Source organism: Cololabis saira, chromosome 18, assembly GCF_033807715.1.
Source record: "Cololabis saira isolate AMF1-May2022 chromosome 18, fColSai1.1, whole genome shotgun sequence".
NCBI lineage: Eukaryota > Metazoa > Chordata > Actinopteri > Beloniformes > Belonidae > Cololabis > Cololabis saira.
In genome coordinates this window covers 28,342,330-28,413,882 of record NC_084604.1, presented here as the reverse complement: position 1 = coordinate 28,413,882, position 71,553 = coordinate 28,342,330, and the positions used below count along the sequence as shown (strand labels likewise).

The window sequence follows — 71,553 nt, the reverse complement described above, 5'->3', positions numbered from 1 at the left end:
ACTGTCGTCACACTGCGTGGCATCGGACCCGCTCTGTCCTGAAACACTGAACGCGTCATCGGCCCCACGTTCTACCACGTTCTTTTGATTGACAGCTGAGACTCGCCTTTTAAAAGGCTGATTTATGGTTCCGCGTTACACCAACGCAGACCTTACGGCGTAGGTTACGCGGCCCAGTCACCGAACGGTGCGCGTCGCCGCGTACCCTACGCCGTCGATTTTACGCGGAACCATAAATCAGCCTTTATTCACTCCTGAATTATGCGCTCCTGAAAGAAACTCCTAAAATTACTCCTGAAAGAGTAAAGGGACAAGTAAAAAATGGTGATTACTTGTAATCTTCCTACGTTTGTACTTTCTAAACAGAAAACAAGCTTATTATTCGGTGGAATAAGTGGGGAAAAAACCGAACGGTGACGCAATGAAACAGCGAACAGCGTGAGTGACCGGCGTGTGGTGTTAAAGCAGCAAACATGTCAGCATGTCAGATCATTACTGGGATGTGGGGGAAAAGCAGAGGACACGAGAAATCCGGCAGGATCCGGCACAAATTAAGCCCTAAGATAAGATTCTTATTATATCTTATTATCTTATCAGAACCTTCCAGCCTGGCGATCTCCCTCCAGCAGCTGACACTTTATTGAGGTTCTTGTATTGAAATGACTGTTTCCTACAGCGCTTTCAACTTTTTTTTCAACTTTCAACCGGCTTTCAAAGCGACCGACGGGAAGAAAATAGAAGCAGGGCGTGCGACAAAAGTCCAGCTCAAAACGACGCTGCGTCGCTCGCAACCAGTGTAGACAGTGCAATAAAAATAAAGCAATGGAACTGTTTTTGACGCTGACTCTCGCTCGCGTCGCATGCAGTGTGTAGCCTATATTTACAATATACTGTGGACATCTGAATAAAAACCTCATAAATAGATTGGATCAAAGCGCTCTCCAGCTCTGCGTCTTTTTCTCCTCAGATCATGCCGAGCACAGAATCTTCTGACGCTCATTTCTGAGCATTGCAGGAGACACATCTGCTGCAACGTGCAGGAAATGTCATTGTGCGTCAAACCGCTGTGGAACAAGTCCTTAATCAATCTTTAAAAAATAATCCTTAATCTGTTGTTTCAGCGCCGCCATGGTAACCATGGTTACCCGAACTGCCGCGTACAGAGCCATTTCCGAGTCACGTAAACCCGACCAATTAAATATTAAAATCAAACTTCCCCTGGAGAGAATTGTCACAGGAATGCCTGTCAAATATCCAGAACTAAGTTCACTCGGTTGTAAATGCCAGCTTCCGGTGCACGAATATGAATAAACGGTTGTTTTTGGTTCGTTTTTTCCTTCCTGCTGACTAGTAATTTCATTTTTCTTATATGAAATAAAAAACGAAAATAAAAGCGTATTTTGAATCTTTGTTAAGTCATATTAACACAGAAAAAGAAAAAATGCAGTGTAATTCAATATTTGTTTTTTGTTTTAAAAGGAAAATCAAATAAACCAATCGTTTTTTGTTTTTTGATTCCCACTCATGACGGAAAAATCCAATGACCAAAAGATACACGGACCATTACAGCTTACCAATGATGGTTTCATCCAGCGGTGGGCAGAAAACCACATCAAAAAATATTTCCATCAGCCTGCTGAAACTCAGCATGACTTTCCTGCTACTTCTGATGCGACAGCTGGCTAAAGGCTGATTTATGGTTCCGCGTTACACCAACGCAGAACCCACGGCGTAGGATACGCGGCGACGCGCGGCGAAGCCGTAACCTACGGCGTAGGCTCTGCGTTGGTGTAACGCGGAACCATAAATCAGGCTTAAAAGTGAACACAACATGCGCGCACGAACCCGTGCATGACACACACGGGGAGAAGGGACTATTTCTTTCATTTTTATTTTTTAAACAACTTTATCCATATGAAAGCAATTTTTATATAGTCCAACTTTCCTTATTTTAATCAGAACACTTTTTTTTTTCCTCTTGCGTGCCCCCCCCCCCCCCCCCCCCATTTAAAAATGTTCACCCAGTTCTGTTAGAATGATTTCTATCATTTTGACTAGATAAATGAAATTTCACATTTGATTAAATTAAATGCAAACCTAAAATTATAAATACATATTAAAATGATATTATTTCAAACTAGCTGCTCTTGCCCGGTATAAACCAACAGTGGGTCGATAGTAACGTCAGGGCAAATCCATCTCTCAGCAACAGAAACATGAAAAGCAGAGGCTTTGATTCATTACCAAGCCTTATCACTTTCAAACAGATTATATTCAACTCAATCTGACACTGAAATGTTTCAAAACAATCAAAATTTGTATGGCTTTAATGTTATGATGTAATAAACATGTCTTACTTAAAGTATCTACACTATGTAAACAGATAGAAGTGAGGTGCAGTTATAAGGCATAAGTAATGCTGCAGAGATGAAAAAGAAAAGTCAGAGGACTATATTTTACAAAATATTTATTCATTTCATAAAGTATTTTTTTTTTTTTTTATCCTGTTCTGTGTGGTGGTATTTATCATCCCTTTTATAATGTCTAAGAAATATTATTGGACACTAATGATTCATGGTACTGATTTCATCTCACATGAAAAATTCAGTTAATCATCATGTGATTTGTAAAATACATAAACTCCCAAAAAGTCCTTCGACCAATCAGACAACACATCCATCAATCAAATCAAATCAAACCTCCTAAAAGAAACAAATAAAGTGATTAAAAATTGTAAGGGTTCACAAGAAAGCACGATGAATGTCCTTTTCCTCCGCATCCAAGGCAGATCTGTGGAGTTTCCCGCCTCCATAGAACTGGCGGATGCTTCGCTTGGCCGGTGCAGAAACGTACCACATGACCACGCCTGTGGGGTTCACCGACACGACAAAGTCAGTGGAGTCTTTGAGAGTCGTTGCCTTCTCGGTGAAGACGTCAAAGATCTACGGAAGAAGAGACAAAACACAGTTCTGATTCTATGAAGCTTTTTTTTTTTATCAGTTATGAGTGCATTAACTGTATACTAGCAGTTTATACATGGCAGTTTGACCCATATTTCACCTAACTTTAGTTTATTGGACATATTGTTCTAGCTTTTTCAAGCAAGACACCAACTAACAGATAAAATAATCCTCGCTGAGATTGTATGCTGGTCCTAAAGGCTTTTAAAGACTTACCTTGTAGCTGCCTGTGGTGTAGTTAAGCTGGCGAAGGGAGGTCTTGTAGCGGTAAGGCATGTCAGTACGGCGGCTGAAAAATACTAACGCACTGGCGTTGTTTGACAGGGGACGCCAGAACACCTCGATGCCACTCTTCTCCTGAAAGAAAGAAAGGAAAAAAGTGGTGTGAAAAATGACATGAAAGCATGATAATCTCTTATGCAGATGCACCCAGCTGCAAGATCTGCGAAAGGGATGCTTCACCTTCAAAATGCGTCTTCCCTGAATGCCCAAGACGTCCTGGTTGATGCTGATGGCCATTTTGTTCTGCAGGATGCTCCGGGCCTCACCGCTGATGGTCCGCAGATCGTTGGACATGAAGAGGGGAGCTGCCATGATTGCCCACAGGGCCATCTGGGTACGAGACTGTTCCTTGCTGAGGCCAAAGTTACCGATAAGCAGCTGTGGAGGGCAAAAATGACATGTTCAAGGACGATATGACGTCATACTTTTACAGTAAACTAGTTCATTAGGACAGACTATAATATTATTTTCTGTATTTTATGTGTCAAAATGGGTCTCCAGTACTTTTGGGAATCCTGATTTAATCAGTAAATGACTGACTGATATTTTAATCCATTTACTTTTACTTTTATTATTTAGGTCCAAGAAGAAGAGAGGATTTGTCCTTACTGTGACATTAATGACACTGAAAATGAGTTCCATTTTGTATTTTATTGTCCTCTGTATCATGAGCTGCGTCAAAAATTATTTGATAAGTGTAAGAATTTGGATTTGATGTGGGTAAGCGATGCTGAGAGACTCAAATGGATTTTTGATCATAAAGTATTTGCACTTGCTGATTATTTGGAGAAAGCGTGGGATAGGCGAAGAAAAGTAACATATATGTAAAAATATCCATTCTGGTTTTTGATTTATTTATTTTGTTTTTCCGGTGTACATTGTGCAGCTCCCAATTAAGTGCGTGTGATATTGTGTATTGATGATTTTCTGTTTCTGGTGTCTTATAATCCTGTAAGGGATGGGTCTTCGGACATGACACAAAAATAAAATTCATTCATTAATTCATTCATTAATTAATTAATTAATTCATTCATTCATTCATTCATTCATTCATTCATTCCATTTTATCATTAGGTTGTCTGCTTTTATGCCAGTATGAGGCCCAGTTTTCACAGTAAATCTTTACTATACAAACCATATCAGGGTCATTCCACCTTCCAGGTCCAGCTGCAGCTGCCAGTACATCCTGGTTTTCGAAATACCAGTCAATAATGTTCAGCACGCTGTCCCAAGAGTCCTGGATGTCGCCATAGTTACGCCACAGGTTGCAGATCATCCCGAGTTGAGTGTAATTCACCTGAAAGCATCGGTTTCACAGTCAAGACACTGGAAAATAAACTAGATTATAAGTAAGAGAACACTGTCCTTGCTTGAAATGAAACATGAAATACATCTGAGCCAGCTCTTAAGATAAATAAAAGAAAAGTGGTCATACTTTTGGAGGGAGCCCGCCCCGGTAGGCAGGCCAGCTGCAGGAGTATCCGATGGGGCGGCCGGTGGCATTTAAAGCCTTTGACATGAGAGGGTATCCTGCCAGAGATGGCGACGAGAACCAGACTAGATCAAATCTGCACGTACATGTAGCTCAAAAATCTAACATGAAAGTAACTCTCTGTGCCTTACCCTGTTCTTGCTCGGTGGCATTAGAGTAACAACCATCAAACTTGAGCATGTCCACCTCCCAGTCGGCAAACGTCTGAGCGTCCGTTTGGATCTTGTCCAGCGTGGTGCCTGGGTAGCCCCCGCAGGTGTAAGTGCCCATGTCCCCGTAGATGCCCAGCTGGAGACCCCTGTCGTGCATGTAGCGCGCCAACCTTTTGATTCCTCCTGGGAACCTGAGAGTTAAATGTTCAAAGTATACAGGGAGCAAGTGTAATAGTTGTGTAATAAAAAAGGTTATTGAGAATTTAAACAACACCATCACACACAAACAGCAAAAAAAATAGTACACATTTGTTAAAAGGTTAGTTTATGCGTCTTTTTTTTCTTTGTACACAGTGTGACTTTTCTGGGAATTTAAAGACTCATTTTTATGAAGCTTGTACTGATGTACCTGTGATGGTGTCTAACGTGTTTTCTTCCGTCATATGACTGTATGAGTGTCACATTGTAATCTGCAAGGATTTTACTGACATGCAGACATCGAGGTTATAGGTTAGAATTTTCTTTTTAGCGTTTTATGCGTGCACTATGAGGGGCCATATAGGACAAAATGCATTTTAAATTCTCACACACACACCTCTGAAGTCATGCACATACTACTAAAATCTCTTGCACGTACACATAAAAATCAACTCACATACACACACAAGCAACATCTCATATAAAAACTAGTGAACACACACGATTTTAAAGTGCTAACCATCAACTATGTCCTCACATATACACATATATAAAACCAGTCATTTATAGAACTATGCCCTCACGCATAGACATATATAACCTGATCTGCTCACACTCATACGTAAAACCTCTTACATACAATACTGTTATTACTGATTGAGATGCAAATGCAGTGTCTTGTATGTATGTGTGTGAGGTTTTAATAGTATGTATGTAAGTGTTAATTTTCACTAGTTTATATACAAGATGTTGCTCGTGTGTATGTGAGTTGATTTTATGTGCAAGTGATTATAGTAGTATGTGCATGATTTCAGAGGTGTGTGTGAGAGTTAAAAATGTATTTTGTCCTATACGGCCCCTCATAATGCACGCGCACACCAGAGGTGTCAAGTAACGAAGTACAAATACTTCGTTACTTTACTTAAGTAGAAATTTTGGTACTTTTTACTTTTACTCCTTACATTTTCACGCAATTATCTGTACTTTTTACTCCTTATATTTTAAAAACAGCCTCATTGCTCTATTTCATTTTGGCCTTTAAAAAAAAACTATCCAGTTAAATTGCTCCATCCGGATAGAGTGAATTTGGTTGTGGTTGTAGCACAGATGTTCTTGTCCAGTTTTGTTCTTACATCAGATTCCTGCAACTAAACTTGGATGTACATTCCAATAAAGGTTAGGATAAATGATAACATGCCTCTGAAGTTTGACTTTTTGCACCATTACAATACTTATAGGCAACTAGTCATCATATCTCCTGCTCTCTGAAACACATGTTAATGCTCAATAGTACACATATATGGTTCTTTAATATATTTGCATTATACTAAGATGCATTCATTTTCAATGGCTTTTGTCCTTAATGGCTTTTTTCCCCCTTACATTACTTTTACTTTTATACTTTAAGTAGTTTTGAAACCAGTACTTTTATACTTTTACTTGAGTAAAAAACTTGAGTTGATACTTCAACTTCTACAGGAGTATTTTTAAACTCTAGTATCTATACTTCTACCTGAGTAATGAATGTGAATACTGAAGACACCTCTGCACACACACAGTACCTCTTTGGGTCAGGCTGTAGCCGGCCCTGGTTGTCTCTCTCCTTGGAGGACCAGCAGTCGTCTATGTTCACGTAGACGTAGCCCAGTTCCCTCCAGCCGTCCTCTGACAGCCTGTCCGCCATGTCGGTGAACAGATTCTCACTATGAAAAGGACAGCAAAGTTTCAAAACACTAACAACAACATTTGTGAATACTGAACAAAGCATTTTGATTGTGCACACAAAGAATTCCCATTATCTCTAGTATGAACATAATCCACTTTTAACATCCCTTTGCTTTTATATAGTAACTCTTTTTTTAAGAAACTTCCAGGTATGATCATGATGGGCAATATGAGTAGACGGCGTTCCTGCCTGATGCAGTTCTTGGGATCATTTTCACAGTCAATATCACAGCGGTATCGTTCCCAGGCTAACCAGCCCATGGGGGGGGTCCTCATCAGCCCATTATCGAGGGCCAAAGTGGTCACAGACAGCACAGATGCCAAAACCAGCTCTGCAAAACGCATCCCTGCAGAGAAAATAATATCAGAGATTACAGGGGGAGATTCAAATGATTCTGGTTAATGAATACATAACGTCCTACTTCTGCTGTAGCCTATTTGATGTTTTGCACCTTTAACCTCCTGGGTCTCACCTGACAGGGTGTGACTGAGCTGCAGCCTGGAAAAACAACCTGACAGACAGGTGACATCTCCTGTCAGCTGACTAACTCAGACACACCGCTTCTCGTGCCGAAATTAAACTTATCACCACAAAACAGATATCAATATGTGGAAGAGCTGGCCAGTGCCAAGTAACTCCTGTTAAATATACTAGCTTTCACCCAACTATAGGTTTTTGTACTGTTACAAAACTGAACTGACAAAAACGAAACAAGTAAAAGAGACGTTTCATTACAAAGTGTAAAAATAAATAAAAACACATTGACTTACTGAACTGCAAATGTGGCTCTCAATCAGAATAGAAAACGGGAAGCTGAAGGACGAAACGTTTATGTCTCCTCAAATCCTGGATCTGGATCTAATCTCTCTGCTCGATGATTTGTTTGAATGTCATTTCAGACTCCTCTCGCACCAAATATCAGGAACGAAACAGCAAGCCACAAAAAACAGAGCGATCACGGAAGTGGAGGTCACGTGACAAGGTAACGCTGTCAGCTGACCAGACAGCGGCAAGTTGGAGGAGGGAAATATCTATCTATCTATCTATCTATCTATCTATCTATCTATCTATCTATCTATCTATCTATCTATCTATCTATCTATCTATCTATCTATCTATCTATCTATCTATCTATCTATCTATCTATCTGTCTATCTGTCTATCTGTCTGTCTGTCTGTCTGTATGTGTGTATATATATATAGCCTATATATATATATATATGGTGATAAAGTTCTTTATTTTCTGTAATGCAATTAAAAAAAAAACAAAAATGTCATACATTCTGGATTCATTACAAATCAACTGAAATATTGCAAGCCTTTTATTATTTTAATATAGCTGATAATGGTTTACAGTTTAAGATTAAGATTCCCAGAATATTTTAATTTTTTGAGATAGGATATTTGAGTTTTCTTAAACTGTAAGCCATAATCAGCAATATTAAAATAATAAAAAGCTTGCAATATTTCAGTTGATTTGTAATGAATCCAGAATGTATGACATTTTTGTTTTTGTAATTGCATTACAGAAAATCACAATATTCTAATTTTCTGAGACAGTCCTGTATGTCTATCTATCTATCTATCTATCTATCTATCTATCTATCTATCTATCTATCTATCTATCTATCTATCTATCTATCTATCTATCTATCTATCTATCTATCTATCTATCTATATAATATATATATATATATATATATATATATATATATATATATATATATATATATATATATATACACACATATGTGTGTGTAATACTAAGTATATTAGTAGTAGTAGTAGTAGTAGTAGTAGTAGTAGTAGTAGTAGTAGTAGTAGTAGTAGTAGTATTACAGTAAATGTGATAATAGTTTTATTTAATTTTTTTATTGAAACATACACACAAATAAGGCACATAATAGTCGTATCAGAATTACAAACATTTGCCTGTGGTTGAGCAACATCACTATTACAAAATATACACTGATAATCTAATCATCGTAGCCTACAACATAAAATAAAATATTGTAGCGACCCTGCAGTAATGTTCAGTTATGTTAGTAATGTTGTCATGTTCAGATGTTCTGTTTAATGTTAAGCCTGTGGGTAGAGAACAGGTAGGGGCGGGGTAAGCACGGGAGTTGTGAGTGTGAGTGTGCGCATGCGTAGAGCGGCTGAGCGGCGCCCGTTAGGAGGCGCGTCAGTTGAACAGCTGTTGAGCGGAGTTGAACAGCTGATTGAGTAAACTCAGCGGGGTTTTTATTGTTTTGGCGTGGTTACGGCCATCAGTAACCCATTTCTGTGACAGATAATAAATCTGTTAAACTGGTTTACGCTTCCTCATCCTTCTTATACATCCTGATCGCTACATTTGGTGTCAGAAGTTAAACAACGGATTTTCCTCCACCCTGCTCTGCCAACGTCAGCTCTTCCTCGCCAGTTAAACGTAATGGCAGCACGTCAGGAACGATCCGGAGCTCGCCAGAGGGTGAAACAGGAGGGGATGGACGGTGTATGGCGTGATTATGACAATGCCCCAGAACGTTTGTCTCGCCTCAGACAGACAGCCATAGAGCTGGCTGCTGCTGCCGGTTTCGACTCACCCAGCGCGGGGCGGCGCTCCAGCAGGGGAGCTCCTGCCGAAAGTGACGTGGTGCCGGATGTAACCAAGGATGGTGGCGCCCATTATAACCAGTTCCAGGTGAAAACACCAAAATACAATGGTAAAGCGGACTGGGAAGCCTTCCAGGCTCAATTTGAACTGTTGGCTCAGGCTGTGGGCTGGTCTGAGGACAAAAAGGCACTCCAGCTAGCTCTGTGCCTTACAGAAGAAGCCTTATCCTGCTTGCTCCTACTCAGCCCATCCGAGAGGGCGGACTATGGGGCCTTGGTTGGGGCTCTGAAGCGGCGGTTTGGTCAGTGCAGCCAGCCTGGTGTGCTGCGTTCAGAGCTGTCAAGCAGACAGAGACAGCCAGGGGAGCCGCTCCGCATATTGGCTAATGACATTGAAACCCTGGCACGGAGAGCATACGCCCACATGTCTCCTGAGGTGCAGAGCGAGCTGGCCAGGGACCAGTTCATCCGAGCCATAACCCCAAGAGAGCTGCGCATCCAGACTCAACTGGCACACCCCAGCTCTCTGCAGGAAGCACTGGAGCTGGCGTTGGAGAGAGAGGTCGTTGGAGGAGCAGTAGAGGGCGGCCACCCGGAGAGCAACCCTGTTGTGAGGACGGCGATGCAGGGAGACCCAGGACAAGAAAAACCAGCATGGGCGGCCGAGTTGACTGAACTGATCCGTGCTGTGTCTCTACAATCACCACAGAGCGGCACCCGCCCGCGCCGGGGCCCCCTTGTGTGTTGGCTGTGTGGCCAGGCTGGCCATATAAGCGTGAGGTGCCCCAGGCGTGCTGATATTCAGGGAAACGCCCCCGGGTCTGTGTAAATGGGACGACACAGACCCCCACCCCGGTGTCCCACCCTGCCTTGATTTCATTGGACGGAGCCCAGCCGCACGGACGGGGGAGCGGGGCTCCACTCCCCCCAGAAGCAGATGACATCGCTGAGTCTGTGAGGGTCGTTGGTTGGACTCACATGGGGGATTTCTGCCATGTTCCAGTCACCCTGGCAGGGGCTCCATGTACGGCCCTTGTCGACACCGGCTCCACAGCTACATTAATGAGACCGGACGTGGTTCCAGCAGGGACACAGTTGACACCCACTCTTGTGAAGCTGCGAACAGTGACTGGTGGGTTAGCCCCCATGCTTGGGAAAGGGGTTGTGGCTATACGGGTGGGGGGGCTGTCAGTGTCTTTTAGGGTGTGGGTTGCAGAAGTACAGGATCCCTGTATATTAGGACTGGACTTCCTGAGGGCTGCTCGCTGTGTGCTAGATCTGGGGAAGAACACACTGGCCTTTCCAGGGGGTCCCACAGTTGAAATGGTGCACCCCACGCTAGCCACGTCACCACACCCACCAACCTCGAGAGTGGCTGAAACACACCCCCCGCTCCAAATCCCCCCTCCTGCAGCAATGCCCCCCAACACCAATGCTACCCCCACTCAACAACCCACAGCTGGGAGTCTGGGAGTGGACAGACTGGCAGCAGTGAGGGAGGTGTGGAAACGCAGCTGTGATAGCTTGGAATCTGAGCAGCAGGAGGAGCTGTGGCAGGTATTGTGGGAGTTTAAGGACATTTTTGCTTTGACGGAAGAGGAGGTGGGCCTGACACACTTGGTGCAGCACGAAATTGACACAGGCGATGCACGGCCCATCAAAACACGCCCCCGCCGCCTCCCCCTAGCCCATCAGACAGCAGCAGACATTGCTATTGATGAGATGTTGTCAACCGGCATCATTGAACCCTCTGACAGCCCCTGGGCCTCGGGGGTTGTGATGGTAAATAAGAAAAGGAGTCCAAAGATGAGATTCTGCGTGGACTACAGACCGCTGAATAGTGTGACCAAGAAAGACTCATACCCGCTGCCCCGCATCGACGAGTGTCTGGACTTAGTGTCCGGCTCGTCCTGGTTCTCCTCCCTAGACCTGCGCAGCGGGTATTGGCAGGTGCCCCTCAGTCCTGAAGCTAGACCAAAGACAGCTTTTTGCACTGGACGGGGGCTGTGGCAGTTTCGAGTTCTCTGCTTCGGCCTGTGCAACGCCCCGGCCACGTTTGAACGGCTAATGGAAAAAGTGCTGGCCGACGTCCCCCGACAGAAGTGCCTGGTCTACCTGGACGATATCCTGGTCCACGGGAGCTCCTTCCAAGCGGCCTTAGGAGCTCTGCGACAGGTTCTACAGAGGATAGCAGCAGCGGGGCTGAAGCTCCACCCCGACAAGTGCTGCTTCATGAGGAGAGAGTTGGAGTTCTTGGGACACAGAGTCGGAGGAGAAGGCATCAGCACCTTGGAGGACAAGGTGCGGGCAGTAAAGGACTGGCCAGCCCCCACTAATCTACGGGAGCTGAAGAGTTTCCTTGGACTTGCGTCTTATTACAGGCGGTTCGTGCGCGGCTTCTCCTGTATAGCCGCACCCCTGTTCTGCCTGCAACGGAAAGACTGTGATTTTGCCTGGACTCTTGAGTGCGAGCTGGCCTTCAGCTCTTTGAAGAAGGCCTTGACGGAGTCTCCCATCCTCACCCCCCCAGACCTCAACCTACCGTTTGTCCTGGACACAGATGCCAGTGATGTTGGGATGGGGGCAGTGTTGAGTCAGGTGGGGTCAGAGGGGGAGAAAGTGGTGGCGTACTTCAGCAAAACCTTCAACAAGGCGGAACGGCGCTATTGTGTGACACGCAGAGAGTTGCTTGCAATCGTGAGAGCAATCAGCCACTTCAGGTATTACTTGTGCGGCCTGCCCTTCACGGTGCGGACTGACCACGCAGCCCTCCAGTGGTTGATGTCTTTCAAGGAGCCTGAGGGGCAGATTGCACGCTGGTTGGAGGAGCTGGCGCCATACGTCTTCACAGTGGAGCACAGGGCTGGGGCTCGCCATACCAATGCTGACGCCATGTCCCGGCGTCCCTGTGCTCCCAGCGGCTGCCGGTACTGCGAAAAGAGAGAGGATCGGGAGAAAGAGCTCCGGGCAGGGGAGGAGCAAGATCATACACACCATGGGGCCGGGCCGGTCTGCAGAGAGACGCAGGTTATTGACCCAACTGACTGCAGAGCGCAGCAGGAACAGGATGCTGATCTACACCCGGTGCTGAGGTGGGTGGAGTCAGGACAAAAGCCACTGTGGAATGAGGTCGCTGGGTGCTCGCCTGCCACCAAAGGACTGTTTTCAAAGTTTGAGGCTCTCCGGCTGATGGATGGAGTGCTTCAGAGAGCCTGGAAAGAGACTGCTACAGGGGAGGAGAGGTGGCAGGTGGTGGTCCCCAGAGCTCTGAGGGAATCAGTGCTTAGAGCCTCTCATGGAACCACGGGAGCAGGACACTTTGGCGTCTCCAAAACCCTGCGTCGACTCCGCCAGAGTTTCTACTGGGGCCAGCTCAGGAGGGATGTTGAGGACTTTTGCCGTCGCTGTGACCTTTGTACAGCGCACAAAGGTCCCACTGATCAGTCACGTGCCCAACTTCAACAGCTGGCAGTGGGGGCCCCGATGGAGAGGGTGGCAGTGGACATAATGGGCCCGTTCCCACGTACAGAAAAGGGGAACCGTTATGTCCTGGCCGCTATGGACTATTTTACAAAATGGCCAGAGGCATATGCTATACCCGACCAGGAGGCGGTGACCGTGGCAGATGCTCTGGTGGAGGGCATGTTTGCCAGATTCGGAGCGGCTGAGGTCATCCACAGTGACCAAGGTAGAAACTTCGAATCTAGAGTGTTCACTGCTATGTGTGACCGGCTGGGCATGCAAAAGACACGGACTACTCCTCTCCATCCGCAGAGTGATGGACTGGTCGAGCGTTTCAACAGGACTCTGGCAAAACAACTCGCTATCCTCACCGCGGAGCATCAGCGTGATTGGGACATGCACCTCCCTCTCGTCCTATGGGCCTACAGATCGGCTGTGCAGGATTCCACCTCATGCACACCAGCCCTGCTCATGTTGGGGCGAGAGCTAAGGACACCAGCAGAAATGGCTCTTGGCAGACCCCCAGACACACCGACAGTCCCACCGGGACCGGAATACGCCAGGAGGCTCCAAGATCGGATGGAGTCAGCACATGCTTTTGCCCGTGACCAGTTACAGAAGGCTGGCATGAGACAGAAAAGAAATTACGATACAAGAGCTAGAGGGGGGGACTTCAAGGTCAGGGACTTGGTGTGGGTGTATAGTCCAAGAAGAAAGAAGGGCCGGTGCCCTAAGTTGGACTGTCACTGGGTGGGCCCCTGTGAGGTATTGGAGAAGCTGGGAGAGGTGGTCTACAGGGTCCAGCTGCCACCTAGAGGGAGACGGGTGGTCCTCCACAGAGACAGGCTGGCCCCATACAGAGGTGATGCACGCCCACGTCAGCGCCTCAACCCCCCTACACCTTCTCAGAGAAACCAGGCAGTCACACCCCCGGATTCAGTGACTGTGTCCCCCTCTGATTCCCCACACTCTCCCCCACCCACAAACTCACCCCCTGCTCTTAGGCAGGATGTTCCCAGACTGCAGGTGCATCCGCGTGAGTTCACCCCAAGGCGGCCTCAGAGAATGAGAAGAGCCCCGGGCCACCTCAGAGACTTTTTATGCCACCCCTCGGGGCGAGGGACTTAGTAAGGGGGGGGTAATGTAGCGACCCTGCAGTAATGTTCAGTTATGTTAGTAATGTTGTCATGTTCAGATGTTCTGTTTAATGTTAAGCCTGTGGGTAGAGAACAGGTAGGGGCGGGGTAAGCACGGGAGTTGTGAGTGTGAGTGTGCGCATGCGTAGAGCGGCTGAGCGGCGCCCGTTAGGAGGCGCGTCAGTTGAACAGCTGTTGAGCGGAGTTGAACAGCTGATTGAGTAAACTCAGCGGGGTTTTTATTGTTTTGGCGTGGTTACGGCCATCAGTAACCCATTTCTGTGACAGATAATAAATCTGTTAAACTGGTTTACGCTTCCTCATCCTTCTTATACATCCTGATCGCTACAATATATTATCATATTTAATCATATCTTTCAAGTAAAGAAAACAGTTTACGGGCTTTCTTTTCTTTAACAAGACCCAAGAGCTTTAAAATGTGATACTAGTGGTCAAACTGGTTATTGGTTATTGGTAGGTAACTGGTTATTGGTTATAACAGGGTTATTGTCTGTTCTTTGATAGGCTTATCTAAATCTGACGTCACATAGGAAGGGCGGAGATTGAGCGCACGTTCAGCAGGCAGGGAAACATGGCAGGAACCACCTTGGGTAAGATAAAAGCATATCCCTTTCCTGTACAAAACTGCTACAGTTGAAGAAAAACAGAGAAGAGTTCAATAGCATATCAGATATCCACTCTGCTTTCATGTCTTTAGTCTAAACACTCATTTGAAATGGAATCATTATTGTGGGCATGTCACAGTGGTGCTGCTGTCAACAGCAAAATACAGACAGAAAACAACTAAAGTGTGTTTGTTCGGGGTTCAGATGTACTGACAAAGATTTGATGGTACTAGGACGGTCTGTTGAAATGTTTGTTGTTCTTTCATACTTTAGACAGTCTTCCTGGTTTCAGGTTTCAAGCGTGGAGACGTTCAAACAGTTTCACTTTCTCCTTAAAGTGACAGTATCAGTTGACGACGTGATGGAAAAGACAATGAACACATTAAAAGTGGAAAAAGTATTCAAATCAACCAGAAATGTGAAACTAGCAGTGCCACAGTTTAAAAGTGAGCTTTTACAAGTAGGACAGAAATTTTTAAAATAATTTGTAGGAGAGTTGTATTAAATGGCAATATGTCAAAATAAGTATGAAGATTCTTGTAGTTAAGAATGAATATTATGGGATTATATTCTATCAGAAATTCACGCTCACTGCTTTGTGATAGAAGAGACCAAAGTTGATATGTTTAGCTTTAAAACATTGCATGAAAGAAGCAAAGATGACTTGGGAGCAAAGCAATCATCAGTTAAGACCTGCTATGCACATCAAGCTAATCTGGAGTTAAATGAAGGATGAATATGGATCAATATGGGTTTTTTTTTCATTTTAAGCCCTTTATTTACAATTTGAAACTATGGTATATAGTATAAAGTAGAGCAAGGCATCATATTATATTTTAGGGAAATAACTTAAACTTTTTGCACGCTATATTTGTATTTGTATTTGTTCTAACTTGTTATTTAACTTGTCTTTCTTTTATATTTTTAGCCGGGGGACTGCCAATGGAAACTAGCTCTGTAGCTAAAATTGGGTGCATTTGCATTTTTAATTCTAAATGTATATGAATGTACACTGTCCCTTCCCAAATAAACTGAATTGAATTGAATTGAATTGATGTTCTAAAATCCTACACTGTTGAGCGGACATTAAAGTACACTCGAACTCAGCAGAAGTTCCCCCCGTGTTTATCCTACTCACGACCCGAAAAAGGTTTAATTTAATACAGTAAAGCTTAACTCTACACCAGCCTTACATAAGTAAAGGTTCAGAGCTCAAAACCCCGCAACAGTCCCGTGATCGGGACTGCAAAACGGTACTAGTTTCTTCTGAGCGGAGTAAGATTTTGGTCCGCGGGTCGAGGCGCGGTCGGCACCAATACGCTGCACGTTATTAATATTAATAATCCAATATCGCGATACAGTTTGTCACCTCCACGACACGTATTGTGACGTTTTTGTATCGCAAAATTTCGTGGCACGATATATTGTTACAGCCCTACTAATAAACTATAATAACTATAATAATATGCAGACTAATCCTGTTTTAATATGCTAAGATTTGTTGTTTGAATGTACACGACGTTGAGAAGTTCTCACAACTCAAAATTACTTGACTTTGTGTCTGCAGGTACTTTCAATGGGGTTAAGACGATCGTTGGAAGCGCGGCAGCTGCTTTCGCGTTCGGAGAAGCTGCATCGTTTGCAGTTGACCCCGCTCTGGCTGAGGACGTCGTCCTGCTGAATGCTGCGACTCTGGCTGCTGTACGCGCAGGTTCCACAGGTGTCGCCGTGGTGACAGCGTGCCTTGTGTTCACCTCAGCGCTCTTGTCTCTTGGAGCTGGTTTCCTCCTCGCTGCCATGGCAATGAAATTGATGAATAAAGCAGGAGTGAGGTTGCCTTGGTTGATGGAGACCGCAACAAGCACCTCAGTTGTCATGGGTGCTGCCATCACTGGAGTAGTAGTGGGCATCCTACCATCATGGATCTATATTGCAGCTCAAGGCGCTCTGGTCATTTTTGTCTACTCCTACTCTAATATCAATGACATGACAACAGCTCTGTTAATCATTTTTACTACTCTGTACCTCACTGTTGTATATGGACGGATGGGCACCATACTTGGGTTCTTTTGTGTGGTACTGACCATATCAGCCCTCTTTATCCTTAGAAAGACCCTCACCGGGAGATTGGCACAAAAGCCTCAATCTAAAACTGGATGCAGACTGTTGGAGAGGATATTTTTCTACTCTGTTTTTGTGGGTATTCTGGGTTTTTGCATTGGTTTGAGTGCAGGTGAAGCAGGAGAAGGGTCAGAGGCGGAGGTGGTGTTGGTGCTGCGGTCAGTTGTGTGGGTGGCGTTTCTGTCTGCAGGGCTGCTAGGGGCTGGCCTGGGGACGGTGGCCATGGTTGGAATGGGGCCAGAGGCGGCTGGAAAGATCGCTGTGGGAGCTGCTCTGATAACATCACTTTCTTTGAGAGCCGTTCTGCACTGGAGCAGCTCTCTGGGGGCCAGAAGTACCACGGGAGCAACACTGGGGGCAGCTACGGCTGCAGGGGTGTCACTCGGCGCTGCAAGTGTTGCAGCAAAACACATGTTTGAGACGAGAAGTTCAACCTTAGCAGTTTTGGGTTCCATCGTTGTGAGTTTAGTCGTCGCCCTCAGAGCTGTAACACTGACAGCAGCTGTACTGTCAACATCAGAACTTGTTACAGTGACACTTGTTGCAGTTCTGGCATTTGTTCTGGGCGCACCTAGGAGCCCATTCCACACTCCGGTGCATCTGCGGGGGGGCCTCATCAGGGAGATTGAGCTAATTAAAGGGATTGGCATGGAGACTGTCACCGCAGCAGCGGCACCTATCGGAGCGGGGGCACTTGGGGCTGCGGCGTTAGGCACCGCAGCTCTGGGGACGCTGGGGACTGTAGGAGTGCTGGTGGCTATACTGCTGGCTTTGGGAAGCGCTCTGAGCGGCATGATAGGAAAGTCGCCCACAACAATATCTGAACACAGAGACTGATCGATAACTGGCTGTACAGCCACCTCTCCCCCGCTGGACTATCACGCTTGCATTTCATCACTGCAAGTGTATTCCAAAAAGACTTTAATTCATCTTATTTTGTGATTTTTTTCTCTTTTGTGCATAAAAAATGAGTGCAGTTATGATAAAACCTGTCATTTGTGTCTGTGCATGTATTGTTACTGTATTTTTTTATTGTGACCTGCCAAGGGACTGCAGATGCAAATTAGCTTAAAGCTATAATCTGGTACAGTGCATCAGATGGCAACATTTATGTTTTAACTGTACACTGACCCTTTTTAAATAAAATTGAATTGAATTGAATTGTTATGAAAACTGATGATTGAATAAAAAGGATTAAAAAAAAAACCTTGGAATTCACTCAAGTAAAATCTGCTGAACTCCTTAATGGCAGTTGTTTGAAATGTATTATTAGGTTGTCTTTTTGGCTCTCTATTCCATCACATTTCCCATGCTGGTTACTGCTTTGGTTTCATCTTAACAACAGTAACAAAGGATGCTGTTTACAGGGGAGAGGGGTGGGGATGGGAGGAGACAGAAGCACACACTTTTTTTAACAGATGAGCCTCTAGAACTTCATTCTGTTTTGTTGCTCTCGCAGTGATTAAAAGTAATGTAGCTTTTTTACATCTAAGTATGCCTCCCTCTACTTATACGGAGTCAGATTACCCTCAAATGGATATGCGGCTCAAGTTAACAAGACCACCTAACAGGACTTTTTTGCAGTTTCTTCCTGAGGAAAATAGAGTGATTTTGAGGTATTTTGAAACCTATGCCTGAAAAGTTCAAAGGTAAGGGATGATGCATTTGGTAAGGCAACTTAAATCTAACTCTTTTCTTTAATTAAATGGTCTTGTCTGGTTTTGTGGACATTTTTCCACAAGCGTTAGACTATGTGATCCAAAAGTACAACAATGATGGGCTGCAACACAGCTTTCCCGTGGATTCTAGCATTCTGTGCACTTTGGGAATATTATTAATTACTTTGACCAAACGGATTATTCTGAATAATCGGGATGTCTCTGAGCCGGCGCCCCACGACAGACACGGAGCCGTCTGCGGGGTGCTCCGTGGAGTATTCCGTGCAGGTTTCCAGTTCCCCGGGTCATGAGCGGGGTCAGGGCCCTGACGGGGCCCTGGTCCAGTCCGGGGGCCGCCGCTGGCTGCCGCGCGCCCTGCGCCTCGCCTTTACGCCCGAGTCGCTGGAGAGGCTTTACCAGAACTACTTTCGGCGGCAGAGAGAGGAGAACCTGCTGGTGTTGGCTGTGTTTGCAGCTCTTTTCAACAGTTTCGTCATCATCATGTGTGCGGTCGTGTACACCGAGGACAAACTGGCGATGGTGGTGGTCGCGGCCGTGGGTTTGGCTGCGGACGTGGCGCTGTACCTGCTGTGTTGGTTCCACAGACTCCCAGCGTCGGCCGTGGCGCGGGGAGCGGTGCCGTACGTGCTGTGGCTGATGATCACCATCCATGTTTTGTGTTATATGGGACTAAACTACGAGCGCTTCTCTGGAGCCAGTGACTCTGTGGGCTGGCAGGCTTTCTTCACCTTCTCCGCGTTTCTGACCTTGCCGCTGAACCTGCTGGCCCTGGTGCTGCTCACGGCCCTCTCCTGTGGGATACACACCCTGGTTCTGGGGGTGACTGTGGCTCAGAGGTTTGAGGAGAATCTCCAGGGGCCCATGCTGGTGAGACAGGTAAAGAAAATGGTCACTTGTGTCTAGGGGTGGGACGATACGGGTAACTCACGATTCAATACTGTGCCGATATGTGGCCCACGATAACGATAATATCACGATACACGATACACGATATCTACGATATTTGATATATTGTAAGAAACTTCATCAACGATAGGCTATATAATAATAATAATAATAATAATAATAATAATAATAATAATAATAATAATAAACTTTATTTATATAGCACCTTTCAGACGAAAGTCGCAGCTCAAGGTGCTTTACAGTAACAGTACAAATAAACAACAACAGCAAATAAAACAAAAAACACAAATATTTAAGTGCAGTGATATAAAACATAACCCTCACAAAATTCAGTTCCAAATTCCTCCACAGAACCACTACTAAGATAGGATAATATAAAAAGGAATATAAAAATTGAATATATGAATATAAAAAGGTAAAAATGCTGCACGAGTCGTAGGCATATGAAAATAAAAATATAAAGATATCAACAAATAAGAGTACAAGATAAAAATGATCATATAAAAACATTTAAAAGTATAAAAGTAATGCAGACAGTAAAAATATATCACGTTATATGTGACTGAAAAAGAAAAAATACCCATAAAAAGAAAAACGTCTGTAGTTATGCATTTATTAAATGCCAAAACTTCATACAATGTACAAAGAAAGTGCATTTGTATAGTGTCTCACTGCCTCCTAGGCTTGTAAATGTAAACACTGTAGGCTACAGCTGGACAAATTAAAGTGCATGAACATTAATAACATGTTTTATATAAACCAGGACAGTGCACTGCTTTGTTTCTAATACTGAAAAGTCAGTAAGCAACTTAATTTTGCATAGAACCTCACTGCCTCCTAGTCTTGTAAAACACTGTACAGCTGGACAAATTGAAGTGCATGAACAATAGTGCGGTGACAACCGCGTAAATCCATTATGTGTGTTGTAATAAAATATTGATATTTGCCGTCAGTTTATTGATTATTTATTGCGACAGAGAGCGCAACAATATATTGCAATATCGATTTTTTCCCCCACCACTACTTGTGTCCCAAGTCAATCTTTATGTTTCTTTTGTCTTTCAAAATAGTTCTGCCTTTTCAAACTCACAACACAAATTTATACTTATTCAAAATGCATTCTTGTACACATTTAGAGCACAAATGGATGTCACTGGGTCTCAGGTAAAACATGTTTAACTTAAGAAATGACAATACACAGAGTTTGGTAATCAAAGGAAATAGCACAACTTAAATAGTAAGCAAATACAATCGCACACAATCAAGCAGCCAGGCTTTAGTGATACAATTTAAAATGAGCTCACATCATCATTAAATAAGGCAGATCCATTCTTGTAAGTCACAGATTTTGTGTAATAGCATCATATTGTGATATACATCGGTCACGTGATGCAAAAACCAAACTTCAACATCAAAAATACTTTTTACAAAGCACAGTATTTCACAAAATGTAACAATAAAACTGAAAATACAGTTCATTAAATGAATCGAAAGAAAAAAGGAAGAAACGCTTGTCAAAAAAACCTCAAATGCGACCATGAAAAAGACCCTGCAGAAAAGGGGGGTTAGAAGAAGTCAAGTGGCTGACCCGTCCCTGCTCAAAGCAGCTGCTGTGAAAGAAGCAGTAAAGGTATGGTTGAAAATAAATCTTTTGTACTCTATCCATGTGGAAAAGTGATGATATCTCTCTGTTAAGAAACAAGTTAGCTTTGTGTTTCTTTTTTTAAGTTTCTGTTTAGATGTTTTATTGTTTGAACTTTTACATTTAGGAGATGTGTTATGAAAATAATCTTTTCTGCTATTTTGTTGGTCTTTCTGATGTGTCTTTCATTTCATATCGCATTTTTATGTTTTTGCTGTCATTTTTTGTCTATTATTAAGTGTGTTTTGCATCTCAGAGGCATCTTGGTCATTCTTGTGGTCATTGTTTAATTTTTATGGTACTGCATTTATCACATGTTTCATCCTGCATTATATATTTTGAACCCATCATTCATTTAGACCAGATAAGACTATAACCTTTTCATGCAGCCTGCAGCATGGACATCCAATTAACTTCCTGGTCCGAGCATGACTCACAAAAGTGTTTTCCCACAGAAAAACACCTAGTGTCTTCTCCTCTCATCAGCTCCTAGCCAACGTGATGCTGTACATGTGTTCAGCCATGGTTGGCGTGATGTCGTTCTACATGGCAGACAGAAAGTACAGGACAGCGTTCCTGGAAGCTCGTCAATCGCTGCAGGTCAAACTGACTCTGGAGGAACAGAGCACCCAGCAGGTAAGAGAGGGAGAGAGACTGTGGATCGGTCACTCAGGAGGACAGAATTAGTTTTCAAGGGATCCACTCTAAATTTAGTTTAATGTTTACTCACTGTCACCCCTAATCTTCATACAATCCTGTTCTTAATCTGACTCTAAAGCAGATATTTACCCTGAAATGTATATTCTTTGTATGTATGTTTAGTTTAGTTTATGTATTTAGCAATATAAAACAAATTGAAACAGTAAATGTAAAAACATTGAAATAACATACAAGGAAATGAAGAAGCCTGATGGCTTATATGGAATCATTTCCATATATGAATAAAAAACAAAACAAAAGCTACACAAGGGGGGGTAAAAAAACAAAAAACACAAAAGAAAATGTAACTCAGATTAAATAATAAACACTACAAAGATGAAACAATAAGAAAGTTCTTTAAATGTTTTTTGAATATTGGCAAGGATGGTGATGATTTAAGAGATTTATTGAGAGAATTCCACAAGTGGGGGCCTCTGAAAGTGATGAAAGATTGATGTTTACATGTTCTACAAAACGGTAAATTAAAATCCTCTTTGTGCCTTGTGGCATAAGAATGAATTAACACCAAAGAAATTATGAAAAGAAGAAGGAAGATCTTGTATATAATTTTTGAATTTGAACATAAATAAACATGTTTGAAAATTTTAATTTTATTGACGGATAATAATGAATATTTCATGAAAAGGGGAGCAGATGGCTCATATCTGTTTGCATGTGATATCATTCTGAGAAACCTTTTTTGAATTATCAGTAATTTATTAATATATGTTGAATGTGTCGAAGCCCAAACAATGTTGCAGTAATTAAGATAAGGGAAGATTAAGCTATAATAGAGAGGCCCCGTTTACACGTAGCCGGGTATTTACAAAAACGGAGGCGTTTTCATGCGTTTTGGCCGTCCGTTTACACGGAAACGGAGGTCAAAGTCACCAAAAACGATCATTTCTGAAAACTCCGGCCAAAGTGGAGATTTTCAAAAACTCCGTTTTCCCGTTTGCGTCTAAACGGAGGAAAACGGAGATTTAAGCTTCAGAACGTCACATTATGCACCAGAAACTCACCAGCGTCATGTGTGCGACCTGTGTTTACAATTAGTTTGGGCACCGTCAATATTTTCTTGTATTTTACCTGTTTAATATTCTAAAGTCACACTTAAAAGTAACTCCCCCCCCCGTCCAGCCTCCTGCTCATTCAAGCCTGTGAGCGCGTCAGCCAGCAGCATGAAGCCTGAATTATGGTTCCGCGTTAAATCGACGGCGTAGGGTACGCGGCGACGCGCAAGGTACGTGCGCGTCGCCGCGTACCCTACGCCGTAGGCTCTGCGTTAATGTAACGCGGAACCATAAATCAGCCCTTAACTGGAAGTTACACACGTGTCATTTGTTGATGTTTTTCCAGGATTCTGATTGGCTTGCATGACGTTAAGAGCGTTTTCATGCGGGTCCGTGTAAACGAGGATTTTTTTGAAAACGTAGAGGGGAAAATATCCGTTTTTGTAAATACCCGGCTACGTGTAAACGTGGCCTAATGAGAGGAAGGAAGAACAAAAGGACAAACTTTTCTCAAAATACCAAGCATCTTCATAGATTTCATGCATACAGTATCAATATGTTGTTTCCAATTTAACTGATCATCGATAATGACGCCCAAGAATTTAGTATGAGTAGCCTGGCAAATTTCAGAGCCATTGATTATAATTCTAGGTTTTTCTTTGGGAAATGTTTTGTTTTTGTTACTAAAAATCATGAAGTTGCATTTTTTAATATTAAGAGTAAGCTTGTTCAGTTGAAACCATTTGAAGACATCCAATAATTCATTGTATGTATACCGGTACATACAACCTCAACCTTGCATAATAAGTTTTAAATGCAAACACACAGGTAGATCCTGGAGGAGGAACAGCCTGTGCTGCCTAATTACTCAGTGTTTTCCTCGCCTCTGGGCTAATAGGTTATTAGAGAGACAGTTGTTTTCATCAGAGCAGTCTCTGCTGGGGAAGTGAAGAAAATAAAGTCATCATTGCTCTCAGTTTATGGTGCATTTGTTTGATTATTGGTTGATTGGTTGAGTATTGAATTGGTTTTACTTTGTAGTATACAAATTATACAGGTTACAGTTTAACACTTTTACTTACTGTGTTATATTGCTTTTCGTTTCTTTATCGGCTTCTCCAGTAGTTAGGTTAAAGGGGACATAAAACACACGCCCTCCAAATCTGAGGCCATGGTTCTCAGCTGGAAAAGGGTTGAATATCCTCCCCTCAAGAGGAGGAGTTAAGGTATCTTGGGGATTTTATTCACGAGTGAAGGGTGAGTGGAGTGGGAGATCAACAGGTTGGTTGGTGCAGCATTTGTAATAATGCAAACTGACGCTGCTGAGCCATAAGGCAAGGCTTTGGAAATTCCTTCTCAGGGTGCTGTGACATCTCAGACCCAGATGAGAATAGAATCATCCAGCTCCCCCATTTTAATCTACTTTCAACTTCACATGAAGGTACATTTACAGCACTTAAGAAGAGAGTAGATCTCAGAACTGGCCACAAAAAGGGGGGGATTATGTGAAGTACAGCGGAACTACACTCCCTTATACTGGCTATTGGAATCAGAGTTAATAAGACATGGTTGGAAAGGTCTTTTGGTCATAATATGATACATATTTAGACAGAAATCATAATATGTGTACCCTTTAACTTACTGATTTGTGATTGCTGCCTATTTAGTTGCAATTTTTGATTGCTGCAGGGATTGAAATTTGGGATTGATTTAGAAAAATACAGGGTCCCTTTACAGTTTCAGAGCTAACCTTAATTAGTAATTACAAGCTACCTTCAATGGAGATTGATTTTGTCATGGTTTGCAAAAGAAAGCAGATTCTTTTAAGCATTTCTTTTTATAGAAGGATGGAGGAAATAATGAACGGTTAAGGATACATGGACAGGGCATAGAGAGAAGAAAGACAAATATAAATAAATTACACAGTTATCAACTAGGGAGTTGATAATAGAGTGAAAGAACCGTCAAGTTTGAACAAAGCCCCACCAGTTGACAGGATCTCTTGAGGGACACTAATGGGTCTAATTTGATATCCCCCACATACACATGTACAATTGCTAGATGTGTATCCGTGTGGGTTAATTAAATATATTTTCCAGTTTGTAATAATTTAACATGACACACCTTCCTGTGTCTATCTGTGTAGGAGGAATTGTTACTTTCCATCCTTCCCAAACATATTGCTGATGAGATGCTGCAGGGCATGAAGAACCAGGCCAATCAGGCGGAAGTCCAGCAGCAGAAGCAGTTTAACACCATGTACATGTACCGCCATGAAAATGTCAGGTGAGGGTCACAAAACCAATCATATTTTTCCTTGTTTTGAAGTTTTGATAGCTTGTTAAGTCTTATATTCAATGTATTTTTGTTGCAGTATCCTATTTGCTGACATTGTGGGCTTCACCCAGTTATCTTCAGCCTGTAGTGCCCAAGAGCTCGTAAAGCTGCTTAATGAACTGTTCGCCCGCTTCGATAAACTGGCAGATGTGAGTAGCAGCAACTTCCCTCTGTAAAGCTATGAGCATTATGTTTTTATGTGTAATATTACTATTAATGAGAAATAAGAAAATCAATAAGAAATCCTGATTTCTAGATAAAATCTAGAAACCGGGAAACGGAGCTTACGAACCTGTAAATTATAGGGAAAAAACCCTGTAAATATATCCATCCATTTTCGATACCTGCTTTATCCTGTACGGGGTCACGGGTGTAAATACAGATAGAATGCAATTATTTGTAAAACATTCACACGATCAACAAATCAAATGCCAATTTCAAGAAGTTGTTTTATCCCCCCAAAAATAAAAGAATCTGAAAAATAAAAAAAGTGTTCAAAACAGTCCTAGTCCTCTTAAAACCGTAGGGATATTTGTGTAGATTTTCTGAATTAGGGCCATATAAGACTTGATTTCAAAATACAAAACTGTGGACATTTTTCTTTGTTGAGTTTCTGGCTGCGTGTCTACTGAGGAGGCTGACTGACAGATGTCTGACCAGCACAAATGAACAGCACTAACCAGACAGGTGCGATTCATTTTGCACCTGAAATCACAAGCACACCTTGCGATTACCTTCTTGTTTCAGACTATTGCCCCTTTTCCATGATACAGTTTTCAACTCGACTCGGTCAACGTCGTTTTCCATTACAGTTCAGTGCCACCTCAATGTGGGTTGGGCTTCGTTCTCATTCTCTAAAATCCTCTGAATGTGGTCTGCAGCCACGAGGCACAGAAATGCATGGACCTCCTCTGCACCATGGAGTAGGTTTGCTTACCATTATTTGCTGCACGGAAGTTTAGTTGTAAAGTAAATATCGCGGTCGTTGTTGCTGGATTTTAAATATGGCGGGTGTGAAGGAGTTGTGAGACGCTACTCTCTGGTCAATCAGTGGAGTGCAGCCTGGTGACATTGCATTTTTTTAGCCACTCAGCTCGGTTGGAACCCCGGCCAAGTAGTACTAACTGGTACTATCACCTAGTGGAAAACCCTTAAAACAGAGTAGAGGCGAGTGGCTGAGTAGGTACTAGTGGAAAAGCCCCATATGTTAAATATTATTATTAATGTGTGACTCACCAAATATTTTATATTCTTACATTCAAATCTTTTAAGTTAGTTTACATCGCAAGTCTTTCAGGACCCTCTGGGTTGACTATATGAGCACATAATCCAAAAATGTAAAGGGACAGTAAGTGATTTCTGAATGGAGTCACATTTGTTGATATCTGAATAAAAGACATCAGTGAAATACATCAGGAAAGACATCAGTGAAAAAATGCGAGCTCATTCCTCCCTCCTCTCCCTCTAGTGCTCCCTAAGAAAAGACAACCCATCATGAAAGCCCCCCACTTCTTGTCCACCAGCAGGAACATGAACTCTCCACCTGTAGGTGATGGGCTGGAGCAGTTTGTTGGTTTTTGGGGGGCCAGGCTGCCTAAAGTCTGTTTCACTTGATTTGCAGTCCTGACTGACGCTATTCACAGACTGAATGTGACAAAAACTGTTCTGTGTTGGAAATCTCATGAAATTCCTTACCCTGCCTTTAAGCATAACAACGATACAGATACTGTACATCCTGATCTATCATATCCATCAATCCATCCATCTATCCTGAAGAAACAAATCCTAGAGACAGAACTGTCCAAAAGTTACTATCATATGCGACATGATTAAGATAAAAGGCTACAAATCAATATCAAAACTCAACATTTTGCACGTTAGCTTCAAGAAGAGCAAACAATTTTCATAAAACATTCAAATATCCCCAGTTTGAGCATTTGATTTGTTGATGTGGCTTGTTTTACTCTAAATCAGGGGTATTCAACTAGATTCGGCCGGGGGCCACATCTGCAAAAGGACTGTATGGAGAGGGCCGCACAATTTGAAAATGTGGGGGTTTTCAAAATGTATTTTGCACTCAAAGACGAAGACTTATGTAAATATAATACATTTGTATTATACATTTGAATATATCTAGTTTACATATTAATTATGTATTAATTGTCTCCAGATTTAGTAATTGTGAATGTTAAATATAATATTCAGATAAAGAAATATTATTTTGAATGCAAGTTCATTTTGAAACCATGCATTGTGCAAACTTAATGAAATTGATATTGACCTACTTTTAATAAAACACGCCATAATGACAAAGCACCACTTTCCACCAAGATTTCCTTATTTGAATATTATATTAAGCATTGAGCACAACCATTTTAGTCCATAGTAGCCAGTTATAAAAATATTATTAAAAAAAAAGTGTTTTTTTTGTTTTGTTTTTTTTTCAACAAACACCCCCTTTTTTGAAATATGACCAGGGGCCACATAAAAGCTCCTGGCGGTCCGCATGTGGCCCGCGGGCCGCCAATTGAATATCCCTGCTCTAAATAAACTCAAAACATTCACAAATATGTGCTGAGAGATTTTATTTACATTCAGATTTACCACAGGGTCCCACTTTCTGTGAAAGCACGATTGTCAATGAACTCTGAACCTTGTTTTACAGGATTACCACCAATTGAGGATTAAGATTCTTGGAGACTGTTACTATTGCATCTGTGGTCTCCCTGACTTCAGAGACGACCATGCTGTGTGCTCAATAATGATGGGAATAGCAATGGTAGAAGCCATCTCGTAAGTAGTCTTTTCATACTCCAAGGAAATAAAACAAAAAATCTAGCTCTCAAAGATAGCTGACACACTGAAGGAAGTGTACTAAAACAACAGAGTGTGTGTTGAAATGATGTAGTGGGCACATTTAAATTAATCTGATATAAGTACAAGTAAGTGAGGAATTTAGATAAATATATGCAGGAAATCTTTTTGAAAAAGAAGAGCTTACAGGGACAGGAATCATCCAGAATAAGACAAAAAAAATTAAAAAAGGAACTAACAATCATTGTAATTGTTGTTAATAAGGGTGTGTGAGATGATATATGACAGGGAAATAAAAATGCACTGCAAAAAGTCATTTCTAATAAGGTTTTAAAAAAGACTATTTTAGACTAGTTTGCTTATTTTAAGAATTCTAATCAATAACATTTTTATTAAACCCACTGGCAAAGACATATTTGCTTCAAATAATTTTAACAAGATTTATGGAGCATTGGGTATATTTCTAGAAGAGCTGTTTTTACAGTGTGCTAGGCCTGTGCGATTAATCGATTTTAAATCTAAATCGGATTTATTAATCAAGACTATGTTAAAAAAAGGAAAATCGATTTTCCTTTTTTGCAGCTGGCTGCATTACAGACAGAGCTCGTCTAGTCATCTTTGTTTGGTCAAGAAAATTGTAAATGTTGTCACTTTACTAAACTCAAGGAGGATTTACAGTATCTTTCAATTGCACTTCTTTCCCAATAGGGAAATTTGTTTGCTATTTTTCTTTAAAAATAAAGATAAAATATTTGAAACAATTTATTCCATTGTCTTTTGTAGTTTTACCAAAAAAATCGAAATCGAAATCAAAAATCGGGTTTTCAGAGAAAAAAATCGGGATTTTATTTTTGTCCAAAATCGCCCAGCCCTACAGTGTGCATGGGGGGAAAAAATCTCCTGCTTTTGCCCTTTGTTCAGGTACGTGAGGGAAAAGACAAAAACTGATGTGGACATGCGTGTGGGAGTTCACACCGGCACCGTACTCGGAGGGGTTCTCGGACAGAAGCGCTGGCAGTTTGATGTTTGGTCCACAGACGTCACCGTCGCCAATAAGATGGAATCCGGAGGAATTCCGGGGTAGGACAACGTTGCGGTGCCCAAACTTTCTGTCATAGACGTCAGTCAAATTAATTTGTCGTATTTTTGTACAGGAGAGTGCATATTTCCCAGAGCACCAAGGACAGCCTGCACGGAGAGTTTGAGGTGGAGCCGGGGAATGGCGGCGAGAGGTGCGAGTACCTGCTCGAGAAATCCATCGACACGTACTTGGTTCTAGAGCCTAAAAAGACAGCAAATGGAGTCAATGGAAATGTAAGTGGTTTGTAACAAAGTTAAAAAAAAAACTACTTTGTATTATTTTACACTTTACCACATAGAATCATTAAAAGTGAAAATGTTTCAGTTTTTATCGAGAAATACACCTTTTACTCCCTCAGAAGCTAAGCACAGTGGCCAGCAGAGATTCAAACAGGCTGATCAACACCACGGCAACCAACGCCAGCCCAGTCCCACAGCAGCCCATGCTGACTAACCCTAAACAGGAGGTAAGATATAATAAATGTTGAAAGTGCAACACATTTCCACACAATCCTTTCAAAACAAAATGCATAAGCATTCTTAATAGAAATCTTTACCAGGCCAGTTAGTCATCTCTGTGTTTACATGCACTCAATAACCCTTTTAAAACCCGAATATTGGCAATAACCCAAATTTGCACGGCCATATAACACCAATAACCCCTTTGAATAACCCAAATTTGCTCATATTCGGGGTTTTTAAAAAAAAAAAACGAATATGACCCCTGGGTTACTCTTTTTAAAACCCGAATACTTGGTCATGTAAACGCCTAACGGGATATCCCGATCAAACGGAACATGAATTTGTTTTCTGCGCATGCTCTGTTCGCAAGGAATCCTGGTCTTTTGAGTCCAGGAAGTTCTTATAAACACGGCGAAACGCAAGACCACGCCACACTTTTGGAGTGAGGAGGAGACTAATCACTTCATAAATGTAATGAAGGATATGAACATTTCTGCATTTGTAGACGGTAGAAAGTACGGGGATAGGGAGATTTACGAGAAGGTGAGCGAAAAGTTGCGCGAAGCAGCATTTGTTTTGAATTTGGATACAGGAAGAAGAAGTGGAAATGACGCTAATTGCGTCATCACGTTCTCCGTGCGTCGCTGGTTTGATGGAGATATCCCAAATGATTAATTACCATGTAAACAGGGATAACCCTGTTAGCTCACGCTTGTAAATGGAATATTCAAATGTTTCAGTAACCGGAATATTAGCAATAACCCGTATTTTGACTGCATGTAAACGTAGTCACTGATCTAATCCATGTGTCATCTCTCTTTTTGTTGACATCAGAGGAACAAGCTGGCTGAAGAACAAGCGATCAACAGACGACTGCAGCAGGAGTTGCTGGACAGAGAGTCTAAACAAATGTAAGATATGAGAAGTAGGAGGAAGAATAAATGTTCGGATAACATTCTTAAAGTCTTTACAAGCAAAGCAATACTCCAATATGAACTTGGTTAAAACATGACACCGTCATATAAAATGTATTTTCCTGATAAATTTGACCCAAATAAGGTTAAATTCAGAGTAAACAATAATCAGATTTATCGGAAGGTTCGGTGCAGGTGATGTTCTACCTGGCTTACATGTCCTCCGTGTATGTTAGGATCAAAATTCTTTCTTGTTGTCTTTAACAGAATGAAAGATCATCAAGTTAACCCCATTTCACTGCGTTTTGTGGACGGTAAGTTGGAGGAGCTCTACTCCTCAGAGAGAGAGAAGCGAAGCGGAGCAGCCTTCTGTTGCTGCGTCATAGTGCTCTTCTTCATCACAGCGATGGAGGTGTTCATAGACCCGCGGTGAGTTATGATATTTATCATTTACCTCTTACAGGATTCAAAGAGCATTTTAAAGGAGCAATGTGTAAGGTTGTAGGTTAAAATATCCTAAAATAATCTAGAAACAGCAAGACAGTGAGCAGAAATAAGTGCAGTCAGGTCACAAAGATAATGGCTGTGTATTTGGCTGCTGCGATATCGATCAAGTTATGGTGCGAAATAACAAGCTTCGGTCTGTCCAGTCTCGTAATACCAGTTTCTGCCATGTGGTGGCGGTAGCGAGCAACAAAGCAGCCTTCAGTACAACATGATGAAGAATCCGCTCAGTTTGTGGGCGTACTTGAACTTGTTGCCAGTCGTGTTGGTACTGTCCCGAGTTACCGCTTTAGGAAAGGCACACAGAAGATGGCAGTGATTTTACCCGTGGAGACAGCAAAGAAATTAATTGTGATGCAGAACTTGCAACATTTCATATAGATTGATAAGTGAACAGCTTCTGTTTTTTGTTTTGTTGAACATTTTTGATGGATGGCACATGAAGTAAATTCAACGGCAAATTATTGATATCGATTATGCCCCTTTTTCATGGTTTGATTGTTGGTCACAAATTGTATTGCTGTTCCAGGTTGGTGGTCAATTATGTAACTCTCGCAGTGGGACAAGTGTTGTTACTGATCCTCACAGTTTGCTCCATGGCTGCGATCTTCCCAAGGGTGAGAAATTCAAACAGTAAACGCTGATTAATGCAGTTCAAATTTGCAAGTTACGAACAGAGAAAATGTAATTTGCCATTTTCAAAAAGGTTTGTAAGTGACTTGAAGTTTCATAGTAGTGTGGAGAACAAATTGAAGATTATCGGTTGTTAACTGGTTGTTTGCCTGCTGCAGATGTTCTCCAAACGACTGGTTTCTTTCTCCATGTGGATCGATCGCACCCGGTGGGCAAGAAACACCTGGGCCATGGCAGCCATATTTGTTCTCACCATGGCTGTGATCGCTGACATGGTACGACGGCAGGAAACTCCAACAAAACTCTACATGGACTCGCTGCGTGCAAGGCAGCAATAGGCAAATGGGAAGAGCTTTTTAATCCTGTCATCAACAGAAGAAGTTTAAGCACTCTTGAAATTCAGTTGGGATTTATTCATGTCATCATTCCATCCAACCACAGTGTGTGTTCCTCTTTCCATTAATGTGTTTCCACTCTGCTCATCAAACTCTCGCTTCCTTTTATGTATCTGACTCCATGCTCCCAGTGGGGTCTATTAGTCGTCTGTGTGGCTGCCTGCCGCCTCATTTGTCTCAACCTCACAGGAGCAACCTGTTACCGGCACTGCTGCCTTTGAAGTCTGGAGCAGATAGAGGATAATAAAATGAACATTTGTTTCACTACGCCGGCTGTCATGTAGAGGTGACGGGCAAACTTCAAACTAAATTTTTTTTTTTTTAAATCATGAAAAACGTTTTATACACAGATTGCACAGAAAAATGACTATTGTTGTAGCTGCTATTCGGAACTACAAAATTCCCACAGGATGAAGCTTTTTAAGTATTTATATTATCATTTTGAGGCTCCGGGTTTTATATAGGTGCTACCTTGAATTTTCAGAGACTGTTCAGGATCTGTTCAGGTCTAGTGTTTGTTTTTTTTTTAGCAAATTTTATAGCCGCTGAGGAACCCTTACCTGTTTATTCCAAGGAGACGGGAATTTTCACCTCACAGTCATTGAAGGACACGTTGGGAATATTTGCCAGATCAAATAAATCAGGGGAAAATTAACTCTTTTTCTGAACCCTGCCCTAACCGTGGATGGAGAATTAGCAATAATTAATTTCTTTATTTCAAAAAAGGACAATTTGATATCATGAAGCCAATAACAAACCCTAGCAGCATGAGACAGAATAATCAAAATATCAGAAAGAGAGCAGAAAAGCAAGAAAGAGGAGTGACAAAAGACTATAAACTAAGACACTGACAGAGGAGGCAGGATTTATAAAACAAGTTGAACCAGAAAGCACACAAGGAATTACACTTTCAAAATAAAACAGGAAGTCATGCAAACTAGCTAAGTTTCAAGCAGGTAACACTAAGCAGTTCAGACAGGATGACGTGGAGAACACAAACAAGAAACTGGAAAAGTGGCCAGAATTTATAAGAGGGAAGAGAGTTGGTATCTAGCAGCTAGAATAGCGTGGTGCATCACTAAATCCCATGGACTTTACCAGTGAGAGTTTTGATTGTCTCCCCTTCTCGTTTAAAAACCCAATAAAAATACATGAACACATTCTGTACAATAAAAACCTCTGATGAGGTCCTTTAAAATGTTCATTATCAAAGTTAATATTTTCTAGGGTTTCAAAGACATTTCAGCTCTCATTCAAAAGGTTTCTTGAGTTTATTCTGATGTCAGAGTTTATAACTCCCCATCAGTCAGTTATTATTTTATTACCCGCCCCCCCCCCCCCCTTTTGACCTGTGATGACAAAGTCCTCTGATTATTTCATTTCCTCTAAGCTTCATGTGTATGAATGTATCCAGGCCCAACGAATTTCCTAAATGATTTCCACTTCTGTCATGTTTGATGTTGCAGTTAAGTTGCGTGCCACCATCACTTCGGATCTTCAACAGTACCTTCGGCCCCATGCTGGAGTCCCTCGATGACCGAGGCTGTGCGGAGAATCCAAAATATTACAGCTTTATGGCTGTGATGTCACTCATCGCAACGACTATGTTAGTGCAGATCAGCCATCTGATAAAACTGGGCCTCATGGTGCTGGTCGTCACGGCAACTGGAGCTGTTAACATCTACAGCTGGCGGGACATATATGATCTTTACGACTACATCCAATATGCCTCTTATAGGTGAGAAAAGAGCATAAAAGTGAAAAAATGTATTAATTTACAATCTGCATTTTGATGCAGATGATATATACTAGTAGGTCTGTGTGTCATTTTTAAAGTTGTTCAACTTTTTTGTGCCCTCAGAATATCCATGGTGCCATCCAAGTACCTCATGACTATGATGATTATTGTTATGATGATTGCCTTTTACTGCTTTGCTCGCCACGTGAGTTGCAGTGTAGTTACACAATAGAACATTCATTTGTCCCAGTGGGTCATGAAAGCCACCTTCTAAGCAGCCCAGTGCTTCATGTTTTTATTAAAATGTTTTACAGCTACTTTCTAACATAATTCTATCAATGTGCTGGTGTAGCTGGAGCAGCAGTCCAGGAAGCTTTTTCTGTGGAAAATTGCCGTGCATGACCAGAAGGAGAGGGTTTTTGAGATGAGGCGCTGGAATGAAGCGCTGGTCACCAACATGCTGCCAGAACATGTAGCCAAACACTTCCTGGGAACCAAAAAGAGAGACGAGGTAAATCTGATTTATGCAACTGTTCGGAGGCAGTGAGTCGTGGGATGTAAAGTATAAACATGCAATATAATTAACTTTTATGATCATTTCAGTAGTTAACTTTTATTGTGAATAACAGATAGGGCTCCTTTAAAAAAATAAAAATGAATAAAGACTGTTAAGCAGCCTTCTTTAATGTAATTTATACAGTATTAAATTATACAGAGAAAGATGCAACAAGAAATAAAAAGTGCAATATTAGTACAATAAAAATACAAGAGGAATAAATAAGGAAAAGCAACAAAAATATTTATGGTTTTAAATCAAAAAAAGTGTAGAACCTGTGATTCTTCTAACTGTTTCTAGTGACTCAAATAGTGAATAATAATTAAAGTGTAAAGTTGATCTGAGGTGACATTTTTACTGCATTTTTCTTACCATTGTTCCATTTGCATCCCCATAAAAAGAGCATTTATGACGTGATGATGGGGTCTATGAGCCCTAAATCCGCATCCACAGATTTTGGGGATCTGTGGGAGTTCACAGAATAAAATTTGTGAATGTCTTTTGTTCTGTTTGAAATCCAGTCTTTACCAGGCAGAAGCCAAGCTTTTCACATGTGTGCCTAAGGATAAATGACTCTTGGTCAGAGCATTCCGAGCTGGAGAAAGATGGATGGATGGATGGATGGATGGATGGATGGATGGATGGATGGATGGATGGATGAATGGATGGATGGATGGATGGATGGATGGATGGATGGATGGATGGATGGATGGATGGATGGATGGATGGATGGATGGATGGATGGATGGATGGATGGATGGATTGTATCTGAAGACCTTAATGTCACACCTGTGTTTAATCACAGTGCCATTCATTGCACAACAGTGCCATCTTGTAGTTAGATGCAAAATTACACATTTGACCTATTGTATTTGCTGGAACCAACTCTTTTCTGAACTCAAAGACGATAAACTGCTACTTCCAAGCACCATTATCTATAACCGTGTAATCTGTCACTTGCAGGAGCTGTACAGCCAGTCTTATGATCAAATAGGTGTGATGTTTGCTTCCATCCCCAACTTTTCTGATTTCTACACTGAAGACGGCATCAACAATGGAGGCATAGAGTGTCTCAGGATTCTCAACGAGATCATCTCAGACTTTGACAGCGTGGGTTTTTGCACTGTGCCTTTGGTGCCTTCAATGCTGAGAACTAACAACACAATTCCCATGTGACATTTAAGAGTAATCAGTGTCCACTTCCTCTGCCAGTTGCTAGACAGAGACGAGTTCCGATGTATCACGAAGATCAAGACCATAGGAAGCACGTACATGGCTGCATCAGGGCTTACCCCAGAGAGTAACACTAATGGCTACAGCAGCCACAAGGTGTGATCCTGTAATAGTCTGCTGTTCCGTTGAATTAAATCACCAATTCTGCTGCAAATTGATGGAAACACAAAAAAAAAAGGATTTTTTTTTCCACAGCCTGAGGACCCGTCTTTGATGGAGCATTGGCAGCACCTCGCTCACTTGGCAGACTTTGCCCTGGCTATGAAAGTCACCCTCGATAATCTCAACAATCAGTCCTTCAACAACTTCATGCTGCGCATCGGTCAGTGAGCGTCCGCAAGTGTGCAACCCTCAGTCTGTATTTGTTTGCACGTGTGATGACATCTCCTTATTGATCTCTTTAGGTATGAACAAAGGAGCAGTTCTTGCTGGTGTCATTGGAGCTCGGAAACCTCACTACGACATCTGGGGCAACACAGTCAATGTGGCCAGCAGAATGGAGTCAACTGGAGTGATGGGAAACATCCAGGTTAAATGTGCACATGACCACACAAATACAGCACCTATGAGGATTTTATTTTGAAGTTTTCTTATTTTCTGCCTGTTTTGACCTCTTTTACCCAAAGGTTGTGGAAGACTGCTATGACATCTTGAAGAATTATGGCTTCCGCTTTATCCGAAGAGGACCCATATTTGTTAAAGGGAAAGGGGAGCTGCTTACGTTTTTCATGAAAGGAAAAGACAAGCCTGCTTACAATGAAGGTCAAATGACCACTACCCTCCCACACCAAGTTGAGGACCCCTCCTGACTGTTTTCTTTTCCAGACAGGTGATTAGCACAAAGATAGACCAAATTATGCACCATTCCTCTCATATACTGTAAAATTTCAGAATTTGAATTTTTTTTTTTTAATTAATTTTGTAGGTTATGGAAATACACACATCACCATTGTACAATAACGCTATCAAAACTATTACAACTGTATAGAAATATATAAGAATAGAAACTTATTTTGCAAAGCTGTGTATAACTCAGGAATATTTCATAGAACTCTGGCATTACATCTTATTAATTCATAAATGTATGTAAATCCCATTGAAACAGTTCCCTTTGATTAGCATATTTGGTTAAGCACACCTGAAATATTTTTGTGAAACAGTGCCATTCAGTAAAAGTTACATAATGCAACAAAAGAAAATATTTTTGTACTAAGTCAGTCTGAGTTGAGGGGGGGGGGGGGTAGGCTATTGAACGAAAAATCAATAATGACATCATATCAAATTGTGAAATGTGTAAATTAATTTGATTTTGATTCAAGTGGACAAAGTGCTCCACCAGTTTTAGAGCTTGAATGAATAGCCAGGTTTATTGACTGTTGTGCACTGTAATAAAATGTGGTTTATTTGTTAATTTAACCTTTTGTCTTGTAGTTTCATCCCTCTGCCAGTAGAGTGTATTTCAGCAGGCTTACTTCCAGAGTTATTGGGGATTTCATAATTTAAATATATCACAACACAGATTTGCAACTCCATTGACAATATTATGCAAATTAAAAAATAATAATGCTGCAATTTTTGAATTTATTTTTTTGAAACAGGATAAACACAAATTATTGTTTTGTTTTTTTATTCAATATACATACATTTTTTTTAATTTTAGGCCCCAAAATGTTTTCTACAAATACAAAAAGGTCTGACCAGTAAAGACTTTATCAGTTTGCATTGCATTCCTTCTTGCAACACGTAAAGGGCCTTTTGGCATTGAGGATACAGAGAACCAAAGCATCTCAGTTGTTATTTTGTCTCATTCATCCTCCAAACATGTCACAAGGTCTGCAAGATTACAGAGTAATCAGTGATGCTCTTTTTTTCTTCTTTTTTTGCTTTCAAAGGAAAAGAGAAAACAGACATAGAGAATGAAGAACAGAGAAAGGAGAGACAGACACAATGGCTAACTGGTGCACTATAGGGATGAGTATATACAGTAAACAGATGTAGACAGCAGACACTGAGGTGGTCAGAGGGGAGGACTGCAGGTCAGCATGCAGCTCCTGAAGCTTTGGCCTGCAAACATGCACAGAAGAGAAAAGGAGGGTGCAGACCAGCACAACAAACTAGAAGCACAATGGAGCGCAGCTATGACTAATGGCACTAACACACTAGAGTTTACACTAACTATAGGCTGTACTAAACAGAAACAGAAACATTTTACGTTGGGTTTTAAAGGTGGGAATGGTGTGAGCCTCCTTAACCCAAATTTGAAGTTGGTAATGGTGCCCATAGTAATGGGGCCTGGTAGCAGAAGGCCTCCAGATCTACATTTGGATACTCTAGGAACTACGAGTAAAGCTTGATTTATGGTTCTACGTTAAACCAACGCAGAGCCTACGCCGTTGCCGTTGCCGTGAACCCTTCAGACTTCTCCATCACTCCATTTCGCCGCGGTGCAATACCCCCCAGAGTGTTAGGGGGTTGTGTTCTTTTCCGGGGAAAAGAAAAGGCGATTGATGCTTGAAAACCCTCCAATGTGGCTGAATTACAACAGTTTTGTTATCGTCGTCTCTAGTTGATTCTTTGTTTAGCTTCCGGCTTTTCCGGTCACAGTGAACAACGGCGACCGAGAGAGAATCGGAACCGGAAATGCGTTGCTACCAAGCAAACCAATCACAGCCCTCTCGGTCTGCGTTGGGTCTGCGTTGCCTCGACGCGTAGTTAAATTTTTTGGGAGGTACGCGTCAGGCTACGGTGTAGGCTACGGAGAGCCTCCCGCGTAGCCGCTTACCCTACGCCGTAGGCTCTGCGTTGATTTAACACAGAACCATAATTCAGCCTTAAACCCGCACTCTTTAAACGGAGAGCTCTATTAGGAACTTAACTATTAGGTCTTGCAAATATCGTGGAGCTAGGGTTTTTTGGACTTTATACGCAAGTAATAACATTTTGAATTGTATTCTAGGTTTTACAGGGAGCCAATGGAGTGAGGCTCACACTGGAGAGATGTGGTCCCTCTTGTTCCTGTCAGAACTCGCGCTGATGCATTTTGGATCAGCTGGAGGATATTCAGCGAATAACTTGAACATCCTGCTAATAATACAAACGCGTGAATTGGTTTTTCCGCATCACACTGGGAGAGGATGTTCTTAATTGCGATATTACGAAGATGGAAAAACGCTGTTTTACAAACTTGATTACAAACCTGATTAATATGCTGTTTAAACGACAAATCCTTACCTAGGTGTCACGACAGAACTAAGATCTGGACCCAAATGCACGACCGGAGACCAGTTCAAAATAAAACAATCTTTTAATGCAAAGTATCAAAAAAAAAAAATAAAAAATCACTCCACAGAGGAAATTTCTCAAACTGCAAAAAACACAAAGAAAAGGGGGGGACCATGGAACTCTCCCTGACCGGTTTCACACAGCCGACATGGAAGGTGGGGTGGACTCTCAGGGACCGGGGTAGGCGCAGTCGAACAGCAGAGGGACCGATGACCTTGGACACCGGAAACGGACCCACGAACCGCGGAGCCAGTTTCCTGGAGACGACATGGAGAGGCAAGTCCCGTGTTGAGAGCGAGACCTTCTGGCCAGGCTGGTACGCCGGAGCCGGTCGGCACCTCCGATCTGCAGCCCTCTTCATGCGGTCCACACTGCGCAGAAGATCCTTGCGGGCGGCCGCCCAGATGCGGTGGCAACGCCGGACCATGGCGTGGGCTGATGGGACAGTGATCTCCTTTTCTGTCTCAGAGAAGACAGGGGGCTGGTAACCGAAGACGCACTGGAATGGTGACATGCCGGTGGCTGAGGTAGGGAGCGAGTTGTGGGCATATTCCACCCACACCAGGTTCTTGCTCCAGGAAGCCGGGTTCTGTGACACCAGGCACCGAAGGCATGTCTCCAACTCCTGGTTGAGACGTTCCGTCTGGCCGTTCGATTCCGGGTGGTACCCGGAGGTGAGGCTGACGGTGGCTCCGATGAGTTTGCAGAACTCCTTCCAGAATCTGGAGATGAACTGGGGCCCCCAGTCTGAAACAATATCCTTAGGAAATCCATGGATACGAAACACATGAGTCATCATAATTTCAGCTGTTTCTTTGGCAGAAGGCAGCTTAGGCAAAGTGATGAAATGAGTCATCTTGGAAAATCTGTCCACCACGGTGAGGACAGTCAGTGGTGTTACCTTGAGAGACCGGGAGCCCCGTGACAAAGTCCAGAGATATCTCAGCCCAGGGACAAGTGGGAGTGGGGAGTGGCTGCAGCAACCCCATCTGCGCTCTGGAGGAGGTCTTGTTGCGGGCGCAGATAGAGAACGCCTCCTGGGATATCATAGCCGTCACTGAGCATTATAATGCCAGCCGTTTTGGATGGCATTATTAAAATGACCAGTCGATACATCTGGTTTCCTTACACTGTGGGTGAACAGTCCAACATTAAAAGGCAATTTGTAGCAATGGCAGGTTTCCCAAATGTAATCGGGGCTATTGGCTGCACTCACATTGCAATAAGGGCTCCGAGCAAAATGAATTTGTCAGTGTGAAATGTAAAAATTCGCATTCAATAAATGTACAAATGTCATAAATGTACAAATATAATTTGTGCCTCAAACATGATTCTGACAAATTTAGTGGCACGGTGGCCTGGCTCGACACATGTCTCATTCATCCTGACACACAGCAGTGTAGGAAACAGACTGCAGGCAGGCGCTGCGCATGATCAGCAGGCTCATTTATATGCATATATATATATCATGAAGTACTTTGCATTGACCATTCATGGTAGAAAGTGGGCGTGTAGAGGGCGGGATATGAGGCAAATTCACCTGCGCAACCTTCCAGCTGGACTGTGATTTATAAAGAGAACATTGCGTGCAGGTGTGCGTGCACATGGTTTTCTAAATCAGGATTTTTTTGTGCGCACGCCATTTTCGGCTTTTGAGCGCACGTATACTTTTAGTATGAATCCTACGCACTCTTTTAAAAATGAGGCTCCTGGTGTTCTGATTGCTGTCGTAGTGTGTTGTGTCACCAGCCCAAATTCTGACGAACTATAAAATCTTGAAATTATCCTTTTGTGCTTATTTTTTCCTTGTCAGTATACGTGAAGACTTTGTTATTTTACCTTGAGTTTTTTTATGTTGTTTTTTTAGACTGTGTTTATACTGTGTAAATAAAACATTTTTGCACTGATTTTTTTCCAGGGTAAGTTTCTCATGTTCAAAATGTTTTTGCTCCTGTGAGTGCCAAAAGATTTTTTGAATGCAGTTCAAGCATAAAATGCTAAATTTTAGCATAGTAAAGTAATGATGCTGTGTACTGTGCCCGAAGAGTAAAGTTGAAGAAGTTGAAGAGTTGAACTAATGTGTTGAGACTCAATGATAATTTGCTGTTATTTGTAACTGATCAATTTTTACCACAGTGAGCTCACTCTCGGCTTTTGTTCTGTATTTATCTAATCAGCTGTTGATTAATTTACTCACAAATGGAGGCAAAAAGTACTTGATCAGTTTAAGTCAGGCAGTTTAACTGTAAGATTTACTCAAAATTGGGCTTGGACTAATAAGCATAACTGACTGTGATACCAAAAAATGTGAATACACAAAACATTCTCTTTTGTTTCTAAACAAAAAGTACCTTACCTTACTTTTTTCTATTTCATACCCAAGAAACCCCACCAAAACAAAATGATTGAATGTTTTCCCATTGCCAGGAGTAGTATGTTTACTTTCAATGCACCACAGTGAATATAATCTATCCTTTTAACAAAACTTTGCAAGCACTTGCGAGCTGAGAGGACTTAATCTTATTAGATTTAGGAATTGGAAACCGGTTCCACCTCAGAGCATTTTCAAAGTTTACTGGAGAATCTGTCGATGCTGATTGGTGCTGAAACACAGCAAATCAAGGGGACGTCAGAAACGATATGAGACATTTGTCATGACATGCAGCGCTGCAGTGACTGTTGTGTGTAGCTCCACTGTAGATGTGGAGATACTACTGCAACCATTACTGACCTGCTGGTAGTGTTCATTTTGGAATTTTAAAGATCAACGCAATTGTATTCAGACTAAAAATCCACGTAGGCATTATTGTTTCCTCACTGAATCTCGGTCTGCAATTGATAAGAGAATCGATAAAGAATTGGATCAGAGCATAACTGATCATTGCATTGCTATCAATAAAATCAAAGCCGGGTTCTTCCTTGTCGGCCCCTGGTTCCTCGGGTGGCAGGGTTAAGCCCTCCTCCACTATAGCTACAGTTCAGGTGAAGCATTGATTGGACTATTACACACACACACACACACACACACACACACACACACACACACACACACACACACACACACATAGCCACACAGACATATACATCGACCTGTTCACCTGCATGCTCGCTCTGTAGTTTTGGGGGTTAATTAGTCGCGGACCTGGGACGGTTGCTGCTCGTGTCTCTGCCTGTTTCGTGTCTGTTTTGTTTTGTTTATTTTCTCTGTTTTTTTTTTCTCTCTCTGCTTTTTTCTTTCTTGCAGATTCCCAGTGTTCGATGTGCGCTTCCATGTGTGTTCTCGCGTCCAGGATTAGCAGCGGATGTAGTCATAATACTCGTTTCAAATTCTTCTATATTCATAGGCAAGGCAAGTTTATTTGTAGAGCACAATTCAACACAAGGTAATTCAAAGTGCTTTGCATCAACATTAAAAAACGGCAAGACACAATTAAACAGTAAATAACAAATAAAATGATAAGAAAAGAGGTCAAATAATAAAAAGCACAAGTTGTTAAAAAGTAAAGGCAGTAGAGTACAGCAGGTAGGGTCGCCAACCGTCCCTTGAAAAACGGAATCGTCCTGTAGTTATAAACTAAAGTACGCGTCCCGTATTGAGCTGAAAAGGGACACACTTTGTCCCGTATTACTGTGAGAGTCAAAAAATAGTCATAAAATGCCAATGGAAAATGGCATTGAGCTGTTGAGTTCATAAGTTTTTTTTTCTGTTTTACTACAACTTCAGCCTACAGTCATGGCCTTTGAGGCACAAATATGTTTACAAGTTTTATACAAACTTTCTGTTTGCACTTTTGTTATTGCACTAAAAATATGCACTATTACAGAATGGATGTTCTGCTTTCTTTCTATTGTTTTATATTAATTTATACAATTTTAAGTTAAGCAGGACAGGTTTCTGTTTAAGAAAGATACTTATTTTATTCAGTTAATTTTCTTATTTTGTATTAAAGTGAATTGCTGGATAATAATTTGTTTTCCATGTGTTCATGGCATTCAAAAATATGCATCTAATTCAATTCAGGTTCGAGTCAAATAGTTAAAAAATCCTTTCACTCACAAAAAAAGGGGCTAAAAAAATTCACCACACCAGGAAAGGTGAAGGCAATCGGGTTGGCCGGCCCTGCCGATGAGGTGTCCCTTATTTATTTTTCAGAGAGTTGGCAACCCATACCTGTCAAGTTTAGCCCCTTTACAGACCATCTATTCTTTTACTGCATGTACTCTGGAACCTTCTGGGAGGACTTACAAGACTGGATCTTAACGAAAATTCTTCTAACTAACCCCCTGACAAGAGAGGATATTATATTTGGGACCACCCTCGAAGATAAAATAGGTGACTTTGTTATCAATAACCTGTTGATCCTTGCCAAGTTCTTTATTTATACATACATTACATTAAAAACAAACATGGTAAACAACTCCTTAATGCCTATATACATCTTAAGATATTTGAAAATGACTAATGCCCCTGCTTCTCACCGTTTTTCTTATATTTTATTATTATAATTGTATTTATTTTATATTTAGTTGTTTTTTTTTTTTACTTTTGACCCGCCATTTATTTATGTCCTTGCTTTACAACGTATATGTTACAATTACTGTTGCACTCTTACAGTGATGCAGAATGTGTTGTGTGCCTTATAAATGTACATGCTTTTTTATATGTTTTATAGGCTCTATTATGGGAATAAGAATGTCCACAGCATTACAGTGTCAACTAAGGTCGGCCTATCAGATTCTGAGCACATAATTGTAGTTTGTAAGTGGTTGACAGGTAGTTATTTGAGATTTCTCATAAATCTGTCTTAAAATGTAAGATACTGGACCTCGGTGGGGCTTGTGGGACAGCGGTGGAAAATTTCCCGTATTTTTAATATAATAAATTTTAAAAAGATTATTGTGCCTCTACAAACTGAATTGTCACTAACCTTGCTGTAGCCTGGGTGGCAGTTCTCGCGAAGTTAGAGGCGACAACGGGAACAAACTCGGAACAACAAATTAGAATTGTTAGAATTAAGAAACTGGTTACTACTTAGAATAGAGGACATACTAGTCTTTGATATCTCTCATATTTTTTTCTATATAGATAACTTGAAGTCGAATGTATCTGACATAATAAATATAGTTATTCTCATGGGTAAATATCATATTCATTTTAGTAAGTGGAGGAATAACAAACCCTCCTTTGATTGGTTTTTAAATGATTTTAAATTATTCTTCTTATCACTAAGAAAAATAGACTCCAACAAAATGGCTAAAAAGATTTGTGACGATATATCTTGTTTTCTGCTTTTTTGATCCATGCCTCAGTCCTTGCTCCTCTTTTTGGCACTTGTGTGCCTGATTTTAAATACTGTGATAGTTTTATAGTTTGCACTTTATAAAAACCCCTGTTTGTCTTTTATTTCAATATATAGTTAATTGTTTTTCTATATAGCTCTATATTTGACAGCATCTCATATTATGTCTACTAAGTATACTATCATCCTTACGAGAAGATGTTTAATTACTGTTCTATGTTGTTTTATTGTGTTCAATAAAGAAGAAAAAAAATCAGATGGATGTAACAAGAGAGAAGACATTTCTGCCAGAAAAGCGAAGATTTCATGTAAATATATCTACAAATGGGAGCCAGAGACCCAAGTGAAAATGACAAATTAAAAGAAAATGTTTCACTTGTAGACAATACATTTGTATATAAGCCGAACATATTTAAAATAAATAAATGTGCTTTAGTTCCCCTTTGTGTTTTCATTTAGGCAAGGCAAGGCAAGTTTATTTATATAGCACAATTCAACACAAGGTAATTCAAAGTGCTTTACATCAACATTAAAAGCAGCAAGACATAATTAGACAGTAAATAACAAATAAAATGAAATAAAATTATGATAAAAGAAGGTAAAATAATAAAAAGCACAAGTTGCTGATTTAAGAGTACGCTTAAATAACAAATAAATGAAATAAAATGATAAGAAAAGAGGTAAAATAATAAAAAGCACAAGTTGTTAAAAGTAAGGGCAGTAGAGTACAGCAGGTAGGGTCGCCAACCGTCCCTTGAAAAACGGAATCGTCCTGTAGTTATAAACTAAAGTATGCGTCCCGTATTGAGCTGAAAAGGGACACACTTTGTCCCGTATTACTGTGAGAGTCAAAAAATAGTCATAAAATGCCAATGGAAAATGGCATTGAGCTGTTGAGTTCATAAGTTATTTTTTTCTGTTTTTATTACAACTTCAGCCTACAGTCATGGCCTTTGAGGCAAAAATATGTTTACAAGTTTTATACAGACTTTCTGTTTGCACTTTTGTTGTTGCACTAAAAATATACATTATTACAGAATGGATGTTCGACATTAAAAGCGGCAAGACATAATTAGACAGTAAATAACAAATAAAATGAAATAAAATTATGAGAAAAGAAGGTAACATAATAAAAAAGCACAAGTTGCTGATTTAAGAGTACGCTTAAATAACAAATAAATGAAATAAAATGATAAGAAAAGAGGTAAAATAATAAAAAAGTTGAAAAAAATTGTTAAAAATAAGGGCAGTAGAGTACAGCAGGTAAGTATTTTTCAGATTCTGAGCACATAATCGTAGTTTGTAAGTGGTTGACAGGTAGTTATTTCAGATTTCTCGTAAATACGTCTTAAAAATTTCCCTTATTTTTTAAATCCAAAACTTGCCAGGTATGGTATTATTGCTGTTGATAGTGTTTATGTAAAAGAGGTTCCCATGCGCCACCCATTGATCATACTTCCACCCGGAAGCCTGCTAGTGCAGGAATTTCCGGCGACGTCAGGGCGTCAGACCTCCATTAGAGTTGCAGCTGTTTGAGAGAAACATCAACAAAACGGGCTGACTGTCACTTCCAGCCCGACAACAAGGCCTCGGATCTGGACGCTCAACCTTCATTTCCCACCCAGAGCTCCGCCGGCTTCTAACCACGGCCGCTCTCGGTGAGGAAACTCTGGCCTCCGCTTCCTCCTCCTCCGACTCGGACACCGGCGGAGCGTCGCCGCCCCCGCGGAAGAAGCACCGAGCCTCGGCGGCGGAGGGAGCAGGAGAGCCCGGGGCTTCAGCAGTGCTAGCAGGCCTCTCTGGAGCCGTCCTGGGACTCGCTGCCGCTGCAAACTCTCACTCTCCCGCATCCGCCATCCAACTCAACCGCGTCCACAGCAGCCTCGGCGGCACCATGCAGTCTAACGGGGCAGGACAGGGACAGGAATCCTCGGAGCTGTCCTGCATTAACGCGGCGCAGAACGGGGAGTCGTCCTCGGGGAGTGGGAGCCGCTCCAACGGGCTGCTCTCCTCTGGCTCCGGCGGCTCCGGGGGCTCGGACACCGGCAACGGCACCAGCAACGGGTCGGGGGCCGGGCTGGGGAGCTCCGAGCTCGGCTCGCTGAAGAAGAAGAAGCGGCTCTCGCAGGCGGACGAAGATGTCATCCGACTAATAGGGCAGCATCTGCACGGGCTGGGCTTGAAGTGAGTTTGGAACCAGAAAATCTCCATTTTAATAGTGTAGTTGGATGTTTTAAGTGTAATAATCGATACCACTGGAGGAGGAGGAGGGGGGGACTGGGTTGCAGCGGGGGAAAGTGTTATTAAAGCGCTTGACAGACACAAACATGGGGGATGGGGTGAGTTATCCTGTCAGCTCGGCTCGGTTGTTGCTGCTGGAGAGAAGGAAGGAAAGGAAGGAAGGGGTCCATCTTGCACAATAACACTCGCTGGTAGCATGCGCTTTTATCCGAATATAACAGCCTGCATCGAGCGTTTGTGTTTTGGTTTTTTGTTTTACAAAGTGAAGGACAGAAATGCTCCCAATGTTCTTGCAGAAGACGCATTTCAACACTGGATAAAAGCATTACATCATCTCACGCTGGTAACCTTTATTTCCACAAAACAAGCCTCGTTTCACTTGTAAAGGCTCCGTGTCACGGGAAAAGCTCAAGTACAAGATTATTGAGTTTGTAGTTTGTCTTTTTTTTTACTTGGCCTATCTCTTTTTTTTGCGGTTTAAGAGCTGTTGCGCCAACAAAAAAAAGAGAAAATTGCGGATAAAATGTAAGGATCATATAAATGGGGGTTGTCATTTTCTGCAAAATCTTCTCTGCCAAAGCAAACACAAATAAATATGTGTTGCTTAGACACGTAATAACGAGGATTGTTTATGAGAATTGTGCTGCTTATGTTTTTATTTGACTGTCCTCCTTTAACCGTCATTTTGAGCAGTTGGTCATCAAATTATTCACTATTCCAGACATCATAATGCTCATTATTACTTCATTTCGTCATGTTTTTTTTATTTTTTTTTTGTGTCACTGTGTCAGAACAACGTGTCAGTCATCAGTCACACATTGCAGCGTGCTTTTATTAGGGCTTGTATTTATTTAAAGACGTCGTTAAGCACCGGTCGCGACACTGGCTCCTGAATTGAGCAGAATCAGAATCAGTGGGCTTCATGGCGGCGGAGGAATGCGCTCCCTGCCAGCTGTTTTACATGGAAACGCTGTGCTTGAATCTAATTATAGCATGGCGGAGTTTTCAAGACGTATATTTATTCACTCACTCACTCACTCACTCACTCATCCTCTTTTTTTTTCCTTTTTTCTTTTAAAGTGGCTGTGGTAGTCGCTGTCATATTGCTATAGATCTCTGGTGTCCAGCTGAGAAAGTATATCAGCCATTACAAGGCAAAGATAAAAAGCCTAACATTGCTGTTTACGATGGGGGGTGGGGGGGGGGTCCATGACATTGGCTGGTATGAAAGAGAGCCCCTGCGTTTCAGCTGGACAAATGCATGGGATGAGAGAAAAAAAAAGGATGAGAGGCTCAATTCAGAGCTGCTGCGCCACTTCATTGATACCTGAGAATGATGTCATGATGGTGAAGGTGCCCCCCCACCACCCCCCACTCCACCCACCTCCATAGCAGCCTCCTTTTCATTATCTGGCACATCTCAGTAGGCACATTTATGGAGGAGAGGAGTGTTTTTAGCAGAGAGGGATAGTGTTTGGACAGATGGTTATGGTTCATGGTTGACAGGCTGAGTGGGGGTGATGTCAAGCACAGTGAAAGCTTGCCTCTTGTTAATGAACCTTCTCCAACTGTCCAGTAATAATGTTCTGGTGGTGACACAACCAGTGGCGTCAATTCAGTGGAAGCTAAGGTATGGCAAGGTTACGAGTCACAGAACTTAACTAGAGTATCAATCAACACGTCCAGCAAATACTCATCACAGAAGTCTGCTATGTAGCTTATCTGTGTGGTCAAGAACATTGGAACTTTTTCAAATGCGGTCTCGCTCACTGCAAAAACTCAAAATCTTACCAGGAATATTTGTCTTATTTCTAGTTAAAATGTCTCATTTTTAGTCAAAAAATCTCATTACACTTAAAACAAGAGTCATTACCAGAAAAATAAACTTGTTATTTGACCATTTTCACCTGTTTCAAGTACATTTTCACTTGAAATAAGTAGAAAAATCTGCCAGTGGGACAAGATTTATCTTCTCATTACAAGCAAAACAATCTTGTTCTACTGGCAGATTTTTCTACTTATTTTAAGTGAAAATCTACTTGAAACAGGTGAAAACTGTTGTTTTTGAGTCTTGTCTTAAATGTAATGAGATTTTTTTTTACTAAAAATTAGACGTTTTAACTAGAAATAAGACAAATATTCTTGTTAAGATGAGTTTTTGCAGTGTATAATAACTAGTGAAATCGATCATGTTCTGATTTGCATTTGTAGTTATTCTATATGTATTAAGTAATAGAATAATCAATACAAAGAGACAGAGTAATTCCATAAATGTATTTGAAAAAAACAAACATTTACATTTAACCCTTGAAGCCAAGGTGTAGCGGCTGCCATACCTTTATACCCAATTGACGCCCCTGGACACAACTGGTGCTGGTGGGGTTTTTCAGGTACAGTGGGCCATGAAATTGATGTATTTCCCTTGTCAGGCATCAACATTTGCACAGTCCCTCTTCCTGTTGAAATTGATCTCACAGACCACCCAGTCACCCATTTTCAAACTCTTAAAGTATGTCTCTGTTATTTACTTTACTTCATATTTAAACAATCTTTCCCTGGATGTCACTTGATATAATCTCTGCCTTACTTTTTCAACATCCTCCTGATCGAGCTCGCGGTTTTCCTTACTGACTGAATGCTGACAGCTAAAACGCTACCTTTTGTTTTTAATTTTAAAGTTTTTCCACCCTGTCTTTCTTGTCATATGTAACATGTCTGTACATAGGCATAACTTTGTCTGTCTGTGTGTCTGCAGTCAGACAGTGGACCTGCTGATGCAGGAATCAGGCTGCAGACTGGAACACCCCTCAGCTACCAAGTTCCGCAACCATGTTATGGAAGGGGAATGGGAAAAGGTTGGTTCATTTAACGTAATAGCAAGCATTTTTGTCAGATGTGGGATTTCCTTTTAACCTGTTGAGCCAATTGTACTATAGAATGGAGGATGCAAGCACACAATAAGCACACAATATATCCTTGCAGAATCAAATTTGCCTAATTTTAAAGGTTGTTGAAGATGGCACAAGTTCATACTTGAGTGTTACACATAGTGTATAAAACCTACACGTATTTTGTAACAAGTACCATTGGATCACTTTATTTGACTTTTTCCCCGTTTTTGTCAGAACAGTACATTTTGAAGAAGAGTTTGTTTTTATTGTTTTTTTTTGTTGGGGGGGGGGGGGTGTTAATAATGATTTAAAATAATGTAAAAGAGTTTTATTTTGAGGAATTGTTCATATGTAACATAAAGGCTCTCAGCATTATTGTGCTGTCATGTTAAATATTTAAAATTGTGATTGTTTATTGGCACATTTACATGTTGTCAGATCATTACAACATTGTACTGTGAAGGCCACAGTAGACTCACAAATGTGAAATATGAGACCCGTAAGGTTTACAAATTCAAAGAGGTTCATGTTTTTTTCTTCTTTTCATAAAATAATTGGCTTTTAAAGGCTCTCCTCAGTGCAATAGTTTAAGGCTGAGGCTAATGAAATTGCAGCGTTTTATAAAAACAAATCTTCTGCAATGATGATCCAAAATTCATGTTCAGATACACAGATTTGTGTCATCGGTCATATTGCATAACAAATACTACACAGCAGGCTTGTCTTATGATTGGAATCTCAATTTGTAGTGAGTCTGCACTAGACCATTGGTTAGGGACAGGGGTCACACTGTACATTTGTTTATTTATTCATTTTTTTGGCAGACTCAACCCTTGATATGTCTGTGTGGTCCTTATCAGGCAGTTACAGCTGTCGCGCAAAAACTTTACCACTGTTGATGTAGGTCCTGCTGAATAATCTTGTTTGGCTCTTTGGTTGTCAAAGACAACTAGTAATTTCTGCCAATGCCTTCTATTTCTTGAGTCTTTCCATGTAAAAAAAAAAAAAATATTCAAGAAAGATCTTTCTTTATTGTATTCTTCTAAATTTCCATTTGTTTATCATTATTCATGTCTTGTGCTTTCATTAGTTGTAGCTTCACATTAACACCTAATTCACCAACTTCTCAAAAATATTGTAACAAATATATATTGTAGCAAAAATATCTAGCATCTAGCTTTGATGCAGTTGAAGACAGCAATTTTTCAAATACTGATTTAGCTCCAATTTGCCCCTGGTCTGAAGCATTTGCTAGTGGCCTCCATAGTTTGTGTGCGGCACAAAAATATGGTTAAAATTTTCATAGTGTGAGCTGGATATTCACCGGGCTGAAGTAAACATCATTATTTGTGTGATGGGTTTGTGCTCTCTACAAATCTTTAGAAAACCTGCCACTTGTTGGACTTCTATTTTGATTCAAAAAGTCATAATTGTCTTCAAAATAGTAAAAACATCCCATCCCACCCCCAATTAAGTAGATATGTGAGTGTTTCTTTTTCTTAATGACGATTAAAGAATCGGGGCATCAACTACTTTGTAAGTTTTATTTAGAGTGACCATAATTTATCTGTCACTCTTGGTATCTTTTTTCATTATTCGACATGTATGAAAACTGCAGAGCTAACCATTTTTTCCTCTCCCTGTCTCTCCCCTCCATCACGATGCCTTTGTTTTGGTCCAGGCTGAGAATGATCTCAATGAGCTGAGAGCACTGATGCATTCTCCCAACGCCATTGTGGTAAGCTCCCTTTGCCCAAACCTGGACTGGGCTGAATGACGGCCAGTTTGCAGTCACAGCTGGAGGTTCCAGAATGGTACCGTTATAAAGCGGTCCCCTATTGTGGAATATTGAAAGCTAAATTGTTCTGGATAAAATGCTAGAAAAGAGCTGGACAGTTCTTTCTCCCTCTCTTTCTTTTAGAAATGTATGGTTTTACTGAATTACAAGCTTTTTTTTTCTCCACGCTTGAAATGCGCGCGTGTGTGTGTGTGTGTGCGCTAGTTATAATATGGGATAGTTAGTTTGGAAATTGAATATAACTCGGGCTAACAAGCCCAGCAGTCATTCAAATTACCTTAAGAAAAGGTAGAATTGTCCTGCTTTATGTCTTAAATTACTACCAGTTGGATTATAGAAAGAAAATGGCCATACCTGTTTATTTTAACCTGTCCCTGTAATGAAGATATCATTTTCAGAGCTTGAGTGGAAGTTTGTGATGTCCTTGTCATCTCAATTTAACAGCAGTTGTAGTTGGGGGTTTACTTATGTCATAGACACAAGTATAACCATGGTTTAGTTACATCACATATAGCTGAAGAAGTTAGACATGACTGTGGTTTGCAGACTTTATTTCTAGAGATATGTGGGTGGATGTTGAATTCATGTGTTGTGGTTATAACTGTTTGCATCAATTCTCAGCTGGGCTGCATGCCTGAGATAGCAAAGGCACCTCATATCAGATATGCCACTGCTGACTAGAAGTGATTGGTAAACCCATGCGTCCTAGCTATGTTGATATTGAAAAATAAGACTGGAGAAGTTAACATTATGCACTTTGTGGAAATCTAAAAGAATCTCCTGATAATGACACAAAGCGGCCTCGCAAATCCCAGTACCAATTTGCCTTTTGATCATAAACAATGGGATAAATATTGCGGTATATGGTAACCTCCATTTTTTTTATTTGGATTTAATTTGTAACTCAGTGGTATACTCTTGAAAATAGGATTTGGTTCTTTTTATTTGGTATTTAAGCAGACTAGCTGTTGTTGGATCATAAGTAGAAATTCCATGTATGTCAAAGCAGCAGTAAAAGCTTAGTCATCAATGGTTTCTTTCGTCCTTGGATGCTTTCAGTTTTTATAAAGCGTTGTCTCTTTACTCATGCCCCCTTTTTTTTTTTTTTTCTTTTTTCTTTCTTCCTTTCAGCGTATGAAGTTCCTCCTTTTGCAACAAAAGTACCTAGAGTATCTGGAAGATGGCAAAGTCCTGGAGGCTTTGCAGGTGCTCCGGGGAGAGCTGACGCCACTCAAGTATAACACAGATCGCATCCACGTACTCAGCGGGTATGTTTTTGTATTCATATACTTTTTCTTGAGCTACAGCACAAGTCATCTCTATCAAAGGGAGTCAGTACAATTTCATTTATCACTCTATATGGTCAATGGTCAAGTATTGCACAATGTAATTTCAGTACTTGAGGTCATGTTTAATTGGTTCAACTTTTTTTTAAACTCTGGGTGTTGGCGGTTGATGTTAGCTGAGACCTCTGTTGTTCCCAAAGTGCTTGACTTTCATTTTTCAAACCTTGAATATCAAATGAGTCGAGTCTGGCTCCGTCTTCCGCAACTGCCTAGGTGCACTTTGTTGAATCCAGAGGGCACTTAGGCGGTTGTATTCACTGAAGACAGAAAGAGCCTGTATGTCCTACGGAATTTCTTGCTGCTTTACTTTGATTATTGACCGTGAAAGCTGACAGAAATCTTTTCTCTACATTAATGGTCTCATAAGACAACAGTTTCTAAAGTGTATCTGGTACCTAGAGCCTCATCAATAGCATAAAGACTTAATCAGTCAGGAAATCCAAAAAGATGTTCATTAAGTCAGCATGAGTTTAGAAATGGACTCTCTTATTTATGAATTGACTGTATCTTATAAAATAAGAATGAGTCTTATGTGAATAAAGTATTATTGCAAGACCCTAACTATGAGCTTACTTTGTTTAACAAGAAGTCAGTTGAATAAATCTTCAGGTGCGTCAGAATATCCTTGACTCTGACATTTGTCTCAGCTTGTTCCTCAAAGAATACCTGGATGATTTTACAGCATTACTTATGATTATCTCACAAAGTTTTTTTGTTTTTTTTTTTGTTTAATTGGTGTCCTTGTGGTTTCTTGTAGGTACCTAATGTGCAGTCACGCTGAGGATCTTAGGGCCAAGGCAGAGTGGGAGGGCAAGGGCACAGCCTCACGCTGCCGGCTGCTGGATAAACTGCAGAGTGAGGAGGCATTTCCTTTGCCCAGTAGAGCTAGCACACATTCCTTGAGTTCAGCATTACCACACGCAGGCATCACAGTTTCTTGTCCATTAGTTAATTGTGTGCGTGTGTCCCCCCATGTCACAGCATACCTGCCACCCTCTGTCATGTTGCCCCCTCGGCGACTGCACACCCTGCTGAGGCAAGCGGTGGAGCTGCAGAGGGACCGCTGCCTTTACCATAACACCAAGCTGGATAATAGCCTGGACTCAGTCTCCCTCCTTCTTGATCATGTCTGCAGCAGGTTGGTAATGAACAACAAGGCACTGCTAGAATGCTGTGCCTGTGTTTTTGTCAGAATCTACTGACACTGTGCTAAATTATCACTGTGGAGCAACTCATACTTGACCTTGTTGTTTATAAAAATAAAAGGCCCTGCTTTGTGTTTCTGCATATTGAAGGTATTAAGTTGTTTAACAAGTCCCATACTTCACCTATAGCACCAACTTCTGTAAAATTTTGATATCTATTTAATCTCTTTTTCCTATTTTGTTGCTTCATAATTTAAGTCATGTTTTTCTTCTGTATATCTGACCTGTATTATTACAACTTATCAAGATATATATACAGTATACTGGAGGGAAATTTGCATGAATGAGTTACATAGTGAAAAGTTTAAGCTTTTTTCTTCGCCCTTGTTGCAGGAAACAGTTCCCTTGTTACACCCAGCAGATTCTGACAGAGCATTGTAATGAAGTGTGGTTCTGCAAATTCTCAAATGATGGCACCAAACTAGCCACAGGCTCCAAAGACACTACTGTCATAATTTGGCAAGTTGACCTGGTGAGTGTTTGGTGTAGAGGAGGTGGGGAATATGAAAATGTACCTGGATTGTTTATGAATTACTACACACCTAAATCTACTCTGCACGGATGTCAGGATTCCAGCTTTTGCACGTGTTTTTTTTTATATTCTCAGGCTTAATTTTTATTTAATAAACCACATTTTTCCACAGGAGAATTTGCATTTATTTGAATTTGTGTTTAAATGGAAGCTACCCAGAAGACTTCCTCTCTTTGTCTGATGTTGTGAGGAATCCAAAAATAATAAATAGTTTAGCATTGACAGTTGCTACAACTATACAAATTTTAATAGCAAATATAAATGAAGAGTATTTCCAACTCTTCCCAGGGTTAAATGAGTGATATTTAAATGTCTTGCAGAATATGGAATAAGAATCTTTAATTTCTCAAAAGCACTCAACTTATACACTTATACCTTTAGAGTATGTATTAAGATGTTTTTTTTCATATTTATTTTAAAGTCATCCCACACAATGTGTGGTGGGATTTTTTTGAAGTTGTGTTTTCATAAAAGGGGTCAGAGTTTTTTTTACTAATTCAGTGTTTTTCCCTGTATCTTATCTTTCTGTAGGAGAACCACCAGCTGAAGCTGTTGCGGACCCTGGAGGGGCACGCTTACGGAGTGTCCTACTTAGCCTGGAGTCCCGACGACACCTACCTGATCGCCTGTGGACCTGACGACTGCTCTGACCTCTGGCTTTGGAACATTCAGGTAAAACCAGTTCTAGAAAGATTCTTGAGCAACAGCTGTTAGATTGATCTTCTGTTTACTGCAGCTTCCAACAGCAGGGTTTCCATGTGTTATCAAAGTTGCTTTTGTGGATGTGATGATATTTTTGTGGGTGAGTATAGATCAGTGATGCCATTCAGTCATTTTAAATTCTGAGAAGAAGTGGGGAAAAAAAGATACCAATATTGATTTCTGTGGCAATTTCACCAAATGTAGAAAAGAACCTCAGTCCTCGTATGTGTTACATCTGAATCAATGTTTTGTTGTGGACATGAAACACATTTCCTGTGGTCCCGGGCTGTAAAAGATTACATACCTCACAGTCTGGATTATGTTGCTGTGTTTGAGCCATGGATCAGATTGTTTTATGGATCAGTAAGGTTTCTTTTAATAGAAAAAAAAAGAGGTGGCAAGTATTTTAGTTTTTTTTCATAATTATAAGTAAAAACGCTTAAAGGCAGTAAAAAGTGCTTAAACTTGAAAACGTTCCCAATAAAGAATGTATCTTCTCTTAAGCAAGCTTTTTGGGGGAAAAAAATGCCAACATGTCTGTTTTGTCATATAAGGCTATTTATCCTTTATCACTTTTAAGATAACTTTTGCTTCCATTTTGAACCCACAACATTTATCAACCCTAAATGGACACGCACTCACACACAGGAGCACTGCAGCGCTGCGTCTAATGTGTACCTAACCGAAAATGTAATGATGTGCTGGTTCAGTGCAGACTGTCAGCAGGGAAGGAAGTGGGGTGTTACTGCCAGCTTTTAAAGGTGTTTTTTTTTTTTAATTCTCTGTTCCACGTGTTCAACATGACTTCTGGGTATCTAAGCACATGCTGCAACAAATTTCCTTTTTTACTCAGAAAAATCTATCCGTGGCTCACGTGACGGCCTGCAGATCAGGAAGTGATCTGTTTTGGTCTACTGTGCACTCACTCTATCCATCTATCATGCATTTGTGTAAATAAATCCATAAAGAGTGTTAACTTAGAAGAAGTCCATGTGTGAATGGCATGATGTCTATACAGCTGACACAAACTGAAGTCGACATTCAGAACATTTTCATGCAAGGTTAAATTGAGCTGCAGTTACAACTCGATTGGATCTCATTGGACTACTATGCTTGTGCCAGTAAATTAATACAGTTGGGGAATGCATTTTTTGGCCAAAATGTGTCTAAATGTTTTACAATAGGGGGCAACGATCCTCCTGGCAAATCCATTTTGTTAGGGTTTTCCCAGTTAACTCTTTATTTAAATCCCAAAATAACTTGCACGTTATTTAATTGATGGCAAGTTGGTACCACATCGACCTCTGGAATTTCTTTGGTTGGTTGGATTGATGTTTTACTGTACATGTGCTTGAGTGTCCCTGGCTGTGACGCATTGCTCCAGCCACTCATTGTGTCGATCCTTAGCCTAAATCAATATGGAAAGTTGTGTAAGGAAGAGCATCAGATGTAGTATAGATTGATAGATGGATATAGATAAAATCAATATAAGGGACATAGTGATCTGTTGTGGCGAATCTGGTGGCCGTACAAACGGAAAAGCCAAAATGAATGGCTTTTTATGTTTCACTGTTTTTCAAAAATGGGATTGACTCTGTTATTACCAGCTTCTTCGTGTGTGCACTGGCTTTTACCGCTACTTACTAAACCCAGGTTCAGGCACAATTGGACTTTATAATTACTAATTTGATTAACAGCCACACTATTTTAGCCAACCTTAAGAAACTTTATTTAATTTGGTTGTAGATGGGTCAACTGAATATTTAGAATTTTTTTGTTAATCATTTTATCAAATTTTTTATTTTGTATTGTTCATTTGTGCAGCCCAAATAGTAAAACGATTTGTGATACTTTGTAGTGGGCTGTGTGCACTCAGTGACCTCTTCTCTTCATCTTTCCCCTCCCTTCTCTTTCTCTATTACTCATCCATCCCCCACTCTTATTTGATGTCTTCTTGCTTTCTCCCATCCCCCATTGTCGTTTCCTCATCTGTTTTTCTTCTGTCTGTCAATCCCTTTGTTTACCAGACGGGGGAGCTGCGGACCAAAATGTCCCAGTCCCATGAAGACAGTCTGACCAGTGTGGCCTGGAACCCTGATGGGAAACGCTTCGTCACTGGAGGACAGAGAGGGCAGTTTTATCAGTGTGTAAGTGAATCGATCATATTTTATTGTATTTTTCTCCTTAACATTTTATGTAGAGAGTTGGTGTCTACTATATATTTTTTTTTCGCTATGGAGAGATGTGTTGGCCTCCGGAGCCTTGGCTTTTTAACCATGTACCTGCAACCCGATAAGAATGATTTTTGGGGGGGTTAACAATAGTTCTCTTATTAATGATGACTGCCTTGTCGATCTTTGCATGACATTGTCTGCGGTGTGTATTTTCAGGACCTTGATGGTAACTTGTTAGACTCTTGGGAGGGTGTGAGAGTGCAGTGCTTGTGGTGCCTCGGCGATGGCAGGACAGTATTGGCTTCGGACACCCACCAGCGGATCAGAGGATACAACTTTGAGGACCTCACAGACAGAAACATGTACGTGTCGAGACAACTAGCCTCTCCTGTGTTGTGTGTTGACATTGCGGTTAAAAACAGAAGTACTGATATATTCAATTTTCTTCATTCATTTGAAGATATTGGTTTATAGTTCTACCCATCACCCTCTTATGATACATTTGAGCTTTCTGGTACTTGTCACGGAAACTAGACTGAGAATTTAGCTATGAATTTATTTTAAAAGATGAAGTTTCAATTTTAGATAATTTTCTTCCATCGTTTTTGCAAAATTTGTTATTAAAACATTTATACTGTATATATTATCTTTGAAAGTTTGCTAGTTTCCTCAGCAGCCAACTTACTACTTCTTTGTGTCGTTCACAGAGTTCAGGAGGACCATCCTATCATGTCTTTTACAGTTTCAAAGAACGGTAGATTAGCTTTGTTAAATGTAGCAACTCAGGTAAGTCTTTGACCTCTGTCACTATTAACAAAATCTATTGACTTGCTTCTCAAAATGATATATTATAGAAACAGCGTAAAGGGTACTTGAGTAGTTATAGACTATACTACTATAATGTTCTTGTAGGGAGTGCACCTTTGGGATCTTCAAGACCGGGTGCTGGTGAGGAAGTACCAAGGTGTGACCCAGGGCTTCTACACCATCCACTCCTGCTTTGGGGGACACAACGAAGACTTCATTGCCAGTGGCAGTGAAGGTACAGTCCCAACGCTGTAGAACATCTTAGCTATTTTCTTTGTTCCATGCAGGTAATGTTTGTATTCAGATGTGAAAAAAAATTTCAAAACAATTGACTGAAAAATCTGGAAATTTTAGTCAGGACTGATATGGAATTTTACAATATGTTGGAACGTTGTATAATTCAAATACCAGTTGGTGTTTATGGCTAACTCATTCCCCTTAGGGCGGTGAGAAGAGAAAATAGCGGCTACACAATGGCAAGACTTGCAAAATATTACAAAAGAAATTAAGAAACAAAAGGCAATGGCAATTAATGTTATTTTAATCATGTAGGATTAGAAAATGTAATTCCTTGACACACTTTTAACCAGTCTGACATTGTGGTCTTGTTCAGTATTTCTTTCTCAAATTCTAAAATCTATTTTCTGTCACATGTTCTCTCGGTTTCATTATCTTTCCCTCTCAGACCACAAGGTGTACATCTGGCATCGACGCGGTGAGCTTCCTATCGCTGAGCTCACCGGCCACACGCGCACGGTTAACTGTGTGAGTTGGAACCCGGCCATCCCAGGCCTCATGGCGTCGGCCTCAGACGATGGCACAGTGCGTATCTGGGGTCCTGCACCCTGTCTTGACTCACAAGAAGCAGATGGGCTCAACGGTAATTGCTGATTTATCCTCTTAGGTCTATAGGTTTAATTTAATCTCTTTTTTTGCAACAGTGCAGGCAAGCTTGAGCTCACTAATCATATATAAAATGTTTTTCCTCCTTCAGAAAACTGCAGTAACATGGACAGTTGATGGTCAGTTAAAGAGCAGATGACGTCTCTCTTTTGACAACAATTGAAGCAAACCACAAAATTTAAATTTTAAATTGAATACCATCAGAAAGAAAGAGAAGAAACCAACAAATACCACCGACACAAAAGAGCAAACAAAAGTGAGAATAATCTGTTTTCTGACTGGTATCGACAAGTGATGGACATGATGATGGATGCCCTGGAATTTGAAGTCCTCATCCAAAAATCTGATCCCAACCCAGAGGCCTAAAAAAAACCAGTCAGCGCTCAGTGGGATCCTCCTCTGGTGAGCTGCACTGGCTGGTCTTCTCTGCATGGTCTCCAGCCATGCGAGGTCCTCACAAGTTTCCCAGGAAAACTCACTTCCACCTTGAGCTTGGAGCACATGAGTTCCTGTGACGCCTCCAGACAGACAGTGCAGACCAGCCATCTCCTCTTTGGACTACATCTGTCTGCTTGTTTGTCTCTCACATTACCTGTCTAATGTCTCCATGGACATGGGTGGGGTGTTGTTGGGGGAGGATGGTGCATAGAGGGATTTAGCAACTCTTTTGTATGTATATTCTACCCTCTCCTCATTTCTGGCTATATTCATCATTTTTGATCATTTGGACAAAGGCCAAAAAAAAAAAATTCAACACAAAAACACTGACTGACCAGCTGAGAAAGAGGATGACAAAAAAAAAAAAAAAACAAGGCTACGCTAAATGTGTGAATTTTTTTATGATAGTCATAGTGTTTATTCTCATTTAAGAGGTGAATCTTAGCTCAAGAAGTGCCCATGGAAAGCTTTAGTGAAGATTCCACTTTCTGTTTCTCAACATTAGGGAAAAAAAAAACAAACTTTTTATTGTTTAATTTAACTTCTAACAAGGACAGTATCTGTTATATTTCCAACTGACAGCCCCTCCCCCCCAGCGATCTCTGTTGAGCTAGCTGTCGCACAACTCCATTACATCTTCCTAAGAGGAGGACAGAGAGATTCACAGGCCACATATCAACTGTGAGGGGGTCATACAATGTCGGTGAGGTATAGTTTCCTCCTTATAGACGTATACTAGGACCCCTTTTTGAAGAGATGCATATGTGAGAGATCAAGTGCAACTGACGTTTGCACACAGATGACTGCTGTTCCTCCCTTGTGTGCGTGCGTGTGCGTGTGTGGGCGTGTGTGCGTGTGTGTGTGTGGTTGTGTGTAACTGATGGCAAATATGCATGCACACAATAGTGAGAGAGTTGACATTATTAGGTGCAGATTTAATTGCCGTGTGTGTTTGTATGTGTATTTAATTCTCACCAGCAGAGGATCCCCCTCTCCCACCACTCTCCGGTTACCATAGTGAATATGTAAAGAGGATTTTAAACCAATTCTGAGTTATCCAAAGCCCCATAGGGACATCCATCAGTGGAACAAAAAAATGTAGTAAAAAAACATTCTTGAGCCATTTTGGTAAACTTTTTTTTTCTTTCTTTCTTTTTTAAACTGGGGCTTTAATTTTTACATTAGAATCATTTCCATCCTTAACCTCGCGGCATTCATATGGCACTGAGTTATCGACATCAAATTTGTTGGGAAAAGAAAAGGACATTTAATATAGACTGCAATTTGACTGAGGCATGTCTAAAAGGAGAGACAAAAAGCTGGAAAGTGTTGCATTATTAGCAAAAGGTCATTTCATAAGAGAAGTTAATGATTGTAATAATGGGTCAAGTTCTCACTATGGGCCCTCAAAGAAGAAGCACCGTTAACCTGAACCACACAGAGTGTACAGTTAGGGAGTGATGTTGCAAACCTGAAAAAGAAAAAACTATTTACATAAACTGCCTTCCTGTTCATACTGTTGCACACAAACCCTCAGTATGTTTGACATCCTCACTGCACTTTGAGTGGTCTTCTGCGTACATACAACAGTGGCATAAATCCATAACGTTTCGAACCTTATGGTCGCCACACTTGCCATTCTTACGGCTTAAAAGGTCGCGCGGGCAAAGACTTAAAACCTAACAGGAGATTGCAAAAGGAGTCCAGCCCCCTACTATGCCTCTATGCACCCAAAGGGACTGACTGACCTTCTAGACAGTATGAAACTCAGCCTTGCATTTTCAGGCATAAGAGCCTCATCTCCAGGGCAGCGCTCTTGGAGCTTAGAGAGAATTCAGCATTAACACCTCCTTTGCTCTCCAGCCAAGTTATTCAGTGGTCATTGCACCATTCAAAGCTTTCTTCCTCCCTTTTACAGGGTATGTAATGACAATTTGCTACAGACTGATTTACAGTAAAATGTTTAAAAACAGTGCTTTTCTGTCTGTTTTTATTGAACTTTTTTTTTTGTTACTTAATTTTTTTGTTGACATTATATCATTTTTGGTTGATCTCTATCCCTGTATGATCATATTAAAATATAACCAGACGTTTGGAGTCCTCCTTTTTTGTAACCATTATAACCCTTCGTAGTTTTCTTTTACATAAATAAAATATATGTTTTGTTTTGTTTGTATTTTAGTTGCATTTTAGCTACCACTACTATCACAAACAAATATGCACAGTAACACTCATGCCAGTAGGAGTGGGAAGAGTCTTAGGAAGTGTGTTACATACAATCAAATCAGGTTTTAACAATCCACCCCTCGCCTTTAAAGAGTTTCTTTCATGTGAAAAATCGGCTTTCTTGCATGTTTGTAATTAGCTGGTGTGTCATTTTAGATTGGCAGTTGCTACATCTCTGACCCGTATCAAAACCAAATCACTTGAGGCATATAGTGGTGATTTATGTAGGATATTCTTGTGTATGTTATGCTCTCATATTCACACTATGGAAACCTCTTTCTCAACTCCTGGACCACAGAATGGACTCGTCTTTCATGCCATTGCACCATTTCAAAAAAAAAAAAAAACTTGAAGGACATCATGCACACTGAGAACCCAAGAAAAGTGTTTCAGTAAAACCCCTCACTCACCTGTTGGTGGCAAATGCTATGTCTGTATGCAACCGGGTGTCTTCTCTGTTCTTCTATCAGAGTTTACCATGGGAGTTGTTTCTGATTTATCTATGTCTTATTTCTCTGAGGTGGTGGTGGGTAGGGACTAGGTGGGGAATACTAAGTGCTAACTGTAGCATCTCTAAGTTTCTTGGCCTAGAATGGGAAGGGATAATGTTTGGGTTTGCGTTCAATGTCTTATTTACAAAAGTGATTGTACCGTTTTGTATTGTTGTGTAGGAAAAAAACTGTTATGTATGCATATTTTCAATAAAGCATTCAGGGTTTTGAAAAAGAAAAAAAAATGACCCGTGGGAGTTTGATGGGGCAGGAGACTGTGCAGGCCCAAGCTTTGGATGCCCATCAGATTACACAGAAAACCTGTCTCCCCCAACCTTAAACGTGTGCAGATCCATTGATCCTGAATCACTGACTTAGCAAAGCATGAGTTATGGTCTCCAGTGGAAAAATGCCGGGCTGGATTGTTGCTGAACTGTTTCTTTGTATTTTGTGATTTATTTCTAAATGTCTTGAAAGTAATGTCAAAGGTCAGACCATCTGAGAGGAGACGAAAGGACAGTAACAAGAACAATTGCCAATAAAGTCTAAATATTTTAAGTAAGTTCTGGTGTTTGCAAATTTGATACAAAGCTTGCAACTTTTGGGGAAGTAACAGTGAAAGATGTATGTTTTATCTGAGGACATGTATTGTTTAGTAATACAATTGCAGGAAATGATAAAGTTGATTTGAATTGCATAATATAAAGCCTTGTATCAGCATAACTAACTCTTCACTGTTTAGCTTTCTGACAAATAAAAGCTAGGCTTTGTTGTGAAGAGTGGTAAGTAAAAGGGCTGAATGGAGGCATGAATTAAAAGATAATGTATGATAATTTGGTTCTTTAAAAACAAATCAACATCAGAAATATTGTGCCTCTTACTGTTATATTTCAGTCAGAAATAGATGGCTCTTGCGTTATTCTTCTCAAACAAAGAAAAAGTATTGGAGAATAACACAAAAACAATTAAAACATTTGAACTGTCAAGTTTTAGAACCTGCAAAAACATAAGCACTTATTTCTGAATAGGATGCTTATTCAAAGTTGGAATTCATATAAATATTTTTTATCTGAAAACAAATGTTTCTAAATGTATGATGTAGAAAATATGAAAACTGTGAGAGAAGAGACTGGCAAACAGCTAAAATATTTATTGTTTAGATTTCACCGTGAGCTACCCGCACTGTTTACTTACAATAAAACTATTATTGTATTTTTCTGTCTTTTTTTATTACACATGATCTGAAATGCTATGTTTAAATAGAATTATTTGGAATAAATGCATATTCTACTGATACACACAAATATCCAGAAGATAACATTTTATAAAATAAATCTCATCTTTTTTTTTTACTTTTGAATGTTGCTTACAAAATTTAAATGCTGAATGACCCCCGTGCTAATAAACTGGCCTTGCAGCAGGATGTTTGTTCTTTATTTGTACGCCCGCCTGTGACCCAAAAGATTCTCCGATATTTCAATTTGAAAATGACAACTGAAGATAGAAGAGAAAGGAAACTTGTTGGAGCAGTATAAACAAGTTGGTCATTTGCAAAAGCAGGCATTAAATGTTAATCTCATACTGTAAATTGAAAGAGTAATGAATATACAACTTCTCACAAGCATCTTTAGTTCTAATCTGAAAATAAAACAATGGTTAGATAATGCACTATAAGGTCAGTTGCAGCCTCAGCAACAACCGTAAAACTATACATCTGCAAAACCGACTGCAATATGGTTAATAATTTCCCCATGAGAATAATGTGTAAGATTTATCTATTCACCTTACGATAAAAAAAAAGGGAGGAGAATTAACCCATTCAAAATAATTTTAAAGGAGTGGCATCGTCAGTCTTGTCCTGTGATAGACTGGCGACCTGTGCAGGGTGTAACCCCTGCCTCTCCCCTGTAATGAGCTGGGATAGACTCCAGCAGACCCCCCTGACCCTGCAAAGGATAAAACAGGTATAGAAAATAAAAATATAGAAAAACAGATGGATCAAATTATCAATAATTAGCATTTTTAAACAAAGTTATGGCATAAAGGCACAATTGTACACAACCAATCACACAAATGTAACACATTTGATATTTGAATAATTTGTCACTTGGACAGTCAATAATAACTCTAATATCTAAAATTATTCAAAGCACCATGGCCCTGAACAGGATAGAGCAGGTATAAAAGCTAAATGGCACTACAATCATACAATGTACCAGGACATGTCTAAAAAAAAAAAAAAAAAAAAAGGGAAAAAAAACAACTTTTCTGTGGTTTTTAACATTTATTTGGGTGTTCAAAGTCACTTTCTGCTCATTTGGAGTATACTATGACTTCAGAAATTAGAGTAAAATCATCTTGCCTTTCCATCTTTGGTCCATCCAACTTTACAACAAACAACACAACGCACAGGCCCTGGAAACTAACTGGAACACACCCACTTTACATCAATCAAAGTTCGTTTTAGCTACCAGCTCCTTCAGCCGAGTCAAGCAGATGGAGATGGGAAGCTGCCCGCAAACATTTCCAGTAGAATATCCCGTTTTAGGTGTAATTTAGGTAAAGTCAGAAACAGAAGCACTGCTTCAAACCAACTCTGGGTTAGTGCATTCCTTCACTAAGCTTTGTAGCATGATCATGATGACAGATGAGGAAATGATAATGGCCACCCATTGGGTAAGAGGAGCTGTCAATCAAAGGTCTACACCTAATACAATAAATGTATGGCTTTATATAGTCACCTGCCATAGTACAAAAAAACAATATAAAGATATAATGGATGTTAAATCTAGACATGAAGATTGATGAGGCCCCCTGCAGACCCCCTGCGGGGACACGACGCCGCCCTGCGGACGGCTCCTGAACTCATATCCCCCTCAGCTCATTGACATGCAATTCCAGTTGCTAAGGACCCCTGCCGGTACGACACCTTGCCGGCAACGCATTGTCTCATTCAATGTCCCTAGGCATTGTCATTCCAGTCCCTGCGTCTTGTTTCCCTGCTGGGACAGGCACCAGGAGAGTATCGGACTTCCAGCCCCCCGCAAGGCCACGCCTCTGACTGTCACACTGACTTGTTTAATTCTGTTGTTTGTTCTTGTATAAAAAAGCTTGTTACAAACCATTCGATGTCAGCCCACCGAACGAGACACTGTCTGTATCTGTCGGCTGAACGCCGGCTAGATTAAAACCTCTCTATACCACGAGCGGACTTCTGAACTGGTTTTTGATAAATTCCACAACAAGATCAAAACTGTTTTTTAACAACATCTGAGGGAGGTTGACTCACGAGCAGAGCCAGTCACCAGTGGTCAGTAGATGGACTGCACTTTTTGTTATTTCCATCTTGGCTTCAACTCAGAATTAGATTGTTTGTTCTTGTGTTGGAGTTGATGTTTTGTAGTGTGTCTGTGTTGTATTTTGGCCAAAATCTCATCACAGACATTCCATTGAACTCTCAACACTCATAGAGTCTCAGAGTAATCAACCACTGTGCAATAATAATAATAATAATAATAATAATAATAATAATAACCTCAATCATATGCTGTAACAATGCACCTTTCATTAACCATGTCTACCTCATACTGCTGCACCTTTCACTTAAAAAAAAAAAAAATTGTATATACAGTATGTTAAAAAGAGCCATTTGTTTACTGTACAGTGAGCGAACCAACTAGAGTCAAATTCCCTGTCTGGCATGTTCAAACTTGGCCAATAAACCTGATTCTAATTCTGATTCTGATTCTGATTCTGATTTCAGTTTAGAAAATTGTTCATGTCTCCATTAAGGGTTTATCATTAGCTAATTTTGCAGCTGGTATTAGAGTTTAATGCTTTGACAATAATTTTAAATAGATAGGTAAATCTGAAAAATATTTTTTTGATAAGTGTGTTTTTAGTGTCTAAAAGAAAAAGGGATAAAACCATAGACATATAGGCCTATACATGTATATCATACCTGTCAAGTCTCACGTTTTGGCCGGGAAACTACCGTTTTTTACCCCTCTCCCGCCGTCCTCCCGTATTAGTATTTTCCCGTAAATTTCCCGTTTTATAATATAATAATTTTTAAACTGCAAACTGAATTGTCACTAGCCTCGCGAGAACTGCCACCTGCTGCAGCCTGGGCGGCAGTTCTCGCGAGGTTAGTGGCGACAACTGGAGCAAACTCGGAACAACAAATCAGAGATGGATGTAACGAGAGTGAAGGCATTTCTGCCAAAAAAAGCGAAGACTTCGTGTAAATATCTCTAAAAATGGGATATTAAATTTACTTTCCTAGTTTCCTAGTCGTACAAGGTGAAAAAAAAAAAAAAAAACAAAAAAAAAATTTACTTTCCTAAAGATGAGCAGGATGGGGCAGAGAGTGAAAATGACAAATTAAAAGAAAATGTAAATGTTTTACTTGAAGACAATCAATGTGTAGCCTATATTTAACTGAAAATATTTAAAATAAAGCTTTAATTCCCTTTTGTGTTTTCATTTAGGCTCTATTATAGGAATTACATACATAGGAATGTCACTTGTCTTGCACTGTTTCAGTCTGTCACTGCGGGAGCTTATCAGGGGGTTTGGGGAGACTTCCCTATGAAGCTCCCAGACCCCTGAGGTTCATCTGGATCTGGTTTGTTGTGGTTCCCAAGAACCAGAACCAAGCAAGGTGAGGCAGCGTTCAGTTATTCTGCTGCTCAACAACAAACTTATTGTAGACCTGAGGTCTGCTCAAACTGTCAGCTCCTTTAAATCAGGCCTAAAAACATTACTGTTTACTGAAGCATACTCTTAAATTAAATGCTCACCTGCTGTACTCTCTACTGCCCTTACTTTTAACAACTTGTGCTTTTTATTATTTTACCTCTTTTCTTACCATTTTATTTCATTTTATTCATTATTTTCTGGGGCAGCACAGTGGTTTGGTGGTTATCACTGTTGCCTCACAGCAAGAAGGTTCCCGGTTCGACTCCCAGGCCCGGCAGGAGCCTTTCTGTGTGGAGTTTGCATGTTCTCCTCGTGCTTGCGTGGGTTCCCTCCGGGTACTCTGGCTTCCTCCCACAATCCAATAACATGCATAGTAGGTTAACTGATGATTATAAATTGCCCGTGAGTGTGAGTACGTCTGGTTGTTTATATACCGGTATATGTGGCCCTGTGATGGACTGGTGACCTGTCCAGGGTGAACCCCTGTAATGAGCTGGGATAGGCTCCAGCAGACCCCCGTGACCCTGCAAAGGACAAAGCGGGTATAGATAATGGATGGATGTTATTTACTGTTTAATTGTGTCTTGCTGCTTTTAATGTTGATGTAAAGCACTTTGAAAGTGTTGAATTGTGCTATACAAATAAACTTGCCTTTGAAAATTATTTTAAATAGATAGGTAAATCATAACATTTTTGATAAGTGTGTTTTTAGCATCTAAAAGAAAAGGGGATAAAACAAAAGTCCTTACCTGTAGAACAAACTTCCTGTAGACCTGAGGTCTGCTCAAACTGTTAGCTCCTTTAAATCAGGGCTAAAAACATTACTGTTTACTGAAGCGTACTCCTAAATTAAATACTTACCTGCTGTACTCTACTGCAGTGTTTCCCAACCGGTCCTCAAGGGCCCACTGTCCTGCATGTTTTAGATGTTACCCTGCTTCAGCACACCGTGATACAAGTGGCTGTGTCATCAACAGAATTGTGCAGGCCTTGATGACAAGCTAATTAGGACCATTAATTAGAATCAGGTGTGATGATGAAGGGAAACATCTAAAACATGCAGGACAGTGGGCCTCGAGGACCGGGGTTGGGAAACACTGATCTACTGCCTTACTTACTTTTGAACAACTTGTGCTTTTTATTATTTTACCTCTTTTCTTACCATTTTATTTCATTGTATTTGTTATTTACTGTTTAATTTTGTCTTGCTGTTTTTAATGTTGATGTAACGCACTTTGAATTACCTTGTGTTGAATTGTGCTATATAAATAAACGTGCCTTGCCTAAGGTCTGCTCCAACAGTGCCCACTTTCAAAAGCAGACTAAAAACTTACCTTTTTGCACAGGCGTTTGACTAAACTCATGTTTGGCTGGGTGATCGCACTTTTGTTAAAATGGAATTATGGTTGTTATTATTGTTTTTTCTCTTGTCATACTCGTTATCTATTTCTGTTATTGTAAACTTGTAATTTTGTTCGTTTGTTTGTTTATGTATTTTTGAGCACATTGAGTCTATGGAGGATTTTTTGTGCCAAAATGTAATAAATAAATACATAATTAATTAATTAAAATGGGAATGAAATATATCATTAATTAATTAAATGTGTCATTAATTAATTGAAATTAGAATGAAATATGTCATTAATTAATTAAAATACAATTCATTTTAAGTAAAAAAATATATGTATTATTTCAGCATTTAATTAATTAATGACACATTTAATTAATTAATGATATATTTCATTCCCATTTTAATTAATTAATGATGTATTTATTTATTTAATTTTGGCACAAAAAATCCTCCATATGAGTCCATATAAAATAAATTTGACTTGCCTTGCCTTGCCTTGCCTTTGAAAATGATTTTAAATAGATAGGTAAATCTGAAGTATTCTTTTTTGATAAGTGTGTTTTTAGTGTCTAAAAGAAAAGGGGATAAAACCAAAGTTGTTTTTCTCTATTTAAAAAGGGGAGAGTCTAAACCACTACGTCACAATATCCCGCCCCCTTCGCCTCCACTATCTCGCAACTAAAGGCCGATTTATGGTTCCACGTTATACCAACGGCGTAGTGTACGCGGCGACGCGCAACAAACGGTGCGCGTCGCCGCGTACACTACGCCGTAGGCTCTACGTCGATCTAACGCAGAACCATAATTCAGGCTTATGCCGCGTTCCATTTGTCCTCGGAAGTGGGGATTTCCCAGTTCCCAGTCGGAATTTTCAACTGGAACGCCATTCGAAGTGGGATTTCCCACTGGGAAAGTGGGAGAGTCTTCACCACCCCCGAGTTCACATTCCAAGATGGCTGCCCCGGTTGTAAACAGTAGAAGAGAGCTCTGTAAAAATTCGTAGCACTTCATTCTAGTTTTGGTCACACTAAATCAGTCGTATACAAGTATTGTTCGGCATATATATGCTGCTATAGTGTAATTTACATTTTTCATGTGGTATAACTGGGACGCTGATTACTCGGCTGTGACGTCATTCCCAGTTCCGAGTTCCGACCTCCGAGGTAAATGGAACGCAGCATAAAGCCGCGACCAGCAGCAGCAGCGGCTCCACTGGCCGCCAGCACTGCAGTCATGGCGGCGCCTCTAGCCCACTTCGACGAGGACTGGCAGGACTTTAACGAGTTCAAGTCGTCCTCGGAAGCCGAGGAGCAGCTGGATCAGCTGAACTCAAACGTGTCCGAGCCATCGGGCGGGGATGATTTCTCCGACTTGGACAACAGTTTCTCCGCAGAGATCTGCAGCTTCCAGTCCATGGAGGATCTCGTCCACGACTTCGACGAGAAGCTCACGGTGTGTTTCCGCAACTACAACGCTGCCACGGAGAACATAGCGCCCATTAACCCTATCACGGAGGAAAACTTCCTGAAAGACGACGAGTGAGTGAACATTTGACCCGTTTTGACTTTTAATCTCTCGGCTTGACAGTTTTCAGCCCCGCCGGCTGGCCTCGCACCGATGTAAGGTAAGGCTGATTTATGGTTCCGCGTCACACCGACGCAGAGCCTACGGCGTAGGCTCTGCGTCGGTGTGACGCGGAACCATAAATCAGGCTTTAGCTTCAATCAGTGCAGGGCAAAGTTTGGCTGAATGGATCCAGCAAATATTCAGCAAAATAACAGTCCTCCCAGGGTGGATTTATCACGTCCCTACTCACGAAACACGAACATTTGTACTAGGGCAAGTAACAAAAGCAATTTAAAAACTACTGTGTCTGCGTGTGTGTTTCAGAGGATGAGTTATGCCACGTTACCAGTTTTGCATTTAATGTTTGATTCATTGGTATGAATCAAACCAATAAACTACCTCATACTGTGCAATATTTTCTATTTTCCATCCATAATGTTCCAATATTCCTTACCTATTTTTTATAGTGTGTGTGTGTGTGTGTGTGTATGTATGTATGTATGTATATATATATATATATATATATATACACACACACCGTATTTTCTGGACTATAAGCCACACCTGTGTATATAAGCCGCATCTGCTCTATTAAAAAAAAAAAAAGATATGCAAGCTGCAGATATTTGTGTTGTTAGATTAGATATTTACTACATGTACAGAAGGATTTTTAACTGTAAATGATGTACATGTTTGTACCTAAATAGATCCTTTCCTAACAGTGTCTTTTAACACGGCAGCAACTTTGCCGGTATTTATTTATCTGTTTGAAATCTGCTTCTACCTACTTCTATCTGCTAAAGAAGAAGTAGCGTATTCTTCTTTGCATTTATTTTGTCTTAGTTTTGATTCTAATTCCGGTTAGAGCGCCACGAGCGGTGGAAGAAAAATCCACAGAATAGCCGCACCTTTGTATAAGCCGCATGGTTCAAAACCTATGAAAAAAGTAGCGGCTTATAGTCCAGAAAATACGGTATATATAATATATATATATATATATATATATATATATATATATATATATATATATATATATATGTGTGTGTGTTTATGTTTCCTATTTTTCATTTTGTTGTTTACAGTACTTTTTTACATAGTCTTTGCATGTGTGCACTTTTACGGAGCTGCTGCCTAATTTCATTGTACCAGTATAATGATGATAAAGGCTTTCTATTCTATTCTATTAGTAGCAAGCTGTTGGTATACTTTTGCAATTAGTCAAACATGTTAAACAAAAGTATGCAAAAGTTTACAAAAGTAAACTAAAGCATGCCTCTTTGTATCCCTGTGATGGACTGGAGACCTGTCCCAACTTATTTTAACTACTTCAGCTGTCAACCAATGATGACAACTGGGTTGGGCTTTGTGACCCTAAACCAGTGGTCCTCACTCCTGGTCCTCGAGAGCCGCTGTCATGCATGTTTTTGATGTTTCCCTGCTCCAGTAAACCCTGATACAGATGACTGTGTCACCAACAGAACTGGCAAACCTGGAGGAAAGACTGGTGATGACCACTAATTAGAATCAGGTGTGTTGATGCAGGGAAACATCAAAAACATGCAGGACAGCGGCTCTCGAGGACCAGGAGTGAGGACCACTGCCCTAACCAGTGGTCTTCACTCCTGGTCCTCGAGATCTACTGTCCTGCATGTTTTAGATGCTACCCTGCTTCAGCACACCCTGATACAAATGACTGTGCCATTAACGGACTTGTGCAGACCTGGATGACAAGCTGATGACAACCATTAATTAGAATAAGGTGTGATGATGCAAGGCAACATCTAAAACATGCAGGACAGGGTGTCCCGAGGACCAAGGTTGAAGAACCCTGTCCTAAACAAGATGAAGTGGGTGTAGAAGATGGAAGATGGTTGAGTTACAAGTGCGCTTGTCCTTTCAGTCAGAGCCACTGGATATTCAGTTATGCATTAACGTGACAATATAAGATTACTGCACAAGCAGTCAGCCAGTCACATCGATTCTCACAGATTGTCAGACGTCATAGCTGTCAGTATGAATCAGCAAGATGCAGACACGTCCACGCAAAATCTGGACTCTTCTGAGACTAAAATTGACTTGATTATTGGACAAAAGGCATCATGTTGCAAGACCAGAGGCATTCAAATTTTGATGGTCAAATATTGTTTTTAACCAGTGTTGATATTGTGGGTTTTCTTGTTTGGTTGGTTTGTTTTCCCTCTCATGGGAAGATCCATAGTTAACTCTGTCTGCAGTGCTTGG

At 40.8% G+C, this 71,553-nt stretch overlaps 4 protein-coding genes across 7 annotated transcripts in view; 3 read left to right on the top strand and 1 right to left on the bottom strand.

Moving 5' to 3' along the window:
• Positions 1–2,450: 2,450 nt before the first annotated feature.
• Positions 2,451–7,743, bottom strand: naga (N-acetylgalactosaminidase, alpha). The gene is made up of 9 exons (XM_061706907.1): positions 7,581–7,743; positions 7,000–7,156; positions 6,647–6,787; positions 4,866–5,077; positions 4,678–4,772; positions 4,378–4,539; positions 3,423–3,620; positions 3,177–3,317; positions 2,451–2,942 (listed from the first exon to the last, which is right to left on the bottom strand). Exons 2-9 carry the CDS (start codon positions 7,152–7,154, stop codon positions 2,742–2,744), a joined length of 1,305 nt encoding a protein of 434 aa, XP_061562891.1. The 5' UTR covers positions 7,155–7,156; positions 7,581–7,743; the 3' UTR covers positions 2,451–2,741.
• Positions 7,744–18,627: 10,884 nt separating this feature from the next.
• Positions 18,628–36,572, top strand: LOC133464410 (adenylate cyclase type 3-like). The gene is made up of 20 exons (XM_061746359.1): positions 18,628–19,308; positions 21,467–21,616; positions 24,839–24,978; positions 25,067–25,178; positions 27,695–27,822; positions 28,765–28,923; positions 28,998–29,157; positions 29,283–29,390; positions 30,220–30,296; positions 30,567–30,728; positions 31,333–31,420; positions 31,595–31,711; positions 33,298–33,569; positions 33,693–33,774; positions 33,922–34,080; positions 35,089–35,235; positions 35,338–35,454; positions 35,554–35,680; positions 35,763–35,887; positions 35,985–36,572. The coding sequence occupies exons 1-20, from the start codon at positions 18,628–18,630 to the stop codon at positions 36,165–36,167; spliced, it is 3,294 nt and encodes a 1,097-aa protein (XP_061602343.1). The 3' UTR covers positions 36,168–36,572.
• An 8,855-nt stretch (positions 36,573–45,427) lies between these two features.
• Positions 45,428–61,717, top strand: wdr26b (WD repeat domain 26b). 2 transcript variants are annotated; one of them, XM_061707361.1, is made up of 14 exons: positions 45,428–46,124; positions 48,937–49,036; positions 50,754–50,810; positions 52,002–52,138; positions 52,974–53,071; positions 53,198–53,354; positions 53,755–53,893; positions 54,485–54,625; positions 56,683–56,802; positions 57,046–57,191; positions 57,537–57,615; positions 57,742–57,871; positions 58,322–58,516; positions 58,631–61,717. In XM_061707361.1, the coding sequence occupies exons 1-14, from the start codon at positions 45,835–45,837 to the stop codon at positions 58,654–58,656; spliced, it is 1,815 nt and encodes a 604-aa protein (XP_061563345.1). In that variant the 5' UTR covers positions 45,428–45,834; the 3' UTR covers positions 58,657–61,717. The 2 variants fall into 2 exon arrangements, with proteins under 2 accessions (XP_061563345.1, XP_061563346.1); XM_061707362.1 differs by lacking the exon at positions 58,631–61,717 and having other exon boundaries at positions 57,742–57,923.
• Positions 61,718–68,898: 7,181 nt separating this feature from the next.
• fez2b (fasciculation and elongation protein zeta 2b) overlaps positions 68,899–71,553 on the top strand; it is a 17,445-nt gene continuing 14,790 nt past the window's right edge. For all 3 annotated transcript variants that reach the window (XM_061746512.1, XM_061746510.1, XM_061746511.1), the window contains exon 1: positions 68,899–69,284. In XM_061746512.1, the coding sequence (XP_061602496.1) occupies positions 68,914–69,284 (371 nt within the window). In that variant the 5' untranslated portion in view covers positions 68,899–68,913. The remainder of the gene's footprint in view (positions 69,285–71,553) is intronic.

Coding starts and splice junctions, on each gene's coding strand:
- naga (XM_061706907.1), bottom strand. CDS start 7,154: ATGCGTTTTGCAGAGCTGGTTTTGGCATCTGTGCTGTCTGTGACCACT. Junction 4,773..4,865: donor TGCCACCGAGCAAGAACAGG/GTAAGGCACAGA, acceptor CATCTCTGGCAG/GATACCCTCTCATGTCAAAG. Junction 4,540..4,677: donor GGGGCGGGCTCCCTCCAAAA/GTATGACCACTT, acceptor CGATGCTTTCAG/GTGAATTACACTCAACTCGG.
- LOC133464410 (XM_061746359.1), top strand. CDS start 18,628: ATGTCTCTGAGCCGGCGCCCCACGACAGACACGGAGCCGTCTGCGGGG. Junction 30,297..30,566: donor GACAGAGAGTCTAAACAAAT/GTAAGATATGAG, acceptor TGTCTTTAACAG/AATGAAAGATCATCAAGTTA. Junction 30,729..31,332: donor GAGGTGTTCATAGACCCGCG/GTGAGTTATGAT, acceptor TTGCTGTTCCAG/GTTGGTGGTCAATTATGTAA.
- wdr26b (XM_061707361.1), top strand. CDS start 45,835: ATGCAGTCTAACGGGGCAGGACAGGGACAGGAATCCTCGGAGCTGTCC. Junction 52,139..52,973: donor CGCATCCACGTACTCAGCGG/GTATGTTTTTGT, acceptor GGTTTCTTGTAG/GTACCTAATGTGCAGTCACG. Junction 57,616..57,741: donor TGTTAAATGTAGCAACTCAG/GTAAGTCTTTGA, acceptor ATGTTCTTGTAG/GGAGTGCACCTTTGGGATCT.